Source organism: Camelus dromedarius, chromosome 12 (genome assembly GCF_036321535.1).
Source record: "Camelus dromedarius isolate mCamDro1 chromosome 12, mCamDro1.pat, whole genome shotgun sequence".
Classification (NCBI taxonomy): Eukaryota; Metazoa; Chordata; class Mammalia; order Artiodactyla; family Camelidae; genus Camelus; species Camelus dromedarius.
This window is the reverse complement of record NC_087447.1, coordinates 48,805,152-48,877,240: the sequence shown is the minus strand read 5'-3', so window position 1 is coordinate 48,877,240 and position 72,089 is coordinate 48,805,152. Positions and strand designations below refer to the sequence as shown.

Here is a 72,089-nt window from a genome sequence, read left to right as displayed (position 1 = left end):
AACACACCCACATGTGTTCACTAGGAACCCTTCCAGGTTCTGCTCTTTGTATCTCTTTATCTGGGTGTTCATCTTCATCCTCTATATCCTTTAAAATAAACTGGTAAATGTAAGTAAATATTTCTTTAAATTCCATGAGCCACTCTAGCAAATTAATCAAACCTGAGGAGGAGGTTGCGGAACCACCAATTCACAGCTAATTAGCCAGCAGCACAGGTGGGGGTGATCTTAGGGGACTAAGCCCTTAAACTGTGGGATATGACTCTGTCTCCAGGTAGAGAGAGTCAAAATTGCGTTAACTGCCTGGGGATGTTGGAAAACCCACTTCAGACCTGCCTTCAGCCATCTTCACACGTGGCCTCTTCTGTCACCCTCAGCCTCACCCTCTTTGCGCCCGTTCAGCCTGTAGTTTGAGGCACGGGAACTCCAGCTCTGTCGTCCCTCTTTCCTTCTCCCCTCAGTGCGGGCTTCTGGGATGCCTCTCTCCAGGAAGTGTTTCCTCAAGTTCCATTTGAGGCCTTCTCTGACCGGTCAAGGCTTGGGGCTGACGGGCATGCTCTGGGCCTCTAGCATGATCACATTGGTGGCAAATGCCCACGCTGATGTCTCCTCAACCAGACTGGGAGCACCCAAGGACCGGGCGGAGTTGGTAAGTAGTGTCAGTGCCCTGGGCACAGGGCACGGCGCCAAGTCTCAGTTCTCAGCAAGGTTTCCGGGAATGAGAATGAACGTCAGAGGGAAGAATGAATGGTCCGGGAGGTGGTGTAAGGAAAAGCAGAAGCTCCCACACAGGGTCTCAGTGGAAGAGTCGTTTTTTCAAAAGGTGACATTTTTTCCATTAGTGGCAGGAGTGGACCCGGGTGGCAGCTCCTGACCCTCTTCCCTCCCCGGTGCCCACACCCACTGCCCAGGGCAGCCCAGGGCCGCGGGTGAGCTGGGGCGGGGGGTGCGGAGTCCTAGCCTCAGGTGGAGGCCTCAGGCCGGTGGGGCCAGTTGGGCTGGCCAGGAAGCTCAGGAGGTGAGAGAGCCATGGTCCTGATGGAAAGAAACTGGAAAATAACAGGAATGGGAAGAGGTGGGCAGCGGGGAGGCTGTAGTCTGATTTCTGCTCTTTGCAACATTGCTGGGCCTCAGAGAAGCCCCCCGATCTGACCTTTCAGTTGGTTCCTGCCTCTGCAAGCCTCAGGTTCTTCAACTGAAAATGGGGGCAAGCGGGCTGGACTCAGTCGCTAAGGTCCTCTCTCGCCCTGGCCAGGGTGTTGTGTGAGAGGACAGTCTCCAGGCTGGCACACAAACTGCCTGGGCTCACATCTAGCCAGGCATTGGGGAGACGTGTCTCTGGGCCTGGAAAGAACTGGAAACAGCTTCCCCAAGCCTCCTGCGCTGGACGGTGTTCCGCAGTTCTGGCAGGCCCAACGTGGCCCTCAGCTCTAATGAGGCCGGCCACCTGGAGAGCCATAGAAACCCTACTTGGCTTATTTTGTGGTGAAGCCATGGTCACTTCTCTGCCTAACCCTGAGATGATGCTCCTGAACATGGCCTGGGGGCTGGGCAGCACCCTTCACAGGCCACCTGGGACTCCAAGGAGTACATCTGGCTGGGCAGGGCCTGAAGGAAGCTCCAAGCCGCAGGGACCCATGGACAGGTCTCTGGCCATGTGGACAACCTCTGTTGGCCTTGCACTCCCTGGGTCCCACTCGGCCAGGACAGGGCCTGCTGTCCTGGGCCCGTGCCTGCAGCCATTCCCTGGGTCGTGATTTCAGATTCAATTGGTGAAGACAGGCCTCTTGGGATGAGCCAGTTGGCCCCTCTCTGTTATTTGCTTCTCAAAGTTGGAAAAACTACGCTGTGCACCTGGCAGTACTTGCTGCTGCTGGTTTTTCTTGCTTTCTTTTTTTTTTCAAGAAACAGAAAGTAACCCCTGTGCTTACTGCAACCAAATCCATTTTATTGGCCTTCTGCGTCTCCCACTGCAATAATAATAATCCCTTACATTTGGTGAGTCTTTTACAGTTTACAAAGCACTTTCTTATGCTTTCTCCCTTTTGAGTCCAGGCAACAGTTTTGGGAGGGAGAGAGAGCTGGCATTATTGTCCCTGATTACAGGTGAGGAGACTGAGATTCAGACAGATCAGCTGCCCAAGGTCATGCAGCAAGATGAAACTAAAGTAAAGAGCCTGGGTCCTCAGACCCAAGTCCTCCGTTCTTTCCCCTGTACCACACCCGCCTCTTGTCACTTGAATACCCAGGGCCTCAAACACCCTCTTCCAAAAATAAGTAAGGGCAGAAGGCTCAGGTGCACCCCCACCCCCGCCCCTACTCTTACTTCTGAACTCCTTCCCTTGGTAAAGTTAACCATCACCTCACCTTATCACCTCTAAGCCAATGGCTCTTAAATCTGTGCTTTCCTCTGAGACTTGAGATCTTCAGTTTCCCCAGCCTCTCCAGGTGTCTTTAATGTTCCCACCTGGCCCTCAATCACTCAGCTTAGAAAGCTCCGCCTTACCTTAGTTTCCTTCTCTTTCACCTAAATCCAGTGGGCCAGGTCCTGGGTATTTAACTTAATGCATTTATCCATCCAGCAAACACTGATGGTATGCTATACCTCCCCAGTCTACTCTGCATCCCATTATTACATAATATGCAGTCTTGTGTGTCTGGCTTCTTCTGTTTATTATAATGTTTTTAAGATTCATCTATGTTGTAGCATGTATCAGTACTTCATCCCTTTTACAGCTGAATAATACTTCATTGTCTGGAGAGACCACATTTTATTTGTTCATCAGTTGATGGACATTTGGGTTGTTTCTACTTTTTGACAATTATGAAAAACACTGCTATGAATATTTGTGTACAAGTTTTTGTGTGGAAATATGCTTTGTTTCTTTTGGGTATACACCTGGGAGTAGAACTTCTGGGTCATATGGTAACTACATATTTAACTTTATGAGGAACTGCCAAACAGTTTTCCAAAATGGCTGCACCATTTTACATTCCCACCAGCAAGGTATGAGGGTTCCACTTTATCCAAGTCCTCAGCAACATTTGTTTTTATCTTTTTTATTATAGCCATTCCAGTGGGTTTTAAAGTGGTTTCTCATTGTAGATCTGATTTGCATTTCTGTAATGACACTAAGCATTTTTTCACATGTTTATTGGCCACTTATGTATATTCTTTAGAGAAATTCCATTCAGATTCTTTGCCCATTTTTCACTTGGGTTATTTGTCGTTTAATTGTTGAATTGTAAGAGTTCTTTATATATTCTGGATGCAGTTCCCTTATCAGATAATTAATTTGCAAATATTTTTTCCCATTCTGTGGGTGGTCTTTTTATTTTTTGAGAGCATCCTTTGAACTCCAATTTAACTATCTTCTTTTTTTCCACTCATGCTTTTGGTGTTGTAAGAAGGCTTTGGTTAATCCAAGATCACAAATTACCCCTGTTGTCTTCTAAGAGTTTTATAGTTTTAGCTCTCATATTTAGGTCTATGATCCATTTTAAGTTAAATGTTTTTATTAAAAACTTTAAAATTGTGGTAAAATATCCATAACATAAAATTTACTATCTTTTAACTATTTTGGAGTATACAGTTCAGCAGTGTTAAGTACATTCAGATTGTGCAACCAATCTTCAGAACTTTTCTTCTCGTGAAATTGAAACTCATACCCATTAAAGAACTTCCCCTTCCCTCCTACCTCCAGCCCCTGTTCAGTTAGTTTTCATGTGTAATGTAAGAAGGGGCCCAACTTCCTTTCTTTGCATGGGGCTATCCAGTTGTTCCAGCATCATTTGTTGAAAAGACTGTTCTTTTCCCATGAAGCATCTTGGTACTCTTGTCAAAAATCAATTGACCATAAGTATAATGGTTTAATTCTGGACTATCAGTTCTGTTCCACTGATTTATATGTCTCTCCTTATGCCAGTATCAGGGGATCTTGATTACTGTATCTTTGTAGTGAGTTTTGAAATCAAGAAATATGAGACCTCCAATTTTCTTCTTCCTCTTTGAGAATCTTTTGACAATTTATGGTCCCTTATGTATCCATATGAATTTCAGGATTAGCTTGTCAATTTCTGCGGGAAAAAAAAAGCCATCTGGGATTTTGATGGAGATTGCGTTGAAACTGTAAATCAATGTAGAGCACATTCTCATCCTATAATATTAGGTTTTTTGATTTATGAACATCAGATGTCTTTCCACTTATGTAGGTCTTTAATTCCTTTCAACAATGTTTTGTGGGTTTCAGAATACAAGTTTTTCACTTCTTTCGTTAAATTTATTTCTGAGTATTTCGGTTCTTTTTTATACTATTCTAAATGGAACTGTTTTCTAATTTCAGATTGTTCATTGCTAGTTTGTAGAAATACAATTGACTTTTGTATATAGATCTTGTATCCTGAAATCTTGTTGAACTTGTTTAGTAAGTCTAATAGTTTGTTAGTGGATTCCTTAGGTTTTTCTACATGGAAGATCACGTTACCTGAATGCAGAGATAGTTTTACTTCTTCCTTTCCAGTGTGGGTCCCTTTTATTGCTTTTTCTTGCCTAACTGCTCTGGCTAGAACTTCCAGCACAATGTAAATAGAAGCAGTAAGAATGGACGTTCTTGTCTTGTTCTTGATCATGTATGGAATGCTTTCAGATTTTTACCATTAAATATGATGTTAGCCGTGGGTTTTCATCGATGATCTTTATGAAGGAGGTTGAGGAAGTTCCCTTCTAGTCTTAATTTTTTAAGTGTTTTTTAAAATCATGAAACAGTGCTGGATTTTGTCAGATGCTTTATCTGATTCTATTGAGATGATCATGTAGTTTTTATCCTTTATTCTGTTGAAAAGGTGTGTTACATTAACTGATTTTCAGTTATTAAACCAATCTTACATTCCTAGGATAAATAGTACTTGGTCATGGTGTATACTCCTTTTTATATGTTGCTGGATTCAGTTTGGTAGTATTTTGTTGAGGATTTCTACATCTATACTCGTAAGAGAGATTAGTCTGTAGTTGTTGTTTTCCTGTGATATCTTTGCCTGGTTTCTGGTATCAGGGTAACAATGATCTCATAGAATGAGTTGAGAAGTGTTTTCTCCTCTTCCAATGTTTGGAAGAATTGGTTTGAAATCTTCTTTAACTGTTTGGTAGAGTTTACTCCTTTTTATCGCTGAGTTGTATTCCATTATATGAATATAGCATAACTTTTTTTTTCCATTCACCTGTTGATAGATATTTGGGTTGTTTCCAGTTTTAGAATAAAGCCACTGTGAACATTAGCGTACAAATCTTTATATGGACATGTGTTTTCATTTTCTTGGGTAAATATTTACAAGTGGAATTGCTGAGTCATTTGGTAGGTGCACGTGAACTTTATGAGAAAATTCCAGACTAATTTTCAAAGTGATTGCATCACTACACTCTACACTCCCACAGCAATGTATTTTGCCTCTTTCACATTCTCACCACATTAGGTGTTTGCCAGTCTTTTCAAGTTGAGCCATTCTAGTGGGCATGTTATGATAATCTCAATGTTGTTTTCATTTACATTTTGTTAATGAATAATGAAATTAAAACACATGTTTGTGTGTTTATTGGCCAGTTGTTTACCTTCCTTTATTCAGAGTTTGTTCATATCTTTTGCCCATTTTTTAAAAGTTGAATTTTAATTGGATCTTCTTACTGTTGAGCTGTAGGGGTTGTATGTATATTCTGAATAGAAGTCCTTTGTCAACATATAGATACAGATAAACGTATACTGAATATTTACTCTCTGGCTTTCCTGCTCATTTTCTTAATGGTATCTTTCGATAAGCAGAAGCTTTAAATTAAACTTTAAATTTTGATGAATTTTATTTTATCGACTTGTCTCTGTGGTTATGTCTTTCTGGGTCCTGTCTAAGAAATCTTTGTCTATCCAAAGATCATTAAAATAATCTTCTATGTTTTCTTCTAGAAAACATTTTCCTAGCCAGTTGTTTTAGCACTGTTGAACAGACTTTTCTTTCCGCGTTGAATTGCTTTTGCTCTTTGGTTGAAAATCAATTAACCACTGACTTCTGGACTAAGTGTTCTGTTCCATTGATCTGTTTTTTTCCATCTTTATACTAATACCACACTGTCTTGATTACTGTGGCATTACTGTAAGCTTAGAGATCAGGGAATGTAAATTCTTCATCTATGTCCTATTTCAAGATTGCTGTATTCTAGATCTTTTATGTTTCCACACAATTTTTTCCCAGTTTTATTGAGAAATAATTAGTAGACATCACTGTATAAGTTTAAAGTGTAAACTTAAACTCATGATGGTTTGGTTTACATATATTGTGAATGGATTACCACATTTTGTTAACATCTATCATCTCATATAGATACAATAAAAAGAAAATTAAAAAGTAATTTTTAAAAGAAAAATGTTATGAGATGAAGACTTAATACCTCCACCTCTTGTTCCTCATCTTCCTCCCCAAATTTTATCATACTTTTCATTACATCAATAATTATTTTTTCATCATTATAACAATGTAAATATTGTTTACTACATAATGTGTTAGAAAACTGTGATTACATGTCTTTTTGTTGTTGTTGTTGTTAATTGAAGTGTAATTGACCTACAAAACTATGTGACTTCCAGGTATATACCGTATGATTTGATATTTCTGTACATTACAAAACGATCCCCATGATAAGTCTAGTTGCCATCTGTCACCACACAAAGTTATTACAATATTATTTTTTATTATGACTTTTAATTATTATCACAATATTATTGACTATATTCCCTATGCTGCACATTTAATCCCCGTGACTCATTTATATTGTAACTGGAAGTTTGTACCCCTTAATCTCCCTTGCTTATTTCACTCATCCCTCTACTGCCTCCCCTCTGGCAACTACCTGTTTGTTCTCTGTATCTGTGAGTCTGCTTCTGTTTTGTTATGTATGCTGATTTGTTTTGTTTTTTAGATTCCACACATAAGTGAAATCATATAGTGTTTGTCTTTCTCTGTCTGACTTATTTCACTTAGTATAGTACCCTCTAGGTCCATCCATGTTGTCACAAATGGCAAGATTTCATTCTTTTCCATGGCTGAGTAATATTCCATTGTAAGTGTATGTATGTGTGTATGTGTATATACACACCACATCTTTATCCATTCATCTGTCAGTGGATACTAAGATTGCTTCCATATCTTGGCTATTATAAATAATGCTGCAATGAACATTGATGTGCATATATCTTTTTGAATTAGTGTTTTTATTTTCTTCAGAAAAATATCCAGAAATGGAATTGCTGGATTGTATAGTAGTTCTAGTTCTAATTTCTTGAGGAATCTCCATACCGTTTTCCATAGTGGCAGCACCAATTTACAATCCCATTAACAATACGTGGGGGTTCCCTTTTCTCTATACCTTCACCATCAATTGTTATTTGTTGTCTTTTTGATGATAACCTTTCTGACAGGTGTGAGGTGTTATCTCATTTCCCTGATATTGGTGATGTTGAGTATCTTTTCATCTATCTATTGGCCATCTGTATGTCTTCTTTGGAAAAATATCTATTCAGATTCTCTGCCCATTTTTAATTAGATTGTTTTTGTGATGTTGAATTCTATGAGTTCTTTGTATACTAACCATTATCAGATACGTCATTTGCAAATATCTTCTCCCATTCAGTAGCTGCCTTTTCATTTTGTTGATAGTTTCCTTTGCTACGCAAAAAGCATTTTAGTTTGATGTAGTCCTGTTTGTTTATAATGGGTAATGTAAATTCTTTATCTCTGTCCTATTTCAAGACTGCTTTATTCTAGATCTTTTATATCTCCATATAAAATTTGGATAAAAAAGATATCTTTTATATCTCCATATAAAAATTTACGGAAACTTGTCAATTTCCGTAAAAAGGGCTGCTAGAAATTTGATTCACACTGCTTTGAAACTATTGATCAATTTGGGGAGAATTGACAAGTTAGCAATATTGTGTTCTTCCAATTCATGAACATGATATTTATTAATTTTTAATTTGTTTAATTTCTCTCTTCATTGTTTATGGTTTTTAATGCAGAGGTATTGCACATATTTTGTTATATTTATTCCTAAATATTGTATGTTTTCAATGTTATTATAAATAGTATTTAACTTTCTAAAATTTTCTAATTGCTTATTGTTAGTATATATAAATACAACTGATTCTTGTATATTGACCTGGTATCCTGTTACTTTAGTAAATTCACTGATTAGCTCCAGTAGTTTTTTTGGTTTCTCTTGTTTGTTTGTTTAGATTTCTTTAGTTTTTCTATGTACATGATCATGTTCTTTGAGCATAGAGACAATTTTACTTGTTTTCAAAGGCATACGTTCTTTTTGTATGCTTCTTATTTACTTTCTTTGTCTTATTACATTGGCCAGAACCTCCAGTGATATAATAATGAATGAATTGATAATGGCAGATATCACTGCCTTGTTCTTAAACTTAATGGGAAAATGTTCAATATTTCATAGATTCTGCTTTATAGATTGAGCATGTTTTGTTCCATTTCTTGTTTTTGTAAAGTTATGTTTTTTCCCTTTTTATCAAGAATCAAGGATAAGTGTTGAGTTTTATAGAAATACACATGGTTTATCTTCCATGCACACTTGAAAAGAACAAGTATCTGTGGTTATTGAGTGCAATGTTCTATAAATGTCAATCAGGTCAAATTAGTTCATAAGTTTTTTCAAATCTTTTATATTATTGTATTGACTGCTTTTTTCCCCCTGAATATGGGTTATACTTTCCCATTTGTTTGTGTATCTCATTTTTTGTATTTGTTAGATAATACAATCTAGCTATTCTGAAATTTGTTATTTTTTTCTCTTAGGGGTTGTTGTTTTTCCTTGTTTAGGAACTTGACTAAATCTGTGGAGGCTGTGGTGTGCAGCCACTGGTGTCTTTCTTGTTTTTCTGTTTTGTTTCTTTAACTTTTTGTCTTCATTTTTAAGCCTTGCTTCCTAGGATTGCCTCTGTGTCAGCATTGCTAAGAAAGTCAGCCCATGATTGGTTAGAGGCTGTACTAAAACACCTTGAGCTTGTAATATTTTCGTTTTCTTCAGTGGCTCTATGATGAATCTAATGTGGGGGTTAAAGAGTACATTCAAAATCCAGGTAGTTTATAAGTCTGTTCCAGTGTTTACTGTCTGTGGGGCACTCTCACGCCCCCTCTACCTGTTTAAATGGTCTCAAGTTCTACCAGGAGTGTGGACAGCTAGGGCACTCTTCAGTCTCTCCTGCACATGTGCTTTGCTGGAGCTATCAGGGAGCTTATCCAGGCCCCCTGTAACTGTCTAGTTCCCCGTATAGCCCTGTTAAATTCCTGGTCCCTTGCTTGCCCCAACCAACACCTCAACCTGAGGCTACCTGAGTTGTTGGCCTTCCCTGGTTTTTTGTTTTGTTTTGTTTTTGTCGCCAAGATTGCTACTATTTCTTTCAAGCTCCACTCCAAATTAAGCGAGCCCCTTCCCAAAACAAAGCTGAGGTTCTTCATGGCTTCTCTGTAGAACAGTTACCATGATGACTGAGCTGGGTTGGTTCTGTGGGGGAAAACGGTTAGGAGCAGCTGCAGGCTAAGATGTAACAGTTCTTACCAAATTTCAGTAATTTTTCATGAATCAATGTTTCTCAATTTTTTGTAAGCCTTTGATTACTTTTGTTTTGACAATTTTGTCCAGTTTTAATGTTTTGGGTTTTTTTTATTTTTGTTTTTTTAGGAGGATTGCTGAGCTTCTTACTCTGCCATTCTGGAAGGCCTGCCCTCAGCATTCTATATTCTTCTAAATTGTGGATTTATTTACTTTTTTTTTAGTTCTGTTAGTTTTTACTTCATATGCAAATAAAGATGTCTTAAACATCCAGGTGTCGTGTGGACATTAGATTTTTGTGTGTGGATATAAGTTTTCAACTCACTTGGATAAATATCAAAAAAGCACAATTGTTGGCTTGTATGGTAAGATTATTTAGTTTTGTAGGAAATTGCCAGACTGTGTTCCAAAGTGGCTCTTCCATTTTGCATTCTCACCAGCAATGAATGAGAATTCCTGTTGCTCCACTTCACGGTCAGCATTTGGTGTTATTTGGATTTTGGCCTTTCTTATAGGTGTGTAGTGGTAGCTCATTGTTGTTTAATTTGTAATTCCCTAATGACATGATGTGGAGCATCTTTTCATATGTTAACTTGTCATGTGTGTATCTTCTTTGGTGAAATGTCTGTTTAAATCTTTTGCCCATTTTTTAATAATAGGTTGTTCATTTTCTTATTGTCGAGTTTTAAGAGTTCCTTGTATATTTTGGATAACAGCCTTATATCGGATCTATCTATTGTAAATGTTTTCTCCCAGTCTGTGATTTGTTTTCTCATTCTCTTAATAGTGTTTCAGAGCAGAAATATTTAATTTTAATTAAGTCTAGCTGATCAATTCTTTCTTTCATGGATCGTGTTTTGATGTTGTATCTAAGAAGTCATGCGTGTAACCCACAGTCATCTAGGTTTTTTCCTATATTATCTCCTAGGAGTTTTATACCTCTGTGTTTTACGTTTAGGTCTATGATCCATTTTGAGTTAGTTTTTGTGAAGGGTATAAATTCTGTGTCTAGATTATTTTTTTTCCTTTTGGTATATGCATGTCCAGTTTTTTCAGCACCATTTGTTAAAAAGATGACCTGCTCTGTTGTACTGCTTTTACTCCTTTGTCAAAAACCAGCTGTAAAAGCTATAAAAGTTCCACTGCATATGTACTTTGTCACATGCACATGGAGGCAAAGCATATATTCATACCATTAAAAGAATATTTTATCCATATTTTACCCATGAAGGTCAGTAACACATCAGCTGCAATTCTGTTCTCCATGATAGCTTTAAACTTAGTATTGATGTTTTCAGTAAAATGAAAAAAAAAAAAAAAAAGGATCAGTTGACTGTATCTATATGGATCTACTTCTAGGATCTCCATTCTGTTCCATTGATCTGTATGTCTATTCTTTTATCGACATCACACTGTCCTGATTACTATAGCTTTATAGTAAGTCTTCAAGTCAGGTAATGACTTTGAACTTTGTTCTTCTCTTTCAATATTGTTTGCTGTCCCAAATCTTTTAAGCCTCCACATAAACTTTAAAATCAGCTTTTCAATGTCCACAAAATAACGTGTTGGGATTTTGATTGGGATTGCATTGAATCTTATAGATCAGTGACAATTTTAAAAAAATTGTATTTTTCAGTTATCATTTCTCTGCCTTTTTTTAAAATAATTTTCAGTTTTCTGTCGAGTTTCTTTATTTTCCTTCCTTATGTTTTTCTCTAATGCCTTGAACATATATATAATTATTTTAATCTCCTCTTGTCTGCTAATTCCAAATTTAATGTCATTTATGGATCTGTTTCTATTACATTATTTTTATTCTGGTTCTGAGTCATATTTTTCTGCTTCTTTGCATGTCTACTCATATTTTATTTTATGCTGGACACCATGGATGCTACATTGTTGGGTGTCTGGATTTTGTTGTCTTCCGTAATGAGGTGTTGAGTTTTGCTCTGGCAGGCAGATAATTTACTTGTGGACAAACTTGATCCTTTTGAGGCTGGTGTTGAAGCTTTGTTAGGCTGTATCTAGAGTAGCCTTTACTCCCGGGCTAGATTAGCTGTAATGTTAGGACCTGGCCTTTCAAAGAGTTCTACTGCACGCGTGGAGTATTCAGTGAGACCTCTGTATTCTGATGAGTTATAACCGCTGCATGCAGTGGTAGTGGTTCAGCTCTCCAGCAGTTGTTCCCTGCCTGGCCTCCTGGAATGCCTTCCTCTGCATGTGTAGGTGCACACCAATGCATATCCCTGGAGCTCCTTTTCTGTGCAGCTCCAGTCTGTCTGAAACCCTGCCCTGCAAATTTCAGCTGCCTCAGTAACCCTGAACTTCAATTTCTATCTCCTCTTTTTAGCAAATGTTCTGTTTGGCAATCCCTTCCCTGCATCAGGGTCTAGAAACTACCTCCAAATTGGGTGATAATGAGGCACATCGCATTTGTTTTCTTCCTATTAGGGATAACATTCCTACTCTGCCTGTTGTCTAATGTCTGAAAACAATTATTTCATATATCGTATACAATTTCATAGTTTTTGTTGCGGGGGGATGTTGCTAATTCAGTATCAGTTACTTGGCATGACCAGAAGCAGAAATGTATCATTTTTTAACTGTGTGATCTTGGGCAAGTCGAACTCTCTTTGCCTGATTTTGACATGAGAAAATTGAGGCTAATAATAGCTAAATCAAAATGTTAAGATGAAAAGAAGTAATGTATATGAATTCCTGATCTTAGTGCCTGGAGCATTGGCAGAAGCTGCACAAATGATTGTTGTTTATCACCGTTGTTGCGTTAACAGTGTGTTAAAATCTCTTTTGGGCAGGTGCAGTAGAAAAGGCTAACAGCAGGTCAGCAGGTAGCCAGGTGAAGAATCTTATCTGAAGCCACAAGCTCTCACCGTCCCACACGGAAAGAAGTCAGCAGTAACGGTACAGCCTGTAGGCTTTGGGTTGTCCTAGCCAGCTAGTGACATGCCTGGCTGAAGGATGGTGTTCTTGGAGCCAAGGACCAGGTGAAGGCCTTGTCCATAACAAGATATGAAAGCCAGAATATCCAGCACAGTGGGGGCAGTGGGATATAGTGGAAAGAATATGCAGGCTTTGGAGTCAGCCAGGCCTGGCTTTCAATCCCAGATGTGTTATTTGACCTTAGGTAAGCCACAAAATCTCATCTATAAAGGAGGGGATAATAGATATTTTGCAAGATTGTTCTGAAAATAAGAGATACTATATGGTATTGAGCTGACACAAAATAACTGTATCATCTGATCCTATCACTTCCTTGCTTAATAACTTTCCTTGGTTTCTTACTTCCTTTAAGGAAAAATCCATTCTCCTTAATATGGCTTGCTTATAAGACCCTCCATGACCTGACCTCCTGCCTCTTCAGCCTTAAATCTTTCTACTCTCAGCTTCCTTGACTTGGCATCAGCCACACTGAACAATTTTCTTAATCTATCCAGGCCTTTACACTGCCTTTATCTCTGTGTGGGACATTATTTCTGTCCTCAGCTTGGCTTTCCAGTTCAGACATGGGCATCACCTCATTCATTCATTCTTTTGTTTCTTAGCTGTTTATGGAGGATCCGTCCTGTAGCAGGTCCTGTGATACAGCAGTGGACAAGGTATTCACAGCCCCTGTCCTCACTGGAATTTACCCTGTATCTTTACTGTATCCACCAAGTCTGGACGTGGGGCCCTGCTAATCTATTTTTATGGTACCCTGTACTTCTTTCTCATAGCCAATCTCTCATAAACATTGTGATTGCTTATTACTTATAGTTAACCCTCACTAGCTTGTAAACTCTGTAGGGGGGCACAAACTATGTTGTCCTAATCTTCACTTTATTTCCACTGCCTAGCACATTAAATATTTGTTGAGTTAACAGCAAATTATTGAAAGGTTGGCTCAGCTCTGAAACAAGGCCCAGAGCACGCACTCTGTGCAAGGCGCTGTAGGAGACAGAGATATAGGCCCATCACTGCAGCCAGGTGAGGGTGACAACACCAAGATCTCTGACTCTTGGGCTTGTGACCCCTCTAGGTGAAGTAACAAGCCCATGGTGATATTCTCCCAAGTCTGCTGGCTGTGATAACTCAACACTGCTCTTCTCACTGACAGAGCTTCTGCTGGAATTTTCTTCCTCCTCAGCCCACAGAGCTCTGTCAGCGTCATAGAACCTGCTTACGTCTCCAGGAACCACACCAAGTTGTGAGCAGCAGCAGCTGCTGACACAAATGCCTCCCTGTCAGCCAATGGCCAGACCCCTTGGGAGGTACCTTTTGGCTTCTCCTAGTCTTTGGGGGGTTTTCTGCCTCCTCCGGACACTATATAGCTTCATCTTCTTTCCTCAATTAAAATCACCAAAGCCTAGTTGTATTTCCTGCCTCTAAAAAAATAATAATAATAAGGTATGACTGGTAATTCAGCTTTATTCAACTTTGTGTAAGTTAAATCAGATTGGTCTCTGGTATTTGAAGAAGGAGAAAGCCATTCTCATGTACTGATGATGAACATCACAATCGGTACAACCTTTGAGGAGGCAATTGGCAATATCTGTCTCAAAAATGTACATATCCTTCGACATGGTAATTCTATTCCTAAGAATTGATCCTAAGGATAATACAAAATACATCAGAGATTTGGTTGCAGTTACCCCAAATGCAAGTATAATGCTCAGGAGAAATCTGTGTCTATCAGACTTGCATAAAAGTTACTTACAAAACATTCAAATTTCAGATAAAAATTATTATTACAAGGTATTTAGGTTCAAATTTTAGCCATCTGGAGGATTTTAGAGGGAAAAACAGCTCTCAACTCTGTAATGTTGTAGAGTATTGAGAGCAGTGGACTGAAATTCCAAAAATCAGACTCCATCACTGACTTGTGCTATATGGTCTTGGTAAGTCCCCTGACCTCCCCGGGCCTGTTTCCTCATCTACAAAATGGGGTAATATCGACCCTATCTTGGACAGGCATGTAAGAATGGGTCCTGCTTTCCTGTTTGTCTGTATTAGGGAGCTCTCCCTAGTGACAGGGATTGTCTTCCATGGCTTCCCTTTGCCTTAAGAATAACAAAATCCCTATCACAGCCACAACGTTCCCAACCATCTGGCTCAGCTTACTTCTCTGGTCTCATCTTGGGTACAGCTTCCATGTTGATTACTGTGCTCCAGCCACACTTCCGCCCAGGGCCTTCACCTATGCTCTTCCCTCTGCCTGAGATCCTGTACCCACTACTAATCTGCAAAGTTGAGCTTAAATGTCCCTCTTACCAGGATATCTTCCAGGATGATCCCCAGCATGGTTAGGTCCCCTGTCACATCCTCTCACAGTGCCCTCTACAGATCCTTTGTAGGCTGATCCCAATGGTCCCTCAATACCCGTGTATGCCATAATTTATTTGGTTGCCTCTCCCTTTCAGAACTCCATGAGGGCAGGTTCTGTTTCTGACTTGTTCATGACTGTGTATTTTCAGGGCTTGGCAGAGTGCCCAGTCCAGACACAAGGTAATTTTTTAAATGAATGAATTCTTATAATCTTAGAGCATCAGGGATAGAGATCTAATGGCTTCATTTTACAGCTGACAAAATGAAGGCCCAGAGAAGATAAAGGACTTTTCCCAGATCACATGGCCAATAAGTGGAAGAGGCAGTTTTAGAATTCATTCATTCAGTAAATCTTTTCTAAGGGCCTACTATGTTCCAGGCACTGTCCTAGGTGCTGGAGATAGAATGATGGCCAAAACAGTCCCTGACCACCTGGGACTCACTATAACACCATGAAGGAGATGGCCCATAAGCAGACAGACCAATAGCACTTATCACCATCTCAGATGGTATATGTCTATGAAGAAAGAGGGGCTCTGAAGGCAAAATGACATAACGAGTGAGGACTCAAACCCATGTTTTCTGCTTCCAAGTGCAGGGCTCTTTCCACTACACCGTGCTGCCTGCCCTAAGTAAACAAACAAAACCATAATTTATGAGGCTCCCTCAGCTGCCTGTGTGTGTGCTCGGTGGGGTGAAACCCTCATGCTGTCCATGAAAAAGGGCCAACATCATCAGAAGCAGCAGCTGACTGGCTTGCCTGCTAAAGCAGGTGTCACAGTGTTAGCCAGCCTGGCCTCCACTGCCTTGAAACTTCACATCTGGCGCCCAAAGAGAGAGGGAGTGTGTTTAAATAAGACAGCTCTTGACCAAGTGGATTGAGGAGGGTTGGAGTTGGCTCTTCTTTGGGAATGATGCAAACCACAAGGGGACAGTACTCAGGAGGCAGACAGAAAAAAACAGATGGGCTCGAACTACAGGCATGACCATTGAGCACCCCACACATCATCAGGGGAGGCGGGGGAGGCCTCTTCGCTGCCGGAGATCTGTTTATTTTTTCATTTATAAAGGCGCCCTCTGATGTCTGTACTTGGAGAAGTAGAATGTGCACTCAGACCACTGGCTTCACTCTAAACGGTTTCAAGTAGAAATGTGGTTGAAACGAGTACAGGATATGTGCGGAGTGACACGGCAGCCCACTGAGGGGAGGGGTGCTGGTGGATCAAGGAGGGTCAAGGGTTGGACAGGTGAGCGGAATCCCAAGAGTATCAGTTTTGATAGTCCAATATCAAAGTATGTTTGTCTGTAACATAAAGTAGATACTTTAACAAAGGTCAGTTGAAAAAACATAATAAAGGATGACAACTCATTTTTCACACATAGGTAACATTAAAGCCTAAAGTACTGCTTTGAAAATAATCATAGTTAATCATTTACTGACCAACCACTATGAGCTGGGCACTTTGTTGTCTCTAATCCTCACATTAATCTTGACATAGATATTATCTTCACCTTGCAGATGAGCAAACTGAGGCTCAGGAAAGCTAAGTGACTTTCTAGAAGTCACAATGACAGTAAATAGGCACTAAGCCCCAGTCTCTCTGACTCTAAAATCCAAGTACTTTCTAGAAAACCAAGAAGTGACAACCACTTGCTTGATAGCAAACAGGGACCATCTCTAGCTGCTCTGCTGCTTCTAATGTGTGATAGGCTGGGAAGCCACGGAACTCATGTTGTGAGCTATGAATGGTTCTAAGTAAGGGGTGTAGGGTGCTTCATGCAGAGGCTTCAGGATAGCTGGTCCCCTATTTTAGGGGTAAGCTCAGGAGTTTGCAGTAGAAAAGCTTACTGATAGAATAGAAGCACATCACTGCGTAGTCCCAAGTATAATGGCTGTTCAGTGAGTGCCTGATGTGAACCGCATTATGATACACGCAAGGCTGCTTACAGCGCACCACACCACGGGAAAAGAACTCACGTCAGGAATGGATGACGACAGGGCACTCAGTCTGCCCCTCAAATTCCAGCTCTACCGTTTGCTAGCTGGGTGGCCTCTCTTAATTTCCTAATTCCTTGTTAATTTCCTAACAAAATTGGGCTGATAGCTACATTTAACAAAATTGTTAGGAATAAATGATAAAGTATATGGACGAAACTGGCATGGAACAGGTGTACGATAAATATGACTAAAGTTATTTAATTATTCGTAAGATGACTTTAGTTGACCAGTCTGGGACTGTGGGTCATTTTGGCCCAAAGAATTCCAGGGAGATGCAGTCAGTTCCAGGTCTAAATCAGAGTGTGTGTCCGTGCGTCAGAGAGTGGCCTACATGTATCCTTAGTGGAACTGTGGAACCAATCCCATCTCCATGCTTTAACAAGGACCATGGCTCAGGCAGGAGCCAGGATTTCCAAGCATGAGATGACCCAGCAAAAGGCTAATCAGTCCACATTTGAAGTCACTCCCAATTCTCTCCTGTCCTGAGTTTCTAAGGGGATCAAGAAAGTCATCTGCCTAAAACTGAACTAAATCCAATTTCATATTATTTTCCTCTGCTTTCTCCATCTCGAGATGCAGGTGCAATTTGGCTCTTATTTATGATCTGGTGATTCTCTCTTCAGGCTACAAAGGATGATTTCTCTAATGTACAAATCTGACATGTTGAAATTCTTCAGTGGCTTCCTACTGCCTGTAGAGTAAAGTCTAAACTACTTAGCAAAGACCTCTGTGATCTGGTCTCTGCCTACTTACTTGTCTCATAACCCATGATTCTACCTCACACTAAACCACTTGTAACTGTAAACACTCTGCGCTCTCATGTGCCTATGCGTCTTATGTTGTAAGTCCTGTTCCTTCTGCCTGGAGTGCCCTTCACTTTCCCATTTGGCAAATTTCTATTCTCAGTTTAAGCACTTCATCCTCTGTGGATCCTTAATCCCTACGGCAGTCACAGACAACCCTTCCCTTGGCCCACAGACTCTGGGCAGGGGAGGAAGGACTTGATACAGTGGAAAGAATATAGGTTTCAAGTCAGAAATCCTATAGTTTAAACTCTGGCTCTCCTCCCAGGCCAGCTGGAAAACCACCCAGAGGGAAAGACGTAGTCTTCTAGCCTTTAGTCCGCTAGTGTGGTTCTCCTTATGTAAAGACAGATGCAAGGGCTTATAGCCAAAAGAGGCAGTGACCTGAACCATTGATAAGATCATCCCTAGCTGGGATCAACGATTCTAAAGGTGGAATTCATTTCACTCCTTTTGTTCCAACCTCCGCATTGGCTCACACATCCATACGACAGGAAGTTAGCTTCCTATTCAGGTTTGCTAATCACATCATTCGAGTTTTCTAGTTCCTCCAATTTTTAAAATTAAATTTATTATTAAAAATGAACACATCTTACCTTTGCCACTTACTGGCCAAACATTTAAACTCTGAGCCTCCCTATCTTCATTTGTAAATGAAAAGTGTTACAAAGATTAGAGAAAATATGTCTAGCACAAATTTTGGCCCATGATAAGGACTAATTTTATCATTATAGCACATTTGAATTATTTGTCTGTGTCTCTCCCTCCCAGAGATAGTAAAGTTCTCAAAGGGCGAGAAATTCATCTTTGTATGTTATCCCCGGCATCTAACACGACAGTGCTGGGCACATAGTAAACTTTTAACAAAAGTCTGTGCGGTGCGCAAATATGCACATGGGTTGCCTTTCCAATGACTGTCAGTTCTAGGAAGGCAGAGAACGTGTCATGTGCTTTTCTTGTGTCTTTCACAGCAGCCACCATGGTTGTTGGGCAAATCAGGAAGCATTAATTCCAGGCACACCCTTGAGTAGACCAACACATTCTTCTTAGGGGTTGTCGCACAGTGGAAAAGTCACATGATGTGAAGTCTGAAGACCCTGGTTCTAGCCCTGGTCCACTCTTTTACTGTGAGATTTTAGGCAAACTCGCTAAATGACCTGGGCTTGTTTTCTGCAAAGCAGGGGAGAGAAAATCCTTGAAGGTTATCACAAGGATGAAATAAGATCAAGTAAAACACCACATAAAGGTGGAATATAACTATGAGGGACAAGGGAAATACTCATATCTATTTGGTTTACAGGAAAATGGTTCTGCTTCCTATACATCCCAACCCAGGATAGAATAAAGAAGCACCATACCATGAAGATGCTGTGTTTATGTGATCTTCACATACCTTTTAGGAAAACCTGGTTTTGAGAATACTCGCTTGGCCTAATCCAGTGCAATCAGTGGCTAACAAGTGTCCTGGGGCCACTCTTCTACATGTGAACTCACAGCATGGCTTAAATAGTCAAAAAAAAAAACCCCAAAAAACAAAAACAAAAAAACCCTGCCAAATTTCTTCTTGATCTTCTTACAAAGGTTGACTCAAAGGCAAGGCCAAGAATTGGACAATCTTCTCCTAGGAAAAAGAGTATTCTTTACTTAAACTAAAAGCAACTAAATGGATTACTTAAGGAACTATGCTGTATTCAGAAGTTTCCCTATGATCTAAAATTAATCATAAAACTTTATTCTAGCCACCCTTTAAATTCTCCTTAACATTTATTAGTCTACTTATTTAACTTTGTAATTTAGAAAGTATGGGATACTGAACATAATTGAATCTTTGTTTAGATTCAAGACCACCTGGCAGGGATCTGTAGAGAGGACTCACGCAGCAGATGGGTGGTTGAGTTAGATAAACATTAAGATCGCCTTCAGATGTGACAATCTGGGATCTGAACACCTAGTTGTACTTTCACTTATAAAAATGAACTTGAATCATCATTGGGCAGTATGGAAGCGTAAACTAACATAGCCAAGAGCAGTATAGCATGGTGGTTGACTACAGGCACTGAAGCCAAATTATCAAGATTGATATCCTGGCTCTGTCACTTGCTCACTCTGTGAACTTGAACGAGTTATGTTACTTCCCTGCTTCAGTTTCCTTATGTGTAAAATGGGAATAAAATTACCTATCTCTTAGGGTTGCTATAAGGATTAAGAGTTAATATATCTGGGGGGAGGGGCAAGATAGGGATGGGGATTAAGAGGTACAAACCACTATGTATAAAGTAAATAAGCTACAAGGATATATCGTACAACACAGGGAATATAGCCAATATTTTTAAGTATAAATAAATGGAAATAACCTTTAAAAATTGTGAATTACTATGCTGTATACCTGAAACTTATATAATATTGCATATCAACTATACCTCAGTTTTTAAAAAGTTAACACATTTAACATACTTGGAGCAGTGCCTGGCACATAGTATGTGTGTAAAAAATGTAAGTTATCTTGCTTTATGTTAGCCTTACTATATGTCAAAATACTAGGGACTGACAGCCCATGCAGTATTTCTTAAAGCTTTAAAACAACCCTGTAAGGTAGACAGTAACTCATTATAAAGACGCAGAAACAAGTTCTTAGAGGATGAGTATCTTACTTGAGGTCAGTGCCTTAAATAGGGTTTGAATTCAGAGCCCTCTGCCTCCCAACTTGTGTTGTTTCCATCACAGCACCCTGCTTCTCCAGTATGCCAAAATTGTTGAGTGTGTACAAAACTGAGTTGAAGTTATGCTGATCTAATATATGTAGATCCTATAAGCTGCCTCTTGGAATAATCCGGGGTACCTGCTTGCTGTCTTGTCAGTATTCTCATTTTTAAGGTAGGACAGAAATAACCCCATTAAGGATTCACTTTATCACGGTTTACTTCCACCATGACTGTGTAAATGGTGAGTGACGTTTGAACAGCTAAATAAAAATACACTAAAATGGTGAACCTTCCTCAGCCGGTTTCTGGTCTTAAATCCTTTGTTATTCTTTACACAGGACTATAAATTTTTACCCATTATGTTTATCCTGGTTCTCTTCTGAATTAAGTCCCTTGTCTACCACATCTAAGTATCATCTCAATTGCTATTTAATGCTATTGGCTGTGCATGTCCTGCCACTCCAAAATGATAACCTCTGAGCTCTGGCCATCCCTAAAGTATCTTATCCAGGATGAAACATAACTAGCATTCAACAACTGCTTGACACTTTGCATTTGAATAATCCAAAGTGGATACTAAACAACGTGATTTTTCCACTCTTCAAGAGCAGTCCAGTAAAAGACATAAGAACTTGAGAAAACAAGCTGAAAAGACTGAAAGAAAGAAGTTAAAGAAGGACTAGCCATGAAGAACTTTGAGTTTAAATTAAAAAAAAAAAAAGACAGGGAGAAGCCAAAGTGGAGCCTCAAGAAACAAGGAGTCTGGCAAAAGCAAATGAGAAAAAAGAGGAGGAGAGAAGTGGGAGCCAGACAATATTTAGGGTTTGAAAACGGAAGGGGAATTGTAGAGTTAAGGTGGGTTTGGATCAGAAGCCTTACCAAGTTTCTCAGGCTGGAGAGCCTGGGTGGCAATCTGTGGGTGGCCCACATTTAACACAAAAAAACTGGACACAGATACAAGTGGTGAGAAGTGTCATGCAGCAGGGAGTGGCAAGAGTCAATCCTTAATGCAGTCATTTGGGTACAATGTGCCCTTCAGACAGGGCATGGTGACAGCATGGGCTAATTTACAGAGCCGCCAGGGTAATAACTCAGAAAGCAATACTGCCTTCTCACAACAGAACGAGGCAGCCCCAGAATGTTTCATGGTGGTAAAAAGCTGCATTACAGCATACTGAGATCCCGGAACCAATGAAAGGAGACAAGTTTACCAAAACGAGTCTTGACACAGAGTACATTTCTGGCAAATACATTATTATGCACTCACTCCACTCAGGTCCTGGAGCAACTATTTCGTTTCCTTATATGGCCCTTCTCTTCAGCTCTCTCCTGTATAATAACTAATGTCTTCTTAGAGAAACAAAGATAGAAAAGGAATAGAACTGTTCCACTCATCCCCGCCCCCTCCCCTGGGTTTTTTTTTTTCCAGGGAAATGAGTAGAGGCTTGTATCATTGAGTGTCGGAGAACTACCAGCTTTTGCAATCACTTTTTAAAAAGTGAAATCATTTCTGCAAGAGAAAGCTGTATTGATGGGAAAACAAGGGAAATGCTGCCATTGTCTACCTTGACTGCCCAAATTAAGCAGTCTTATTTTAACCAGGACATTTTTTAAAAATTCCATTACAACTTTAATTTGAATACTAGTAGGACTAAGATACAATGTACAAGAATGGGTAGAAACACTCCCTATATGGCACACAAAATCAAAGAAAATGCCAGCTGTCATGCTTAAATGAAAATCAACTTCTAATGTTACCCTTCTTAAAACTCAATTGGCCCTCAGTCTTCAAACAAAATCCAAACTCCTTAGCAGGACCCCACTTCATTTCTCAATATATTTTCCTCCCTATTCCCATATTCTAATAGTCCATTTCCCCCCGCAACAGCCATGTTCCTTCGCCTGGAAAATCCTTTCCATTCCTCTTGGCTTGGTAAAATCCTACTCATCCTTCCAAAAACTGCTTGGCCTCCTCTCCTCTGGGAAGACGTCCTCAACACCCACTTCCTGTGGGCTCTCAGAGGGCCCTGGGCTTATCTAGCACCACACTCTCCACTTGATGCTATAATTGCATTTTACTGGCTTGTCTTGTCCACTAGACTCTGAGGACAAGTGCCAAATTCTAGGATTCTATTATATCTTCTAGTGCTCAGATCAGAGGCCTGACATATAGTAGATATGCAATATATGTTTTAATGAATAGTAAATAGAGCCATCTATAAATCTCACTTTCTCACAACAGGAAAATGTACTCTCTAAAACCTTTCATAAGATAGGACAACTATCTTCCCTCTTTGACTACATTTACAGCCAGAATGATGATTTTGAAAGAGTGTAACATCTGGGTCATATCATTGATAACATTTCAGGAAGCGGGTGACTGACTACATCATTTACGACAGCGAGAAGGAAGCCACCATTTGCAGAGTGCCTATGTGTGCCCAGTTTATTCTGTATATACACTCCTTCAGCCTTGACAACCCATGGTAACTCATTTGAGCTCTATTTTGATAAAGAACCTGAGGCTTAGAAATTTGCCCAAGGTCACACACAGCCAGCAAGTGATGAAGCCAAACTAACACAATGTGTGAGATCAGGACTAGATTTTCTTCTAAAGGAACTAAAAGATGAGGTTGGCTGAAACTAAGATTTCCCACAGGGCTGAAAAAATGATGAAGACAGCAAATAACTTGTTTACTATGGGTATGCAGTTTTAACAGTATAAACTGAAACCCAGCCTTGTTCCTGCTCAGAGATTAAATAATTGCTGTCCCATCAAATAACACACTTGTCAGACATTCAGTTTGAAGTGCTGTTTTAAAACTTCTCAAATTTATTTAACTCATGTGGGTAATATGGTAGTTTTTTTTTGTTTTGTCTTGTTTTTAACAAAAAGACAAAACCAGCCAGCACTCACTACTTACTGAGCCCTGCAGACAGCTCAGAGTGGAGGCAGCATACTGGGCTGGGCACAGTGATCACAGGATTTGCGTTATCCTTTCAAAGATAGAACTCCACCAGCACCAGTTTTCCAATTTAAAATTTGCTTTTATTAGAGATCCCAACATAATAATTTTTTTAAAAAGACTGGATTGTTGCTTTTTAAAATTTTCCATTTCTATTTAGAAAAATGACTAGAGGCAATGACAAAAATAACCATTTAAAAGGGATTCCTCTCCAGAAGTTTTTTGTAAAGTTTTAAGTCCAGGCTTTCCACCCTTCTCTCCATCCTTTTACATTTTAAAAGGAAAGGAGTTTGGAATATGGCAACCTTTACTCAGCTTGCTGCACAAAGCCCCTGCCTTGTCAAGTCCTAGATGTAATGCCGGGATTCATCTCCCAAACCTCTGGTTTTAATCAAGTCCATGGGGTGACGGCTGCTAAAGAAGCTCCTATTAATCCAAGGTCAGTCACAATCCTAACCTTAAACAGTAGACGGCTGACTGCCTCGCTTACGACATACACCAGGCTAAGGCGGAAGGAGCAAATCAGACATCCCTCGTCTGTTAATCATGAGTCATGCCAGCAGCTGAGCCTCTGTTCCTTTCCTCAGAGCTCTCTGTGCAAGATCACCACCACACCACCTCTGTCCTCTGAGCTTATTATCCAGCCATACAGGAAGTCACTTCAGAGTTATCACTGGAATAGATGATTTTCCATAAGTAACACATGAAAATTTTAGATCTACCAATGACTCAGTCTCTCCTTACCTTCCTGGGGAACCTGTACTTCTAGGAACGTGGGGGAGTTAAAAATACAGAGGAGCAACATCTGTAGATAATGTGCTTTATCTCTTCCTTGTTACCTTCCTGGAAAATTGTTTCTGAACATTTGGGTTCCTTGAAAAGGAGAAATTTTACTCAGCTGTTGTATACTGTAGGTAAGAAGGGATTTCTCTTTTTAGCCTTTGTTTCATTGTATGGGTTTCCCTCTCCAGGTATTGAGAGTGGGAAAGGGAGAGAGGGGAGTAGACAAAAGTCACAAAGAGCAGTCAGTATAAAGCACCTCCCATGTCAGCAACATGACAAGTCCTCAAATATCATCAATGCTGACTCTAAGTAATTTCTGGTGGAGTGGAATACATCATTACGTTTCTATTTGTGCTCTGCCGGAGGCTTTTCCCTAACCACTAACTGCAAGTAAAGGTCTAGAGAGTAAGCTTTTGTGAAAGTGCTAGAACACAAGTAATGTGCTGGTCTGTAGCCAGGTGTCGATGTACTTTATAATGGAGGAAAAGAGGATTACAGGGAGATTTTTGTTTCAGCCTTTAGTCCAACCAAGATTTAAAAGACTTACAGAAAACGCTTCACACAGAAGTGTGGTAGTGGGGAAGGGATGCTGGGGAAATGGTAAATGTATCCTGTAAAATTCGGGGATAAAAGAATATCCACACAAGTCCACAGAATACAACAGAACGAGGAGGATCACTTCCTGAGCCATAAACAGATGGATCAGGGTGTAGGGTGAGTAGGGTGCAGTGGATTAGCCACGAAATGGCTTCAGTGATAATTCTGAAACCTGTTCCAATTTATCTTTGGAGTGAATTCTGGACAGGTCAAAGATTGTGCTTAAAAAAATGTCATGAGAAGATAACAACTTTCAAAATATTCCTTTGCCTCTTGCTTCCAGGTGATTTCCTTTTGGCTGAAAACCAGAAGCCGTATAAACCTTACAGAATGGAAGAAGTCTTTTCATACAGGCGAGGTGAGGCGCTGGATGAACTTACACAGTAAGCGAGAGTCGGTATGTCTTGGTCTTGTCCCTTGACCACTCGATGTCTCTGATTTAACAGAGATGGCAGTTCACTTCCTCTGGAAGAAGCCAGTAATGGACACCTGTCTATTGCCTTTGCCCAGAGAAGCAGTCCCTTTCTTTGGACCCTTTCGTTCCTCTCTGGGTTCCTTTTTCACCGTTGTGGTAGGGGGTCTGTGGACGGAAGTCTTCATCTTCAGCTCCTCTTCACTATCTGTGCAGGATTCACTCTCAAAGACTTTTTCAGTCACTGGTAGAACAAGGGAAAAATGGGATATGAGTAGGCTGAGTCATTTAGAACACCACTCTATCAAGAGAATGAGATGTCTAAGAAAAGAGAGAGAGAATGAGACGTCTGGTTCACCACAATCCCCTCAGACCCATTGATCGAGGCAGGTGTGCTCACTTTCCACCACCGCTTCCTCCCGCTGGGCGATCAAATCCCACCTCAGATAGGAAGTAGTATTTTGAGCCCAAACAACCTCTAGCTGGGGCTCAGAATCAACATTCACCCTTACTCCCTCAATGCTATGTCCCTTGCCCTGAAATGGGCCCTGTCATTTGACTGTTCAAATGCTGCATTTGGGCACTGGTCTCTGCTGGCTAATGTCTTGAGCTCTAGTTCTTCCTCCATGCTTTGACTGACTTCTTCAGCCTCACCTCCCAGGCCCACAGCACCTGTCATTTCCATCACTGGTTTTCCTGGTCTTAATCTCTGCTCCACTACCAGTCCCCCTCCTGTCTAGCCAGATTCACTGCCAGGGACCCTCCTGGCTAGCCCTACCTGATGTTACCGGCTCTCTGCACATCTGAAGTACAGAGAACTGGAGATTAGTTACTTGGTTGTTCAGTTCTTGGTCCTAAGTGACCCAAGATTTGCTAGTGGTCTACATTGGAAGATAACTGTCCCAAGCATACTCAATTAGATGACAAACTTGATGGTTTTAAGGAAGGAAAATGATAAAATCAGAAAGTTACCGCTGTGCTTACTTCCTATCAGCCAAAGGCTTATTTGTCTTTTCTCTTGTCAATAAAATTCACTGAACCCTCCCCACTGGAAACTTAAAAAAAAAAAAAGAAATACCAGTGAGGAGTCACCATAAGCCCCAAAGGGCACAGGCACAGATAATGGCTTCCTAGATAATGATGTCCCAGAACTGATGAGGGTCTCTCCAATACAACTGCAGCGCACACACCAACCGCAAGAAACTACAATGCCACCTTCCTGTGACTTTAGAGAGCTGCAGCAGCTGTATAATCAGTTATCTAAATTCTTTCTCATCCTTCCTGGTTGCAGCAAATGATGGGAAAAGTAAAGGAAAATATCTTTTCTTAGCTGAACAGAGTAGCCTAATATGCATAATAAATACTCAAATGAGTCAAGTGAAAAGTATTTTTTCCCATTAATGAACAATGATAGTTTTAGGCTCTTAATTATTGATCATTTCTTTCTAATAAAATATATCCATCATCACAGCAGTATTTTTTTGGATCTGCCTCCTAGAGTAAAGGAAATAAACGCAAAAATAAACAAATGGAACCTAATTAAACTCAAACGCTTCTGTCCCACAAAGGGAACCATAAACAAAACAAAAAGATAACCTACAGAATGGGAGAAAGTACTTGCAAATGATGCAACCAACATGGAATTAATTTCCAAAATACACAAACAGCTCATTCAGTTCAATATCAAAAAACCAAACAACCCCATCAAAAAATGTGCAGGAGCTCTAAATAGAAATTTCTTCAAAGAAGATATATAGATAGCCAACAGGCACATGAAAAGATGCTCAACATCGCTATTTATTAGAGAAATGCAAATCAAAACCACGAGGTATCACCTCACACCAGTCAGAATGGCCACCATCAAAAAGTCTGCAAATAAGAAATGCTAGAGAGGGTGTGGAGAAAAGGGAACCCTCTTTACACTGTTGGTGGGAATATAACTGGTGTAGCCACTATGAAGAATAGTATGGAGGTTCCTTAAAAAAACTAAAAATAAAGTTACATTATGACCCAGCAATCTCACTCCTGGGCATATATCCAGAAAAGATGAAACCTCTAATTCAAAAAGATAAATACACCCCAATGTTCAAAGCAGTATTTACAATAGCTACATGTAAACAACCTAAATGTCCATCAAGAGGAGTGGATAAAGAAGATGTATGTGTGTGTGTGTGTGTGTGTGTGTGTGTGTGTACGTTGTGTACACACACACATATAAACACACAAACACCTACATACATACAACAGAGTATTACTCAGCCGTAAAAATGAAATAATGCCATTTGCAGCAACATAGGTGGAGCTAAAGATTACCATACTAAGTGAAGAAAGTCAAAGACAAATATCATATGATACCACTTATATGTAAAATTTTTTAAAATGACACAAGCAAATTTATTTACAGAACAGAGATAGACTCAGACATAAAAAACAAATTTATGGTTACCAAAGGAAAAAGTAGCGGGAGGAATAAGGAGTTTGGGATTAACAGATGCACACCACTATATATAAAATAGATAAGCAACAAGGACCTACTATATAGCACAGGGAACTATATTCAATATCTTGTGATAACCTATAATGGAAGAGTCTGAAAAAGAATATATTATATAAAACTGAATCACTTTGCTGTACACCTGAAACAACACTGTAAATCGACTATACTTCAAACAAAAAATATATATCCGTCAAACTGTTCTAGAGGCATAGGCTTTGGGATCAAATACACCTGTGTTCTAATATCTTGTCTGTCACTTATATAATTTCAAACTTTAACATGTAATCTGAATTACTTGAAGGCTTGTTTAAACACAGACTGCTGGGTTTTATTTCCAGAGTTTTAGATTCAGTAGGTCTGGGGTGACACCAGGAATCTGCTTTTCTCACAGTGTTCCCAGGTGCTGCTGCTGCTGCTGCAGGTCAGGGGCCACACCTGAAGAATCGCTGTCTTTCCTCCCCTGTAAAATGGTGATACATTGCCTCACAGGACACACCCAGAAATCTGTGGCAAGCACTCTTCAGTGCTATTTTTACCCCTCACAATGAGCCAAGCTGGAGGTCAACTGGCTATTGCCAGTGGAGTATTTTCCAGGAGCATCCATGTTGCTGCAAATGGCATTATGTTGTCAGTTTTTATGGCTGAGTAGTATTCAATTGTATAAATATACCACATCTTCTTTATCCAGTCACCTGTTGATGGACATTTAGGCTGTTTCCATGTTTTGGCTATTGTAAATAGTGCTGCTATGAACATTGGGGTGCAGGTGTCATCCTGAAGTAGGGTTCCTTCTGGATACAAGCCCAGGAGTGGGATTCCTGGGTCATATGGTAAGTCTATTCCTAAGGGTCTTTTGAGGAATCTCCACACTGTTTTCCATAGTGGCTGCACCAAACTGCATTCCCACCAGCAGTGTAGGAGGGTTCCCCTTTGAGTATTCCTTCACTTTATCCATTTAATCCTACTATGGTCAGATAATTAATGGTCCCCTCCCTAAGAGTTCCCAGGATTTGCCATTACTTTCAAGAGCCTAGAATTCACTTTGGCTGACTCCTGCCAACTTAGAGGCTAAAAAAACAGTAGTAAGCTTTAAATATACATTAAGCATTCTTGAAGGCCTAAGGCTCCACAGACCAGAGGCATCAGAATATCCCATGAGCTCACTAGAAACACAGAATCTCAGGTCCTACCCCAGGCCTACTGAATCAGAATGTGAATTTTACCCAGATCTTCAAGTAACGCATATATTCAGCAAAGTTTGAGAAGTGTTGAGATATTTAAGGAATTTCCATGGCATACCTATTAGTTCAACAATTATGATCCCAGAAAACCATTCCCATCCTGATGCAATTTCAAAAGCATTATGTAACTGAATTATTGGAACAAAATTATGTGCTGTTATTTACTCAATATCTCAAATTAGGGAAGTCTGAAGAGCCATCTACAAATAAAGAAATGACTTACTATTAGTTGTTGGTATAAGACTTGCTCCCCCATAAGCTATATTCTGTGTTCAAATGGCAGTATGCCTATAATATTAAACTCCAGTATCAATTAGCTCATTATTACTAATCACTGGTTATCTCATTGCCAATTTAGTGTGATGCATTGCTTGAGGGAGTTAAAAACCAGTTCTGGCAGCACTAACAGAATTTCTTAACCAGAACACTTGGTATATACCCTAAAAGCTAAAAGGAGCATTTCTATATTCAAAGCTGTAGCTACTTCAAACTACAGAACAAAGGAGATTTCAACTTAAAAATACAGGACCTCTATTTTAGCTGAACAACATGCCACCTTTCTGGGCTGCCATAAAAAAAAAGCCTAGTTTGCATGGGTAAGAAGAATTCTTTTCCATTCAACTGTTTTGCTCTTAGAAATCTACACTGTCCAGAAGTCCACCCCAAACTTATCCCAGGGGCCCAACTCCCCAGTCCCTGCAGTAAACTCACAGAAAGGGAAAGGTCAGCTTTTTAAACCCACACACCAGTTCTGATTCAGCACAGGACAGGACAAGCCCCCTGTGCTGGTACATTTGGAACAGTCTGAGCAAAGAGAGGAAAGCAGAACTCCTTTGTTGGTAGCAGGAGCCAAGATTCATTAGGTCGAGCTTGGACTAAAAACCTTTAAAAAAAAAAAAAAGTGCTATGTGAGCACAGTTTTCATTGTTGCATCCAAGGCTCTTAATAGTCCTGTCTGGAGAGTTCATATCCCACACCTGGCCAAAACTTAAGTATTATGTTTTGAACAAAGCAATAGGTAATTAGCTACAAATTCCCAATTAATTCTCATATAGGTATTTTTGACACTTTTCTTTTGAGGTAGGAGGAAAAAACTGGCATTGATGCTTTTGTCCTCTTAAACTTAAGAGAAAAAAATAAGAAATTCAACAGTAAATATATATATTTCCACCAACAGTCAAACCAAGAGGCTTGAAATTCACTATTAGAAGACAAAGTGAAAACAAACAAAACAAAAAAAGACTAAGATTCAGAATTCATAGGCTCATTAGAAACTTGGCACTGAAAAGACAGAATTTCCCTGTGTAAGTAATTTATTCCCTAATCATGCTACAATTAAGATGGCAGAGGCCTTTTCACAGGAGTGGGAGGTGGAGAATAGTGGGACAGGGCTCAAGACCGATGTCTTCACAGGTTTTAACAATCACATTGCTGCCGAGGAAAAGTTGATGTTCAGAGTCAATCAACATTTTCAAGACAAAAATTTGAACCAGAAAAGGACAATCAAGAAAGAGAAAAAATACTTCTCTAGGAGAGCCAAGGTGTGGCCAGTGTCACAGGAAAGAAGAAATGACAGTTATGGGTGACCTGACTAACAGGAGGTTTAAGAGCCTCAATCTCCAAACACAAAAGACAGTTCAAGGATCTGAGCATCTCATTGGGCCTCAAACCCTAAAAGACCCACAGAAGTCGGTCAACTGTGGAAAAGGTAGAACAAGCTAAAACATGGCTGAAGAATCAACTGATGATTCAAAGCCTGAATTCTAATTCCCTGTAGGCCTGCATAAAAAGCACAATGCTGTTCCCTAACATGGCTTACAAACACACACAAAGGAAGTGATCTCCCAGTCATACATCTCTAGAAAACAAGTGGGACGAAATACCAAGAAGACTCTTGACACTCTTCAGAGTCCAATCATCTGTAGGAACTTCTTTTCCATTGTTCAGATGTATAAAACAAACATTCAAAAAAAAAAAAAAACCCAGAAATGTTTCTCAATGTCTATGAAAACATTTAAAACTGGCATGTGGTTTCCCTCTTGAAAGTGTTTTATTTTAGATGTATGACCTCACCTGAAGCTTCACAACAACCCCACATATAGGCAACATGGATATTTTCCCTCCATGCCACAGGTCAAGAAACCCCCATCAAAGGTGATGGGACTTTTATCCAAGATCTCAAGGCTTCTTTTTACAGCGTATGGCCCAAACAGGAACCCAGGTGTTCTGACTTTGGTTGCAGTGTTCTCTAAATTCTACTCAAAGTGTGGGCCACAAGCAAGCAGCATATAGCATCACTTGGTGATGAGTCATGTGCACATTGAAGTTTGGGCATCTTGCTCTGTAAGGGATTAAGGTGCTCTATGGTAATAACTCTCTCTCTGGATTTGGAGCCCCAGATTTTTCTTACCCATGCAGCCCTCCTCATCCACAAAGACTTTAGATTTTAGCACACGCTTTCGTTTTTTTTTGTTTTCTCCACTTGAGCTCTAAAAGATCAAAGGAAACAACATTAAATTGACCAATGAAGCAATAGAGAAAAATAATAAAATCTTTTTAATCTATAATAATTACTTCCAATACTCCATGATAAAAAGTTGAACAAGGAATTTTATACATTTCCTCTTAGGGAACCAGCCCAACCACATGGACAAGTTATGCTCATTGTATGTGCAGGCCTGTTACTCCATTGTTTGTGAGAAGAAAAACAGTATGTTGAACAAAGAACTGTTCATTCAGTCAACAAACTTGTTGAGTAGTGTAGGCATCACAGTTAAAAAGGACCAATAAGACAAGAGCCTTAGTGGAGGAGAGACAAGGAAAAAGACCATGGCAATACCCTGCGGTAAGGGCTTTAATACAAGGCCACAGCAGATATTATGGAAACACAAAGGGAAGGGCCCCTAAACCAGACCACAGGTCTCCACAGCACCCACCCTTGCTCTAGATACCTGCTCATTCAGCCTCAACACTGCAACTTTACCACCATCAAATTTTGTCTCAAACAGGTATTATACCAATTTCCTTTTTTCTCTACTGGTCTTTCACCCCATTTTCTCTTCAGCTAGTGAGGAAATTAGTACAAAATTTAGATAGTCTGTAAGACAATAAATTAAGGAAAACTAATAGTCATAAAGGAAAAAAACACCCACCCATCTTTTAACCCTTCATTACACTAACAGTTGCTGACAAGATGCAGGTGAAAATCACTGAAAACCGTATTTCTCCATTTGCAGCCCTTTCTAGAAGAGCAACAAATGTGCATAGTTGTTTGTTCTACTCTTTCACACACTCTGCTCTGCTGCAAGACTTCATTTTGCACAAAGCCAACAGAAGTTGGGTAGCACAGCTGCCCTGAAGCTGGAGGTCATGAAAAACAAAAGAGCTCCCAGGACTGACCTCTGTTACATTCCTGAGATGACACCCTATGGCTGAACTCCCACTTCAGGTAAGAAGAGAGGACATGCCCGCTCTGCACCACCTTTAGGAGAGCTGAATGCGACAGGAGGCAACTACTGGCACGTGTGAAGGGTACAGCGGCAAACTAGTTTAGCAGAGCAGCTTTATCCTTGGGCAATGAAAGACACATGGAAAGGCAGCCATCCCAGTAAAGCTGTACCTTGACAGAAGGAGGCTCTGGCTCGGTCTTCGGCAGTGGTTCAGGAGATGGAGAAGCAGGAGGAGGTGGGGAAGCAGGAGGAGGTGGGGATGGTGACTCGGCTTCATACGCCCCAGGAGAGTCTGGTATGACTGAAATAAGGAAACAAGCTTAGATAAGAGAACTACGGCAGAATCTGGTACGATGCCTTCTCCACGGACTCTTTACACTTCCATGTCTGGCAAAGCACATTTTGCAAGCAGTAATTCATGATAACCAAGGACTCTGCAGTTATATATCTTTAAAACACACATTTTATTAATTTTCATACAAAGAGAAACAGAATCAAGAATTATTAAAGCTAGAATGTACCTTAAAGATCATCTGAGCTAAGCTTCTAATTTTACAGATAAGTCAGGGTATAAAGTTATTTTACAAATATCCACTGGTCATCTACCATGTGTCATCTATTCCACTTACATTATTTCACTTTATCCTCACAGCAAACAAGAGACAAATTACTATTATTCACACGTTAGAGATGCGTAAACAGAGGTTCAGAGATGTTAATTAACTTGCTGGGGTCACAGAGTTTGCAATTGAGGCAGGAGGTTTTAAACCCCAGTTACTCTGATTCCACAGCCTTACTATTCCAACTATATCATGCCGCCTTACCATTCAGGGCCAGACATTTTCTCTTAATATCAAGTAAGTGGAGATAATCCTCAGATTATACCAAATGCGAGTACCTTTCATCTGAAGACATCCATTACAAATATATTTAAAATACACCAATGCATCAACCATTCCTTATGCTTATGTCATTAAAAATCTACTGAGGGAGAATGTTTGGCTTGATAATAAAGACTAAGGCAGACAGACATGGATACTAGCATACGAATGCGGGCAAGTCTTTTTTAAATCCCTTTGAACGTCAGTTGTATAAAACAGAAATAATAGTAATAGTGATTCTGTGACGTGATCTAAGGATTATTAGCAGTCACCTAAGATGTTTGTTAGACTGAAATTTTCCAGTTGATACTAAGAACATAACTTCGGGGGTTGGGGAATCATCTTTGAAATGATGATCACAATTATCGTTCTAACTAAGACCTGCTTATTAATATGTTGTCTGGGAAGTACTTCAAGTGATTGCCTCTCCCATGAGACTTGTTTTGCTACACTGAGATAGGCAAAAAGGAATATTTTAAGGAAAGAAATATCACTATAGAAGTGGTACCACCTGAGAAGAGAGCCACCAGGAAAATTCCATCATTTCTGAATAGTTCCAGAAACAGTGATCTTAGTAGAAGGCCCATGAGAGAAAGTGAAAATCCTCAGCTGACCTATTGCTTAATCACCACAAGAAATTACTGGTCAAGGGACTGGGTAGCTGCCTAGCCTCACCTGCTCCCTGAATCTCCTGGCTGTATTCAAATTCTTAGCACAAGTCTTGGATCTGAAATTCTCCCAACTGATTTAGGTCAGTGTTAAAAATTATGACAGTGAGGGGTTCAAGGCCAAATGAACTAAAAGGTGAAGCAGAACAGAAGCCAAGAAACAATAAATTATACACTTCAATTATGAAATGGGCCCCACAACTTTATAAGCTCTAGAAAACAACAGACAGAAACATAAAAGGAAAGTGGTCCAGCTATTTATTAACCATCTCTGGGAGGCTAGAACATGATGGGAGCTCAAGCAAGCAAAAGTCAAGTCAAACCACAGAACCATAAGCACCTATTTTTCTGAAGGTATAGCTATTAAGAAAGCTGTGTCACAATGTGTTACAGTGGTAGAAGGAAAGTTTATGCAGTGAGGACGCCAAAGAAAAGGAATTTTGAGTACTCACAGTAATAAATTTATGAGTTCTTATTCTATTTCCAGTTCTGTAACGACTTGTTTTAACTAAGGAAAACACATAATCCCAAGCAGCACCCTCTAAGACCCTTCTCACTGTGCTATATGGAACTGATTATCTATTTCCCCCCTTCAGACTCTAAGCTACATACAGGCAGAGGTACCACGATTTCTCTGGCATTGGATAGAGTAACAATTTTTTTTTTTAATAAAGGAAAAGAATTATTTTCTGAACTAAATTTGGGATGAGGGGAGTTCTAGGTCAAGGAAGATTTGGTATATACCTCCTTCTCCCTTCCACATACCCGCAAAGAGAAACAACGATAAAAAAGAAATGAAATGTTGTAATCCCCCATAATAAGGAAGAGAACATCAGAGGAGCCAAGAGCTCTTAATGAATAAGAAATTTCAAATTCCTGGAAGATGGAAGGCAGATAGGAGAAAGTTGACAAGAGAAGCATCAGTCAATTAAGTGAGTCAATTAAGGAGAGGTTTATATTATAAAACTTGTATTTTATCTGATTTTTGAAATTGTGTATATGTATTACTTTGTTTAAATTTTTTTTTAATAAGGAAGAAAAGATAGGGAAAACATCTAGAACTTTCTGGGCTTTACAAATATTAGTCATTCATTTTTATAATAACCCCACAAAATCACTATTACTATTTCTGTTATACACAACTGAGATTCAAAGAGATTTTTAAAAAACTTGCCCACATTCATATGCTAGAATCCGTATCTATTTGCCTTCATCTTTATTATCAAGCCAAGCATTCTCCCTCAATAGACTTTTCGTGATATAAGCATAAGGAATGATTGATGCATTGGTGTATTTTAAATATGTTTGTAACGAATTTACAGCTCTTCATATTAAGGTACTCAAGCAGTGAAACATCACTTACCCAAGAAAGCAACCTCTGTTGAGGCAGAATTAGAACTGGGGCAAAACTAACCCAAGGGATCTAGCAATGTAACCACTGTTCATCAGTTTTCTGGAAGAGATGGGTAATTAGAATTCTTGGAAATCACTCACAGTTTCCTAGGAAATTTTTGTAACTACTTGTCTTAACCTTTAAAAAAAAGGGAGGGGGTGAGACCTTGTTGTTTATCTATCTTATATACAGTAGTTTGTGTATCTGTGTGTATATAACTGAATCACTATGCATACAACAGAAACTAACACAACAATGTAAATCAACTATACTTCAATAAAAAAAAGAATGAATACTATAGAATAACCACTCTCAAAAAAAGGGGGTTGGGTGGATGGATCATTGGCTTAACATTCTCTATAAGCAATCTGCAAGGACTACAAATGTTAGCAAAGACTGAAACATACTGGTTAAAACTACTGCTTCCTAGCAATGTAGATATCACTCTTAATGTTATTTCTTTCTGGGTCTGGCCTTTTCTTGCTTTGCAAAGAGAGTATGCAGAACTGCTAACGGTGCTTATGACTCTGCCAGAGAGAAGGAGAAAGGAACAGTCCCTTGAGTAGAGAGTTAAGGATATGAAGTTGAAGGGAATTTTCTGAGAAGGTATTTTCAAGTGCATTTACTATCATTAAATGCTTACTGAATTTCAATTGAAAAAGTGGCATGAATTAGGAAAAATAACGTTAAGCACTATCCTGACACTTTTGACACAGCATCTTATTGGATGTTCATAAAAGGGCTACCCAGTTTGTGATAACATCCCCATCTTAGAGATGAGGAAACAAGGAACTAAAGTTAAGTAATCTACTGAAAGCCACACAGTAAGTGATGGAGGCAAGATTTAAACCCAGGTCTGTCTGACTGCAAAGTCTCTGCCATTTCCTCCACTCCTATTGCTCATGTACTAACTTCTAGCTGGAGACAGCATACTGAACTAATAGCACATAATCAGTGTAACAGAAATAAAACAATAATAATTTAGAGACTATGTAAAGGTTTAAAATAAAATTCCACTGGCTTTGAGACAAAGAAGAAATTTAGGAATAAAATGGCAAAGGTTTATAAATTTAGTCAGATGCCAAGTTACCTTTGCCAGAGAAAAAATCTGAGAGCCTCTGCTCTATATCATCTGTTATTATAGGTTGTCCACCTCTTTCACATTTTCTCAATCCTTTCCAAACTAAATAACCCCACTCATATTTCTAATAACTTATGAGTATTATTTTTGTGAGCTAAGGATCAAACTACAGAAAATATTTCAGAAGTATGTAACGAGTGTTCAATCAACTACAGTTAATTCCTTGACTTAGAGCTGACTCCTTCACTAATACTAGAGTATCCAGTTTACTTTTTAAATGTCCATTAGGCAGATGGCTTCAAAGACTTTTCTAGAATCTTCCCCAAGTTCTTCTCCTGGTTGGAATTAGGAAAGGCTGTTTCAGTTAGCATACATTCTTAAGTTATTTCCTAAGTTATTTTCCCATGTGTCTGCATGGAGTTGCCTCTATTTCCTTAACTCTTAACCTGTCAGAATGTTTCTTGATGGTTCTTGTTTCATCCACACATTTGGGGATCTTCTGTTCTGCAGTCTTGGTTAAAGCATTTTGATAAATGACATGGGATGAGTATACAGCAACTGTCCCACTGGGATGCTCACAATACCTTATCCCTATCCATTCCAGTCACTGAAAACCCTAAATCCATGGAAGAGTCAAAGATGTATGTCTGAGGTGGGAGGGTATAGCTCAAAGTGGTAGAGCATATGCTTAGCATGCACGAGGTCCTAGGTTCAATACCCAATACCTCTTAAAAAAAAAAAGTAAATAAATAAACCTAATTACCTCCCTCCCTCACTTAAAAAAAATTTCTTTCTGCCACAGACATATTCAACTTCCTTGTATTATTTCTTAGGTCTGTTCATTTCCTTTGCATTACTGTCATCTATATATATAATTTGTTTCTTCACTTGGGCTAATACCCGCCCCCCCCCCCCACTTTTGGGGAAAACTCTGTTACCATTTTCAGTGCTTCTTATAGCAGTTTCCGGTAAGAGTAGAGTCTAAGAAGTTTAGCTTTGTTCTTCAACAGCATAGCAGGTTCCTTTTTTTGCATTCAATTTTCTCCTTTAATCTCTTTTAACGTCAGTTTGTTTGCTTTTGTCTACCTTTATGTGATGCTGAATCCCTTTGGACAAGAGTTCCCCCGGGCATTACCTAAAATGTTTTATACTCATTATGCCATGAATTCATGGAGAATCAATCACAGCAGCTCAAGCTTTTCACCACTGGTTCTCAAAGCAGGCTTTTCAGGGTCAAAGTCATCTGGCATGTCAGTTCAACCCAGATATCTTTCTCTTTAGCCTCCTTCTTTTTCTGTACTTTCATTTACACAATTTGGGAATAGATCTTGGCTCTCAGAATACTTGGTATTCTTTTAACAGGCACATTAATTTTTCAGGCGCAAATCCTGCCCTTATTCTGTTCACTTATCTTACAACAGTGTCCACAACCTAAAACTGGGGGTCCACGGTGTCATTCCCTTTCAACAATGACACTGCAGATTCTTCATCCTAGTATGTTTTACTTATGTGGTACAAACCACCACCAATACCCTTGATGCTGCAATATCATCCATTTTATAAGATTCACATGAGGTAGCCAAAGGAATAATTCTATTTTATTTTTTAAAAAAGAAAATGTCTTTGATAATAAATATAATAATAATCCTTATTTTCTTTCCCTTTGTACTTCTTATTTTGGCAAATTACCAGATTATGGTTCTTATCAAAAGGTTAAAATAGATTTTAAACAGAAATAGGTACTATATGTCTCTCAATGCTAGGATTACTTCTGTGACCCATAATAAGTAACTTTTTAGCTCCTGGGCTAAAATCATCATAATAATAATTGACCCTTCTGTGGACTGAATGAATGTTTGTGTCTTCCCCCAAAATTCATATGTTGAAGCCCTAATCCCCAAAATGATAGTATTTAGAGGTGGGACCTCTGGGAGATAATTACGTCATGAGGACAGAGCCCTCATGAATGAGACTGGAGGCATGAGAGGGGTGATTTCTCTATGTGAGGATTCAGCAAGAAGGTGTCCTACAAATGAGGAAGAGAGCTCTCACCTGATTTTGGACTTCTCAGCCTTTAGAACCGTTGTTTAAACTTCCCAGTCTACAGTATTTTTGGAGCCCAAACTGAGACAACCCCACTAACCAAAAATTAACAGCACTGCCCACCTTCATCTTCGCTGCTATCAGACTCAGGAAGTTTGATTCTTCTCCTCTTCTTTTTCATGTTTTCAGTTTCTTTTGTCTCATCATCAGAAAACTCCACTTGCTTCCTCCTGTTGCCATTCAGGAATAATTTTAGCACAAAATAAAAATGTAAGTATTCATATCTCACTATGGGTCTTGCTTCGTAACTCATGATCTTAATTCCAGAGGGTAGAAAATAAGAGGTCACAATAGACCCATAAGGATTCTTTTTAAGGATAGTTTGCTAACTGACCACAACTAGGTCACTTCATGGGAGTAACCAGAATAAAAATTTTCTCTAGCTCTCTAAAGACCACTATAAGCTACTTACCAGGCTATTGAGAATTTTTCCAAATTCCTTCTTTCTTCCCTTACTGACCTTTCAATCATTCAACAAGCATTAAATAAGCAGCTACTACCTGTATACAAGGCTTTTTGCTAAACATTCATATGCAAAGATCAAGAAAATACCATGCTCTCAAGAAGATCTGGCAGGAAAAACAGATATAAATACCACTAACTATAAAATACACCGTTATAAATTTTACTGGACAAATAAACATTAAGGAACACGAGTCTTACTTTAAAACTTCAAAAGCTAAATAGAATTTTATCATATAGAAAAGGGAGACATATTTTAAAAAGAAAGAACAATATGGGCAAAGATATAGACAGAAGACTTTAAGGTGATTCTAATGACATAAAAAACCCTAGATCCATCTTGACATTATTTAGCTCCTCTATCTGGATACTCCACCATGCTATTCATTCAATCAGCAAATAACTTATTAAGGGCCTACTATTTATAGACACAAATATGTAGAAGACAGTTTTTGCTTTCAACTACCTTATTTCTTATGTAACTAAATACCAACTTATTTTTCCACCTTAAGTTAGAAAAAGAACAAATTAAACCCAAAATAAGAAAGAAATAATAAAGAGCAGAAATCAGTGAAACAGAAAATTACCAAAGGTAAAAGTTGTTACTTTTAGCAAATATTAATAAAATTAGTGAGACTTTTCACAAGATTGATTAAAAAAGAAAAGTATATATTACCAATATAAGGAATGAAAGAATGAAGAAATTTGTAGTGATACCTATAGATTCTGCAGATATAAACTCAACAACTTAGATGAATTAAATTCCTTTAAAAACACATTCAAAAATGACCCAAAAGGAATAAGAAAACTTGAATAGCTCTATTTAAAGAAATCAAAATCATAAAAATTTTCCCACAAAGAAAACTCCAAACTGGATTCACTGGTGACTTTTATCAAACTTTAAGAAAGAAACAATACATACCTTACACAATCTCTTTCAGAAAACTGAGAAGAAACTCCTCCCAACTAATTTTATGAAATGAGCATAACTTTGATACAGAAATTTGACAAAGACATTATCAGCAAAGAAAATAACTGATCTATAGTCCTTATAAATGTAGATGCAAAAAAATTCTTAACATAGTATTAGCAAATCGAATCTAGCAATACATAAGAAGAAGAAATACATCATGACTAACTGAGGTTTAGCTCAGGAATGCAAGGTTGGTTTAACACTTGAAAACTAGTCAGTGTAATTCACCACATTAACAGAAACACTATATGATGACCTCAATAAACACAGAAAAAGCATCTGTCAAAAATCAACACCCAGTCATAAAATATCTTAGCAAACTAGGAATAGAAAAGAACTATCTGAAACTGGTGAAGGGCATCTATTAAAGACACACAGTTAACATCCTATTTAGTGGTGAAATACTGAATGCATTCCTGGCAATAACCATCAACAACGAGTGTTGTAATGTAAAATGTCTCATGGTTGGAGACATTTTAATCCATACATATCATGTTCCTAGGAGGTGAGGCCCACTGGACAGAACTCTGACCCTCTGAAACTTCAGCATTTTGCTGACGTTTTCTAATAGAGTAGCCCCAACCTTGCCACAAAAGTCAAGTATTTCTGGGCCTATCAGTGCTGACAGTGTCCTTTAGAATTTCTTTCAACAGACTAATTCCTACCAACTATGAGGTAGTGTCTCAAATTCCTGGATTCATTTTTAACAGCTTGTGTGCGTTTTATTTTCTTTTCTAATTACATTTTACCACTTGAAAAATAAACTCATTGATATAAAAAGAAAACAAAGAACTTTTTCTCTTAAATTTCACTGGAAACAGTAACCCCTCATTTGGCAATCTGAAGTGAAAAACAGACACACAGACAGACAATCAGGCATACTTAATGCCATGTCCACAAATATAAAATGAAGTAAAGAAGAAAAGACAATCAATTTAGATCAACAGGGCCCCCAAAACTGGCTTTGGGCTCTAAATCAACTGAATGGGCTGATTCCACAGTTTTGCTTCACTAGTTAAGCTATGGAGCTTCTCTGTTCATTCTAGTTATATAGCTGTATCCCTAAGGCATTAAGAAGAATTTGATACTCAACTGAAAACTGCCTGCTTGCAAATGAGCCCAAACAGACTTTCTCACCCCCAGCAGAGAAACTCTTCCCCAACAAGCAACAAAATTTTCCTACCTTTTTTTTTCCTTCTGCTGCATCTTAACAGGCTCTATTTTTTTGCTAGATTTCTCCAGGCCCACAGGGGCTGCCAGCTTTGGTTCAGTGACAGAGAGTGGAGGTTGCTCCAGTTTTTTTTCTTCTTTCACTACTTGTTCTGAATCCAAATTGACTTTAAGTTTATCTATAAATAAAGTATAGCAGATGATATATAACCCCATCATGTAATATTAATCTATCATTCCTTTGACAGTTTACTAAGTGCCACATGATATATTAGAAACAGGGTCTAAAGGAATAAAAAACAGTCCCTATCCTAAAGAGCTCATGGTCTAGTCAAGAGAATATTTATCCTTTCCAACTACCACTCTAGCTGTAACTGTTTTCATTTCTGCTTCCTCCTAATCCCTCATATCACAGCCCCCAGGCCAAATGACAGTAAAGGCAGAGCTTAGAAAAAATGAATACAACTTTATGAGGTACCAACATTCTCATTTGTTAGATGAGGAAATTAAGAGTCAGAGGGATTAAAAGATGCTTCCCAAGAGTATGCAGCTGACAAATTGTGACAACAGAAAAGCATCTCCTTTTTATACTTAAGAAAATATGAAATATCTTTTTAAATAAAGAAAGATAATAGATGATGACTTTTAAATTTTGTCACCAATGCTGTATTTTTTTTTAAAAGATACAAAGCACTATGGTTTTTGTTACTGAGATTTAATTCACATATCATAAAATTTACCCTTTTACAGTGTACAATTCAGTGGTTTTTAATTGCAACAACACCACTATCCAATTTTAGAATATTTTCATCACCCTCAAAAGAAACCCTGTACCCATTAGCGTCATTCCCCAATCCATCCCTTAATAACCACTAATATACTTTCTGTCTCTATAGATTTACCTATTCTGAACATTTTATATAAATGCAGTCATACAACCTGTGGCCTTTTGTGTCTGGCTTCTTTCATTCTGTGTAACGTTCAAGGTTCATCTATGTTGTAGCATATATCAGTAATTTATTCCTTTTTATAGCTGGATAATATTCCATCAGAAAGATATACCACATATTATTTATCCATTTATCAGATGATGGACCTTTTTGGTTATTAAGAGTACTGCTATGTATGTTTGTGTACAAGTTTTTGTGTGGATATACAGTTTTAATTCACTTGAATAGATACTTTGGAGTCAAAGTGCTGGGTGACTATGTTTAATTTTTTGAAGCACTGCCACAATGTTTTTCAAAGTGAGCACATCATTTTACATTCCCCACAACAACGTATGAGGATTCAATTTCTCCACATCCTTGCCAACACTTGTTATTACCCAGCATTAAGTTTTAAATGGTTCAGGTCCCACAATCAACTCTCTTCATCCAACCCTCAAGCTTCATTTTTGTTGCAATGATCTTGTTATGTGTCAAATATAATAAAAACATTCATAATTTTAATTTAAACACTCAGTCTTAAAAAAAAATTTGTTAAATAAATCAGCTTTGTAAGCCATTCTTTGAATTAGTTGAATATTTCATTCTTTATTTTATCCAGGTTTTCCTCCTCCATTACATTCTATCGTAACATCCTGTTATTCTCTGCCTTGCAATTATAATCGTTAACTATTTTTTCTGTATTTATTTGTCTGTCTATTTCAGTAGGATATAGGGCCAAAAGGGCATTTTCTCCATGGTATCACTAGTGCATAATGGTGTGAAGCACGAAGTAGGTGCTCAATAAATATTTGCTAAACACATTAATAAATAAATGTATACTTCTGTTTGGCTTTTACAATTTGCAAACAGTCACATCTTTAAGTATTTAGAAATAATAATTATTTTAAAATTCATTGTTTTTTAAGGTTATATATACATAAAAAGAGAAACAACAAATAAACATGTGGGCCTCATCAAAGTTGCCAAGAAACCACACAATCTGACTACATATAGTGGACAAATACCAGCCATGCAGCATGATCTATTTTCACAGAAGTAGGGAGTCCTCCTACACACCGTGCCTGCAATATAATCGTGCTTCCCAATAATCTGAAAGTAGCAAATTTTAAATATTTTTTCAGAACATAAAAATGTTCCCTGATAGGTTTTATGGCAAATAAAAAAACTATTACCCTAACCTGTCCTATACCAATTTGAACATCACAGAAAAGCAGATTTCTGACTTATTTTGCTTGCGTAGGCATGTGACAAAATGCTTCCCACAAAATCTTTGTAAAATTGATGCTCCAAGAAGTGTGTCATAATTACCCTGCAACTCCTGCATTCTTCCTCGTATTCTGGCCACATACTCTCAGGGAATGTGTACTTGATATGAGAAATATGGAAATATGTGATTATTAGTTCTTTGTGGAAGAATTCTTTTTTTTTTTTTCCTTTTTTAAAATTTGCTTTCTTTTTTATTGAAGTATAGTCAGTTTACAATGTTATGTCAGTTTCTGGTGTACAGCATGATGTTCTCTAGTCATACATATACAATCATACATTCATTTTCATATTCTTTTTCTATATGAAAGTATTCTTATCTAAATTTTTTTTAAATAAAGGAGATCTGCTTCCCCAAAAAGTAAATGCTTTTAAATGGCCATTACCACTTGGGCCCTTCTAATTCATACTGAGGTTTAGTTCATTACTATAAGTAATCTGCAAAAATAACTAAAGAAAGGCAAAAAATTTGTTTTTGTAGCCCCTTGGGAAATGGAGTTAACAATGGTCACACCAGGCAAACTGACCCCAGCATCCACTATATTAACCCCAACAATACACTGCTTAACCAGGTAGCCTCCCTCTTATTTTAATCACCCACTTTTAAGAACCCTACAAAACAAATGTTTAATTCTCTTTTCAAGGCATGAAGTAAAAATGAGAATACGCAAACTACCCTCCAAGAGATCTAAACTGAGCTCAGCTCACCTTGTAAAATCCACTGTCCCAGTTGGTTACGTTCAGCAATTTATAGGTCAGTAGACTGTAAATTTATGTTAAGATGCAGGAATGCTACTTGGTAGTGTGTTAAATGGGTAAAAACTGGACAAAGTGGCTTTCACCTCAGATATAACAAGTGATTATATTAAAATTCATGTATTAGTCAAAAGAAGGTAAGAACATACTTACTCATAGCAGCTTTTCCAAAAAAATTGCTTATCATATTCCCTTTCCCTGGTGCCTTGTTGCCTGCCGAAGATGCCTAAAAGCATGGAAAAGAAAATACACATGACTTTTTTTCTCTAGTGTTTAGGCTGTTCTTCAAGTCACGGTCTCTTCCACAAAAATCTCCTCAACAGCAGAGCACACTATCATGATCGTACAGTCTCTACAGTATCATGCCAAAATGTGTAGGTGTTAGATACAAGAACAAATCCAGACCAGACAATACCTGGAGTAAATCTCCAAAGCTTAGTTCCTCATAGTTCTTATAAAATTATTATCCATGAATGCACCTAAACTTTTCTTGAGTATGTTTAAAAACTACTTAGCTTGACAGAATTAAAACAGATCAGAAGCAGTACACAATCAGGAAAGACCTCCAAAACATTACATTTGTAACCACTGTAAGTGGAACGGAATGCTGGCTCCACCACTTAGAGCAATATGACATCCAGGCATATTACTTAACAAATCTAAGCTTCAGTTTCACCACATACAAAATGGAGACGATAATATCTCCCTCACAGAATTGATTAGAGGATTTAAACAAAGATCAAACTATTGGCACACAGAAGTCCTATAGATGCCAGCGTCTTCTGTCTACCTCTCCTCTCCTCTCCTCTCCCAAAGTGGAAGCTTTAAAAAGACAACGAAAGTAATGATACTAGTGACAATAATTATGCTTTCTAGATTATTTTTAATAGTTATCTTAATGAGACTTTTCTTAAGTCAATGCCCAGATCAATGTGTTTTAAGTCAATGTTCAGATGACTGAACAATAAAAAAAAACTAAGGAAAGTGAATGAAGGAAAACAACAAGAACTCATAAAATAGAATGAGAAGGTTAAATATACTAGGAAGGCAGGCATACGTGGCAAACCCCAGAATGTAAGATGTTGCCAAATGACATACTGCTAATATGCAATTCTTTGTAGTTTACAGTTTCAAGATGTTCTCACATGCATTATTTCAATTGGGTCTCACAACAATCCTGTCATGTGTACAGGGCAAGCATTACATTTTACAGGAGAATCTGAAGCTTGGTAAGAAGTATTACCAAAAGAAAAAGGACTACTTACGGTGAGAGTATCAAGAATTAAAGGATTTAAACTAAACTAGAAAAATCAGAACTAAATATCAGAACCTTGTGAATTAAACTACTACCACTGGAATTATGAAGTGCTTTTCTAGTTACCTACTCTGGACAGTAAAAGCATATCTTAAAGAAGACTTACATTTATGACCTCTTTAGCCTCTGTTTTGGTTTCCTTGTTGGTATCTTGGGTTTTAGAAGCAGCTTTAGCAGCAAACATGCCCATAATTCCTTTGGGCTGTTGGGAACTCTGTTTGGGGACAGGTGGGCCATGACCATTGGTGGTCAACTCATTATTGGCTTGTGTCTCAGGTGATACTGGAAGATCTGACTGCTCAAACTTTTCAGAAGATGAGGATTCAGCAGGAGCTCTAGGGACTGCAGCTGCACACTGGATGGCACTAAACCTGAGGACAGATAGGTCACATTAAATTAATGTCAACTTCAAGCCGTACTTTCAAACTCTTGCTTCTTCCACACAATACTTTCTGACCCTAATACTATAAAATTAGGAAATTTTAGAACCAGAATGGATTTGAGAAATTATTTTATGCAACAAGTGCTGGAGAAAAGTGAGTGAATTATCCTAGGTTATACAACTCGTTAGTAATAGAACTAAAATTGGAAGGTGTCTTCTACCATACCATATGGAAAATTTAAAGTTAAATTTTAAAGTTTAAAATTTAAAGTTAGTAATTTCACTATCCTTGGTAAACCAAATGGTTATCTCTTGTTTTTAAAGACCTTCACCTTATAGGGCTTGATATACTATAAATATTGACTGAATCAAAATTAAGAGTTTTAAATATTAACATTTCCTGGCAACTCTCCCAGCCAGAATGGATCATGCTTGAAAATATGGAAGCAGCTGGGAACAGAGCTACTGGCTCCTATAACCTGTGGTCCTTTACAGTCATTTGTTAATAATAATTTCTAATAATCTCAACTAACAGCCCCAGACAAGTATGCCCATAGCCAAGTGAAGAAATTTGTAACAAACTTCATAGCATATTAAAGGGAACATTCATCTCTTCTTTAATCATTGTAGATGTGCCTATTTCACAAAAATCCATAATGTAATGTTCTATACTGTGAATGGGTAACCGATTCAGCCTTCTCAAATGGCTGTACTTTGCTTTAGTTTTCCAACATTTCCTAACAAAGAACAGCATTTTATTTCCCCCAGTCTTTTGCTTATTGGGGTAGTTGAGAGCTCCTTGAAGGTTAAGTGTATTATTATTCATGTTTTGTATTTCAAGTACCCAGTACAAGACCTGGCACATAGAAATACAGGTTGAATGACAGATTATTTAAGTCACTGAAAGATTATTTTAAGTCAACTTGGGGTGGGAAAAGATGGAGGTTAAGAAACTATGTGGTGATAGCAATTACATTAGAGATTAATCATGTACAGCTTCAAGATTAACTGCTAGAATAACTGGCCTAAGAAAAAAATCCCTGATAAAATCACTTGATTTCAGAAGTAACTTTAGGCTGAGCAGCCCCAAGCTAGAGCCCACAGCTCCAAAAACATTCTACTGATTTATTATGGTCCACATAGAAAGCCCCAGATTAACACAAATAGTTTGTGCATCAGAGTTCAGAACAGACGGAAATCATTTCCTTTCACCCACCAGTCTTCCTCTCTGGCCTTGCAAGGCTTCCATGTACAAGGAAAAGAGCGATGTTTTATTTCATTGACAACATCTAAAGTTGGCCCTAAGACAACTCTTTCTCCTTTTGGTCTACATTCCACACCTTAGGGTCAGGACCAGGAACTGGCAATGGGGAAGAGACCAAGTTAGGCTGGGAACATGTCTGAGAGAAGAATCTGCTCAATCCTAAAATTTCAGCTTTTTTCCTGTCACAACACTTCTTAAAACACATGAAACAATGAGTCAGATCTCACCTGGCCTGTAATTCTCAGGACTAAACACAAACTTCTTTATTAGAGATAAATTCTTCACATTTCTATAGAGGATATTTTAAGTATTTAAGAAAAGGTTTATTAAAGGGCTTCCTACTATCACATTTCTACTTGCCATGTTTATTGGTGGTCCCTATGCAAATTTCATTTTGGAGTTTTGAGTCAATTTTATTTTTGTTTGCTTACGTGCTAGATACAACAGAGTTGATTTTTAGAGCTTGACATGCCACAACTAGATTTTAAAACAGACTATTTCTTAAATCTAATAATTAATTTACATAAATACATCAGGGTGTTAATATTTTCTTATAATCCTTCCCTAAAAGACAAAAGACATAAATTATTACTCTTTAGCTGTATAATTATACTTGTGTATTTAATAAATATTGGTATGCCTATTACCTTCAAGGTTTTGAGCTAAAGAAAGAAAAGAACTAATGTCTATCATTAATTCACTCAACAATTATTTACTAAATGCTTATCATTTGCCAGGCACCATTTTGGTATATAGCGGTTAACAAAATAGACACAATCCTATTTTAACGGAACTTACAGAAATTATTTTTGGCAATTCTATTTCTATTTCTCCTCAAGGGCCCAGCTCTATCAGTTATTCCACCTCCCTCAGTATCTTCAACTATTTCCTCTTTTGCGGCTCTTTCCTAGTAATACAAGTTCAAGGCATTCTCAACTTTAAAAATGTATTTATCATCCCTTATTTTCAATTCCTTTGTAGCAAGTTACCTCCCTTTTCTCTCCATTTTACTGTCAAATTTTCTGGAAAGTTCTCTGTATTTGCTGTCTCACTTCCTTACATCCCATCTACTCAGTTGACCAGAATGTGGTCACTCCACTGAAAATGCTCTTACCACGGCCATCACTTTTCAGTTCCTATTTTACTTAGCTTCTCAGCAAGGTTTGAACTGTCATTCAGTCCCTCCTTCTGGAAACTCTTTCCTTAGTTTTAAGAACTTCATATGCTCTCATGATTTTCCTCTTACCTCTGGCTGCTCCTTTTTCTGCCCATTGCTTAAAAAATGGCTGCCACTTAAATAGTGCTTACTGTGTGCTAAGCACTGTTCTAAATGCTTTACATATATTAATTCAATTGTCTACAACCCTGAGATCGATACTATCGTTAGTTTAATTTTACTGACAAGGAAACTGAAGCAGAGAGGTTAATTTCCCCAAGGTTATCCTGCTAGTACTTGTGGCTAGAGTTTTACTTTCTGCCCTTCTTTTATTCTATACATTCTCTCTGAATGATTGTATCTATTGCTGTAGCCCAATTAATCACCTATTTTCTCTGATTCCAAAATCTCTACCTTTACCCCAGATTTTTCTCCTTAGCTCTAGACTCACCTATCTATTGCAATGGACATCTCCACTTGGACTCCCCACAGGGTACTCAAATTCAACATGTCCAAACCCAATTCATCATTTTTCCCTCTCTCCCAAAGCCTGCTCCTCCTCATATACTCCCATTCTTAGCGATGGTACCAATACCCATCCAGCAATTCAAGCCAGAAACATGGCCATCATCCTTAACACCATCAACAGCTCCTTCCGCCAACCATGGCCCCACCATACACATTCTCCTGGTCTCTAACCACTACCATACCATCCAGTTTTTGATGGTATGACTCTAACCTTTGTACTTCTCCATCCCCAACACCATTACTGTACTTTAGATAACTGTCATCTCCACCCTGAATAACTGCAACATAACTCCTTCCTGATGGCCTTGCCGTCAGATTACTCCCTTCAGATCTGTTTTCACCACTGCAGCCAAAGTGATCTTTCTGTAATGCATTCTGATCATTTCAATCATCTATTTCAAAATCTTCAGTGGCTCCCCTGTGCCCCTGTAATAAAGTCTGAATTCCTTATCCCAGTAGTCAAATCATAGTCTGATTCCTTGTATCATTATTTCCTGCCCCTCACTTTAAGTTCCAGCCATAGAAAACTATGTGGTTCTGCACAAGCACCATGTTTTCTCTCAACCCTGTTCTTACTCTCCCACTTTCCTCTGACTACTTCTACTACGACTTCAGGCCTCAACTTAGATGTTCTGTTCAAGAAGCCACCTCTGTCTTGCCCCCTCACTCCACAACCAAAAAGGCAGGGTTGCGGGGAGGATGAGTGCCCCCTACAACATCCTCCCACCCTATTACTCCCATTGTAGCACTGTCACACTGTACTGTAATTGGCCCCCATAGGACCATCAGTTTCATAAGCAGGTACTGGGCCATATCGACTCTATAGTATGTGGCACATCACACATACTCATCAGATCTTTGTTGAATTAATTCAAATTATCATCCTTAGTACCTGTCAAAGTAGTAGGTATTCAATATATGTCTGGGGATCTGGTATGAACCCTCTATACAACCTCACAAAGTAGGCATTATTATATCCAATTTAAAGATGAAGAAACCAAAGCTCAAAAGAGTTTAAATAACTTGTCCAAAGCCACCAGGCCATTAAACAACAAAGCCACAACTCAAGCCCATGACCATCAGTTTCCAAAACCAACGTGCATTATTATAGTCCATCTTCTCCCTGTGCTGTGAAAGATACAAAAAAACAAGACCCGATCCTGGCTGTGGAAGATCAACTGATTCTGGATGGAAGGTAGAGGGATATCAAATTAGGAACAGTTTTTTGAAGGACAACATTTGAACTGGTTCTTGAAGGATGAGTAGGATTTAGACAAGCAAAGACTAGAGTAAAGGAGTAAAGAGGGGGCACCACAAACATTTCTGTTGGTAATGACAGGATAAATACATGAGAAAGAGATTTATGGGGAGTCCACTGGGGTTTTCAATATGGGTTGTGGCTGCTATTTTTCACCTTATGATGTACTAATAAAACCAGGCATGTGTCTTACTGCAAGATAAATGGGGTTTTACTAGACTTGGCGTTCACTCTTAAGAGGCAGCCACTGTATAAACATCTTACAAAACCAATTCGTAAAGAAGCCCACAAGGAACATTAAGGAGCTCACTTGCTGCAGTTCTGCAAGTTGCTTTTAAGGATGTCATAGTCGGTATTGAACAGAGGCCCACTGTCCTTTAGCATGGCTTTCTGGATGCTGTACACATGTATGCTGGCAGTCACAGCTAGCTTGGACTTCACTGCTACAAGTCAACAGGAAAAGCAGTCTGTTAATACACAAACTTCATAGCATGGTGGTGACTTTAACAAGAAACCCTGCTGCATTAAAACCATTTGTAATTTGTGGTGATCCCAAAAGCTCTAAAAGGCCAAACAGTCATATATATAGAATAATAGCAACTCTTCTGTCTGTGATAAGGACATTATGAAAGGTAGGTGGTGAGTCAGTTTTAAGTACAGTACCTGTGAGGATATCACTCATCCAGTGGACACTCAGTAAATACTAATGAATGATTGATCATACTATGATGTGTGTGTTTTTTCTTTTTTTTTTCAGTCAGGGAAGAATCTTATACTAGCATATAATTGAGGAATAACTAATTTCTGAGAAGTCTCACTTATGTAATTCAATTTTAGTTTACAAAAAAAAACTATATATAACAAAAATACTATAAACCAGATAAATCTGCAGATAAAAAACACAAAAGAACATCTTAAGAACAAATTTTAGGTTCCATGAAGGAAGGGACTAACGCCTAACTTGTTCCAAGTCTCCAGTGCCTAGTACAAAGATTGATACAGAATAGATACTCATTATGTATCTACTGGACAAATAAATCTACCATTGTCAGAATTCAGAAAGAAAATATTGGACATTTCTACTATCTTGAATACCTTAAAGTTAATTTGTAAGAAAAGGACTCCACTGGTGGGCATCTATATACAAAGTACAACAGTGCAGGTTTTGTCTTAAGACATAATCCAAGATCACATGGACCCTGACTGTTCAAAATTCCTTTGAATTGGGTAATAAAAAATAAAACAGTAGCATTAACAGTCTTGAAATGGGTAAACAAACTTAATTTAGAAGTCATACTAAGTCTTATTGACTTTAAAAAGCATTCTTCAATATTCTTCAAAAAATTGTTATGGAACACAATGCGATATTTAGAGAACACTGTCTTTTTACAGTTGATGGGATGTTCCTTATGTATTCATAAAAGGTTTTACATGTTTGTCATGAGTTTTGAAATCCTGTGGTAAAAGTGCTTTATAAATGTTAACAGCTATTGGCCTTGAAAATAGGAAGTTAGTATAGTATCATATTTTAACATGTTTCAGAAACTACTAATAAAAGGAATATATGGCTCTTCAGTAAAACAGCTAAATATATGAGACGTTAGTGGCAGATTTTTTTTTTATTGTACCTACACTGATGCCTTAAGAGGAAAAGCTAGCTAAATTGCTAAAATACTTGCCTTCTAATTTATCTTCTCTCACTACTGCAACCTTGTGGCACTGTAAGGAAATAACACTTTATTAGTATTTAAAGTAATACAACTTGCAGTTTTAAAGTTTCCTTGCCAATAATTCAATTGTACTTGGATATAAAATTAGAAACATTAGGTACCCCTAAAAATATACTTTACAGTTTAATAGTTATACTCATTTTTAACTTTGTTACTTTAAAACTTCTCAATCAGGTTAAGGAAAGTGAGAGAGTACAGTAATACAAAAAACCCCCACAAAAACCAAACCAAACCAAAACAAAAACAAAAAAAAAAACACAGCATCTCAAATTAGTGTGAGGAAAAGAGGACTTTTTAGTAAGTGATGTTATGAGATTACTGTATAATCACATGGAACCAGATAAAAATTGGATCAATCTCTCACACTATACAATAAAATAAATTCTAAATCCATAAGAGATCTAAACATATAGAATGAAACCAGATATGCAAAAGAAAAAAATATGGGTGAATTCTTCCATAGCTAATATAATCTGAGAATGAGGAAAAATTCAGAGGTAACTGAAATAATCCATAAAAACTAACAAATCATTTTTGGATGACAAAAAAACTTAAGTAAAAAGACAAAAGTAAGTGGGAAAAATATCTGCAACCTACATCACAAAGAGTTAATATGTAGCTTCTAAAACAGAGGAAACAAAGACTAACAATCCTTTGGAAAATAGGCAAGAGGTATGAAGAGACAGCTAATAGAGGAGAAATGTTGATGACCCTGAAACAGGACCACACATGCTGTGCAGAAACAGGCACTCTCATATGTTGCTGGTAGGAATGAAGAATGGAGAAGTATTTAGCAATACCCAGTGAAGTTCATATACATCTGACTTCTAGGAACATAACCCTAAAACACAGGCAAAAATATACAAAATAAATATACACTGCAGCACTAAATGTAATAAGCAAAGACTGTAAATAACTCAAATTAACTACCAATAAGAGACTACTGAATAAACTAAGGTATACCTATCAATGTAGGATCATGTGGCTGTAATAAGGAATGAGAAATATATCTGTAACTGCCATGGAGTGATGCTCCAGATCTACTGTAAGTTAAAAAAAAAAAAGTACAAAATAAAGTGTAAAGAATGAAAACTTCTATCTGGGACAAGAAGGATAATATAAACACATATTTGCTTATATTAAAAAAAATACAACAATAAGAACAATTGAAGGACAACACAAAACTAATAAAAAGTTACCTATAAGAGAAAGGAGAGAACCTAAAAACTGAAAGTAAGGGGAAAAACTGAATTTAACTAGATACTGAGTTGGTGGCTTAACTACAGAACGAAATTATTTCAAGTGATCCTAAAACACAGGCTGATTGTACATCCCTAGTAGATATAGCCTACAGACAAAAAGAACTGCAAAGAGATCTTAAGCTGTTTTCAGTAGTCATATTGTTAGTAAAACTATTGGTTTTGCTTTTCTAAATCTCATATATTTGGCTAAAGCAACCACATATTAATGTTAATGTTAGGAAACACCAAAGTTTATAACATAAGAAAAAAAGCAATTTAAAATCAAGTAAGTTTTTAAAAAGCATAACTGTAAATTTGAACTGGGAATATTAGTATATCTTCATAACACATCTTCTCTTAAAAAAACCCCAAACATTCTTAAAAATGTCATGTTCTACAAAATTGTACATGAAAATTACAAAGCTTATGAGAAAAACCAACATTAGGAACTAATCACTCAAACCTATGTAACTTTGTAACAGGAGCCCTAGAAACAATAATTGGCACCCTCAGGAGAAAATATGGCAGCCCAGACAGTTCAGCGTGACTAAATGCTACCTTAGGGAGTATTAGAGAAATGCATAAAAACAACACGTGGAAGTGCCACTGCTAAAACAACACAGACCAGAGTGGAGCTCTGAATCAGTGGGTCCCTGTTAAGGGAGTAAGTTCAGCATCCAGAAACCCAGACCCTGGCTGGGGGCAAGCCCTTTGAGCTTTTTGGCAGTTAAAGAAAAAGGAAAAATATAGGTGGGTTGATATGAGATAGTTCTTCTTTATAGAAAAATTCAGCCAATAAATCCAGAAGGAATGATAGAAGTAGAACATTAACATTTTGTAACTCCTAGTGAATTAATGATCTAGGCAACAATAAAATCAATCTCAGCTAAAGAAAAGCTAATACAGAACTTCATAAAGGATGAATCAGGCTGATAACCTCTAACAACACAAAAAGAGTCAACCAAACATTTCTGTGAAATTATCAAATAACTCTCTGGAAGACTGTCCAGGATGGGATGGATGAGAAGGAGGCTTGTACTGTCTATGTATTATTAAGCATTTTTTTTTACAATAATAATTATTGGAAAAATAAAAATTATTTACATGCTGAAAAATCCATATAAAGCCTGTGTGTCTTTTTTCTTTCTAGAAACACTTAAAACTTAAAAAAGAAAGTAGAACCTGACATTAGAAGAGCTGACATTATGCTCAATAATCTGCTTTTTTTTTAAGGTGGGCTCTCTTTAAGGAAAAAAGCATGGGTAAGCATCCACACTTCGTCAGTAATTTTACAGGGTTCCCCAGGACAGGGCTTCAAAATTCCAACAACCACAGCAACTCTACTATTAATATATTTTATATTTTAGGATTCCAGTTAAGATTTCATTTGATACTTTTGGTTACCAGAGGGGGAGAGGGATAGGGAGGGAAAGGAGTTTGGAATTAGCAGATATAAACTATACATAAAATAAATAAACAACAAGGTCCTACTGTGTAGCACAGGGAACTATATTCAATACCTTATAATAACCTATAATAAATAAGAATATGAAAAAGAATATATATATATGTGTGTGTAACTGAATCACTATGCTGTACACTAGGAACAGAACATTGTAGATCAACTATACCTCAATAAAAAATAAATAAATGAAAAAAAAACTTCATTTGATAAAGCATACTGCTGCTTTAAAAAAGGTAGGCAGAATTTAAATGCCCTTTTAAATTTAGAAACAGAAGGCCTTACATAAGCAAGCCAAAGCATAGAAGTTTTTAACTGATTATGTGTTACATATCATTTTGAAAAACAGTCTCCAAAAAATGCATTGAGGAATACAATTCAAATGTACTTTCAGGGGTTCATCTAAGAATCCCCTGAACCCTGAAGACCATCCAAGGATCGGAAATTAAGAACCTCTGTCATATGGGTTAGACTAAAACTCTATAACTCTATTTTAAAACATAAATTCTTAACCTTGGACCTTTGTTCCAAAGGTCTGTGAACGCTAAAAGTTTTATGAATGTGTGAACATATACATTATTCTTTCTCAAGGAATCAGTGATCAAAAAAAGAGTAATACCCACTGTTTTAAAGGTACACAATGATTCCCAGGTAAAGAACTGACTATATGACTAAAAGGAAGGCTTTGGCTAAATTCCAGAAATTCTTGAAATAGAAGGGGGTTATTTAACCCTGGAAACAAAGGAAAGAAGACATTCAGATGCAAACTTCAGCGGGAACTACGCCAGAGCCATACAGGGAGAGGATTCTGGTTAGGTTTATTTCTGAGAGCAAATGAATCAGGTCTACCTAATCTTGTTTCAGATACATAATGACATCTGAATCCATCTACACTTGCAAATATCCCGATTTTCATCAGGCTTACCAAGTAGCTTACCAACAAGGACAGAATATGCTGGTCATTGAATATAAGGATCTGATACCCCTAGCAAGTTTTGCTTCTCCTTGTAAATTACTAAATTGCCATTCCAGTTTTAAATCTCACATGCGTGAGACTGTTGATACAAGTCAAATCCAGTCAGTATTTTGACAAATCTGGCTTCTGAACTTATGAGTCTTAGGGAAAGTCAAAAAGGAGTAGGAAAATATGTATCATTGAATCTCTGAGAAGGACTCAGATCCTTGAGCAAAATTCTGTAGGGCAGGTGGTGGTGGTGTGGGAGTAAAGAACCTTCAGGTAAGAGGTGTGGGAAGTGAGAACAGAGGAGGTGCACCTCAGTTTGGGAAGGAAGCAAGAGACGAGGAATTATCAAAATTCCCAAGGATCAGTCTGGTGCAGGAGAAGGAATGGAGTTATCTCAGCAGAGCTTCTGGGTGAAAGCTCAAATTAAAATCAAGTTCACTTAATAAAATATAAAATTTGTACTTGTCCCCAACATACCTTCAAAAAGTAAGAAAGAGGAATAACAGAAGCAGTTTCCTAATGTCTTTTTGCCTAGGAAAATTGTACAATAATGACACAGTCTCTGCATCATAGCCAAGATATTACCCAAACTTCTCAAAGTTTTAGGTTTAGACTAAAAATCCAAAATAATCATCATCTTCAAGCAGCTTTGTAAAACTTCCATAATACCGAATCTTGTTGTTATTTTTTGCCCTGTGTTATGTAACACTTGATGGCTCAAACACTTTTAAACTCATTATAAGATTCTGAGAACTTACGGAATGTCCATTCTGAATGAGACTGCCAGACACTAAATAGGTGACATGCAGTTGGGCTCCTGAATTTTCCTTTCGCTTCCTTTCAACATAATCATACAGCATCCTGTTCCAAACAAAAGGCACAAGTAAGTCATTAGGAAAAGTTTACCTCATCAACTCTTAATTCATGACTTAAAAGTTAGATATATTAAATCTGACAGTCCATCAAATATTCTACAGAGTAATTTTGCTCTGTCCATGGACAGAGAGTTAAAAAAAGATGGATGGAACATAGGGGTTGTGGTCAACTTATATTGAGCTGGCACAGTGACCAAGCAACTGAAATAAAAGAAATATAATAATAGGTCAAGAGGGACTGAGCCTACATTAAAACAGAGGCAAAGCCACACAATGGATAGAATAATGAATCAAGAAAAAGTTCAGTCACTATCTAGCTATGTGATCCTGGATAAATTACTTCGTTTTTCCAGGCCTCCATATCCTGAGGTATTATTTGGGAGGGATCCACTAGATGGGCAATTTTTTTAACCTGGGATTCCTGTGGCCATCCATAACCTTCCACTGCCCAAAACTGTAAGCAAAATGTATTTCTTGAGGGGAAGGTGGAAATAGTTCAGGGTTTTCCAAAGATTCACAAAAAGATTACTCCAAAACATTAAGAACCACTATGGAGATGATCACAAGTGTCCAGCTCTGAAATTCCAACTTTATGATCATTCATATCCAGTGCTGTTCCAGAACTGCAGAATGTAAGAGCTTACTCACACTGCTTAGTATTCATTAACCTGAGATTACAAAACATTCAATGTAGTAATAATGCTGCTTTTAGTATCATCTCTAAGTTCATTTTTATCCTTACAATCCAGCTAGTATCAGAAGCTGACTCCCCTCAATAACTTAAAAATTTAATAGAAACATCAACCAAATTGACACATCATTTGTATCTTTTATTTCAAGAAACACTGAGCCTCTATGACATGTCATACTTCTGCCAAGATGGCTGGAAACAAAAATTCCAAGGGAAATTCAACCTACACTGTTGGCTACTCTTTTGACTTCCTTGATCCAATGCCTCACTGAGTGTCCTGCCACCCCTCTAACTGCCTCTGCTCCATTTCCGGCACAGACTTGACTACCTCCTCCTTCCTAAACTGTTGGGGTTGTGTCTTCAGCTACCTTCTCACACTCTATATTAGAATGATCAACGATCTGGGTTTGCCTGGATCTGAAGGGTTTCCTGAGACATGGACTTGCAGTGCTAAAACCGGCAGTCCTGGGCACACCAGGATGATTGGTCACCTTACTGCATATTCTCCTTGATCCATTTCATTCATCCTTATGGCTTCATTTATTCCCAACAACAACATCATCTGCTCAAACTACCCAAGCCAGAAATCTGGGAGTCATTATCCTTCACTTCTCCCTGTCCAGTGATTTGCCAGATCTTGTCAGTTCTCCCTCCCAAGTAATTCTTGACTCCATGCCCTCCAAATCTCTTGACTGGACCATTTCAATTCCAAGTGTTAATTTCCTCTTCCTACCCCCTTCCCATTCATTATCCACAAGGCTGCCAAGGTGAAATTTTAAAAATGCAAATGAAGTCATTCTGTCAACAAAACTTTACTGAGTGGCTACTTCAGGTTTTATGCCTTGAGGATAGGGCAGTGAACAAAACCACAGTTCCTACCCATTCAGAGTTTGCACTGTAGAAAAGAGAGACAAAGAATAAACAAACAAAATATGTCAGACTCTATAGGAGAAAAAAAAAAGATTAGGAGAATTAGGAGAACTGCCTGAAGAAGTTTTGCTATTACATGATTAGGGAAGGCATCATGAGCAGAGCCCTGCAGGAAGTAACAGAGCCACCAATGCAGATATCTCAGGAAAGAAGGTTCCAGGTAGAAAGAACAGCAAATGCAAAGGTTCTGAGGCAAGAACATAAGCAATGTCCAAGGAACAGAAATGGGTGTGTGTGCTGAATAAGGAAGCAGGGGAGAAGAGAGCCAAGTGCCAGACATGCAGGGCTCCATGGCCCTAAGCAGGACTTTAAGCAAGGAAGCCACTAGAAGGTTTAGAGCAGAAATAAGATGATCTCACCTTACAGGGGACTCCTGATTCCCGTGTGAATATACTGTCGAGGGGCAAGGAAGGAAGCAGGGAGACCAGTTAGGAGGCTACTGCAGTAATCCAGGCCAGAGATGCTGGTGGCTCAGACTAGGGGTGGCAGCAATGAAGGTAGTAATTAGTGGATGAATTATGGGTATATCTTAAAGGGAGAAACAACAGGATTTGCTGATGGATTGACCGAAGGGTATGAGAGAAAGAGAAGTCAAGGATGATTATATTAATCAACTCAAAAAAAAAAAAAAAAAAAAGGCTGTTACTCACTGAGATGGAGAAAAGCAGGAGACATGGGGGAGAAATGAGGAATTAAGTTTGAAGGCATGTTAAACCTGAGGTGTCTACTAGTGATCAAGTGTTGTTAAAAAGGTAGTTGACTATTCTCATCTGAAGTATTATTCCTTGTTTGAAAGTTTACAGTAGTGCTCCATCTTCTAAGGAGCAACTCCAACTCCCTAGCAGCGACATGTAAGACCTTTCTTGCTCTGGCCCCTGTATCTCTCACCATTCTCCCAAACTCATACTACTTTCAATGCAAGAAACACTCTGCAGTTCCCCTGGCTCCTTTGTAAGCCCCTCCTTCTGCCTAGAATGCTCTTCTCAGACCTCAGCCACCTAATTTCTCATCACAACAGCAGCTCAGTTATCACCTATGTGAATCCTCCCCTACCACCACCAGGCCAGCAGGGCACCCCTCCCCTCTTAAGTTCTAACAGAACCTATTCCGTATCTGTTATTATAGCACTCACCACACTATATTCTAACTATTTAGTTTAAATTTCTACCATTCCCACTAGACTATAAGCATCCTGAGGAAAAAATATGCCCTATTCAGCATTTCTGTTGATTCCTCTATCTTGTTCTCTTTAGTGTTTCTGTCCACGCAGCAATTATGTTAGGAAAGATGAGGCACACAGATTTACAAACATTTTGGTTTATTTATGCTAGTTAGGACATGCCAGTAGAAATGAACAGCAGGGACCCCGCCCAAGATGCTTTCAAGCTTGCTGGCTAAATGCTTTATCTTTTATCAATAACTCACATTCTTGCCTATATCATCAGTCATTGTCCTCTGTGCACCCCATATCAACCCAGTTCTCTTATATTAACAAGAAGGTCAAAACTGCACAAACCCTTTAAAAAAAAAATTTCTGCATAATTTCTGAATCTCCAGAGCAGGTTCATCTAATTTTATTATGCCAAACATCTTACCAACAAAACACGCAAATTACTCTTAAATATGAATGACAATATGTATGACTTCTTACAAGATGCACTTCCTACACACATAATTAACTATACCTTCTCATCTTCTTATTTTAATTCATTTATTTTCCCTCCTGATCAGTTCACTCATAATTTTCCCTTGGATGAATACAGTGTATAGTCTATATTGCCTTCGCTAATCTATTTTAATTCCTTCACAGCATTTTTATAACCTAAAATTACCTTGTTTAAGTTAATGATGGGAGGGACCTTATCTGTCAGGTTTGCTGTTTTATGACAGAGCCTAAATAATATTAAAAATATAGTAAAAACTGAAAAAATACCTCTTTAATGAATCCAAGCAAACAATAACAACCATGTCCAGTCACTGCCTTCAGTGCCAACAATGATACTTTAAATGATCCCATTATAGGTAAAAGGAAAAAAAAAGGTGACAGGACACTTTTAAGTATCAGTTTTCTCATCTGTTAAAGAGGCTGACAGCACCCATCACATTGGACTGTTATAAAGATTATGTAAGATAAACGTCTGTGAAAATAGTACCATAGTGCTCAGTACTCACTCAATAAATATTTACAGGCATGAAGATGCAGTGATTGTGGCATACCGTATTTTCCAAAGAAGGCTGCAACATCTCCCATAGGGTGGAGTCCATCCCCTCCCCTTGAATGTGGGAAAGCTAGTGAGTCATTTTAACCAAAAGAAATGAAGCAGACCTGACACTGCTTGACTTCCGATGCAAGTCAGAAAAGGCAATAAGCTTCTGCCTTGCACTGGAGCACTAGCTTTTGGGGTCCTGAACGGCTGTGTAAGAAGTCTGACTACCTGAAGATACCATTCTCTTAGGAAACACCAGGCCATATAAACAGACCACACGCAATGACTGGTCAATAGCCCCTGCTGAAGACCCAGCTGATGGCCAGCATCAGCTGCCAGACTCATGGGTAAAGATGCCTACAGATGATTGGGCTCCAGCTGTTGAAGCTTCCAGCTGAGGCACCAGACAACATGGAACAGAGATAAACCATTCTCACTGTGCCTCGCCCAAATCCCAAGCGAAAAGAATCTATAAACATAATAAAATGGTTGTTTCAAGCGATTAAATTTGGGGGCAACATGTTACATAGCAATAGTAAGTGGAAAAGAGATGAACCTGATAAATGTGTTCCCTGCCTTCATGCAGCTTACATTCTCGTGGGAGGGAGGCATACAATAAGCAAGAAAATGTTAGCTAGTATTAAGAAATATGAAATGTTGGAACAACTGGATAACCACATGCAAAAGAATGAAGTTGGGCCCTTTCCTTACATCTTATAGAGAATGATTCTTGGGAGAAATAGTGACTGTTTATAGGTATACCTCGGAGATACTGCAGGTTCAATTCCACACCGCTGCAAAAAAGTGAGTATTAAAATAAAGCGAGTCACATGAATTTTCTGGTTTCCCAGTGCATATAAAAGTTATGTTTACACTATACTGTAGTCTATTAAGTGTGCAATAGCATCATGTCTAAATGAACAATGCATATAACTTAATTAAAAAATACTTTACTGCTAAAAAATGCTAACCATCATCTGAGCCTTTATCAAGTCATAATCTTTTTGCTAGCAGAGGGTTTGAAACACAGTGAGAATTACCAAAATGTGACAGAGACAAGAAATATTCAAATGCTATTGGAAAAATGGCACCAAGATACTTGTTCAATGCAGAGTTGCCACAAACCTTCAATTTGTAAAAAGTGCAATATCTGCAAGGTGCAATAAAGTGAAGCACACAAAACAAGATATGCCTATACACATTTTAGGCCTTCATTTAAAAATTAGCTTGAGCCAACACCTAATTTGAAAACTACAGCGTATTCCTATTATGAGCATTTTTAGTATATTGAGCACAAGATTATGTAGAAACTTTAAATATAATAATAATTATTGATGTAAAAGCTAACTACAAAACTCTCAGAAGAAAACACAAAAGTAAATCTTCATGACTTACTTGGGCTAGGTAAAGCCTTCTTAGATATGGTATAAAAAGTACAAGCAACAAAAGAAAAAAAAAACTGGACTCCATCAATAGTAAGAACTTTGTGCTTCAAGGGGTACCATCAAGAAAGTGCAAAGACAACCCACAGAATGGGAGAAAAATTTTGCAAATCATTATCTGATCGGGTTTTGTATTTAGAATGTAAAAAGAACTCTTAGAACTCAGTAATAAAAAGATAAAAAACCCAATGAAAAAAATGGGCAAAGGGTCTGAATAGGTATTTCTCCAAAGAAGATATACAAATGGCTAATAAGCATGTGAAAAGATCAAACTCATTAGTCACTACAGAAATGCAAATCAAAACCATAATGATAATCAATTTACACCCACTAGGATGGCAAAAGACATATAATAAAAAGAGTTGACAAGAATGTAGAGATATTGGAACCCTGATACTTTGCCAATGGAATTGTAAAATAGTGTAGCCCCTTTGAGAAACAGTTCATCAGTTCCTCAAAATGTTACATATGACCCAGAAATTCCAATCTTAGGTGTATAATCAAGAGAATGGACAATATATGTCCATACAAAAACATGTACACAAATGTTCATAGTAGCATTATTCATCATACCCTCTAAATGTGGAAACAACTCAAATGTCCATCAGTTGATGAATAAATGAAATATGGTATACCCATGTTATGGGTTGAACTGTGTTCCCCCAAAAAAGATATACTGAAGTCTTAACCACCAATACCTCACAGTGACCTTATTTGGAAACAGGGTCTTTGTAGATGTAACCAGTTAAGATGAGGTCGTACTGGAATAGAGTGGGCTCCTTAATCTACTATGACTGGAATCCTTGTAAGATGACCATGTGAAGATACAGACACCCAGGGAGGATGCCATGGGACTATGAAGGCAGATACTGGGGTTATACAGCTACAAGTCAAGGAATGCCAAAGACTGCCAGCAAACCACCAGAAGTTAGGAAGAAGCAAGGAAGGATTTTTCTCTATATGTTTCAGAGGGAGCATGACCCTACCAACACATTAATTTCAGACTTCCAGCCTCTAGAACTAAGACAATAAATTTCTGTTGTTTTAAACCATCCAGTTTGTAGTATTTATTCTGTTACGGCAGCCCTAAGAAAATAACATCCTGCATGATAGCATATTAATCAAACATAAAAAGGAATAAAGTACTGATACATGCTACAACATGGACAAACTTCTAAAATATTATGCCAAGTGAAAGAAACTAGATACACAAGATTACATATTATAAGGTTCCATTTATATGGACAGATCTATCTTTAGACAGAGTATTAGTTGGTTGCATTAATGCTGGGGGGACAAGAATGGTGAGGGACTGCTAACGGATACAAGGTTTCTTTTGGGGATGATGAAAATATTTTGAAATTAACTGTAGTGATGGCTGCACAACTCTGTGAATATACTAAAAATCACTGAACTGTACATTTTAAATGAGTGAATCATATGGTATGTGAATTAGATCTCAATACAGCTGTTCTTAAAAAAAGAATTATGAAAGGAATTAACAGGGTGACATAACAGAGAGTTAGGGAGGAGCAGGGATACCTGAAAGTGAGCATTAGGTAAGGGCTGTTACAAGAAGTAATGTGTCAAATTTAAGCTGAAACCTGAAGGATGAGGACAGCTAGGAGAAGAGCAGTCCAGGCAGAGGGAACGAACGGTACAAACTTCCTTGGGTGAAAATGGACTTGGCATATCTGAGGAACAGAAAAGCAAATGTGGCTAGAGTATAAGCCAGGTAAAGTATGTATGGTATGTCAGTCAGTATGGGATGAAGTTGGGAGACAGGCAAGGGCTAGATAGCATATTAAGTCTATAAAAATTACAGGAAATAAGGGTCGCTACAGTAAAATTGCAGTCAACTTTATTTCATCTTCAGGCCTCAATATGCACCTTTAAACCTCAATAGGCTTATATAGTAATACTTACCTCATTTCATATTTAAGCATCCATAACTACAATAAATAATTACTCTTATGGGTATCCATTCCCAAAGTTACCTGAACCTCTTAGGTTTGGGCCAGGTCTGGTCTTAGCAACAGCAATCTCAAATAGTCAAAATGACTCCAAACCCATCCCTGGGTCAAGAGTTTCAGGTCTTGGAGGCATAAACATCACACTCAAAACCAGGTTTCTAAATCTGTCAAACAGTAATCCAAATTAAGCCAAATCAACCCATTCTAGAGATCAGTGATTTTCTAACACTAATGAATGTCCTATAACTCAAGAAATAGGGAAAAATAGACCCCCTCTTAGGAATAAAGCAAACAAAAGGAATATTTAACTCAATATATGTGCTCTCAGCCTGTTCACCAATTCCTCCTCATGGGACATAGACAACATCTGCACATTTGCAGGTGAAGAAATTTTGAAGTTAATTCAAAAGCTTGCCTTTTCCTAAATAAAACAGAGATTTTTAAAAAATGGAAAAAAATCAATAAAACCAAGAGCTGGTTCTTTGAAACGGTAAACAAAACTGACAAACCTCTGGCCAGGCTCACCAAGAAGAAAACAGAGAGGACCCCAAAAATCCAAAATAAGGAATGAAAGAGGAGAAATAACAATCAAGGGGGAAGGTATAGTTCAGTGGTAGAGCGAAAGCTTAGCATGCACAAGGTCCTGGGTTCAATCCCCATACTTCTGTTTAAAAATAAAAATAAAAATAAATAAACTTAATTCCCTCCCACCCCCCAAAAAATCAATACCACAGAAATACAAAAAAATCGTAAGAATACTATGAACAATTATATGCCAACAAATTGGACAACCTATAAGAAATGGACAAGTTCCTAGAAACATACAGGCCATCAAAACTCAATCAAAAAGAAATAGATAATTTGAATAGACTGTTCACTAGAAGTCAAAAAGAATCTGTTAAAAACAAACAAACAAACAAACAAACAAATAAAACTCCCTACCAGATGGCTTCACTAGGGAATTCTACCAAACATACAAAGAACTTATACAGAGCCTTCAAACTCTTCCAAAACGTTGAAGAGGAGGGAACATTCCCAAAGTCATTCTATGAAGCCACCATCGGTATGATACTAAAGCCAGACAAACACACTACCAAAAAAGAAAATTACTGGCAAGTATCTCTGATGACTATGCAAAAATTCTCAACAAACTATTAGCAAACTGAATCTAACAACACATAAAAAAGATCATACACCACGATCAAGTTGGATTCATCCCAGGGGCACAACAATGGTTCAACATACACAAATCAATCAATGTGATATACCACATCAACAAAAACACAAAAATCATATGATCATCTCAATAGATGCAGAAAAAGCATCTGATAAAATTCAGTACCCATTCATAATAAAAACTCTTACCAAAGTAGGTATAGAGGGAATATATCTCAACATAATAAACGCTATTTATGATAAACCCACAGCCAACATAATACTCAATGGTGAAAAGCTAAAAGCCTTCCCACTAAAATCTGGAACAAGAAAAGGATGCCCACTCTCACTACTTCTATTAAACACAGTATTGGAAGTCCTAGCCACAGCAGTCAGACAAGAAAAAGAAATAAAAGGTATCCAAATTGGAAGGGAAAAGGTAAACTTGTCATTATATGCAGATGACATGATACTATATATATAAAGTCCTGAAGACCCCACACAAAAACTACTAGTACTGATAAATGAATTCATCAAGGTACCAGCATACAAGATTAACATACAGAAATCTGTTGCATTTCTTTGCACTAACAATGAAATATCAGAAAAGGAAAGTAAAGAAACAACCCCTTTAAAATCACAACAAAAAGGAAAAAAAAAAAAACTTAGGAATAAGCCTGACCAAGGAGATGAAAGACTTACACGCTGAGAACTATAACACATTGATAAAGTAAACTGAAGATCACTTAAATAAATGGAAAAATATCCCATGCTCTTGGATTAGAAGAATTAATATTCTTAAAATGGCCATACTACTCAAAGCAATCTACAGATGTAATGCAATCCCTGTCAAACTACCCATGACATTTTTCACAGAACTAGAATAATCCTAAAATTTATACGGAACCAAAAAAGACCTAGAATTGCCAAAGCAATCCTGAGGAAAATGAACAAAGCTGGAGGCATAAACCCTCCCAGACTTCAGACAATACTACAAAGCTCAGTAATCAAAATAGCATGGTATTGGCACCAAAACAGACATAGGGATCAATGGAACAGAATAGAGAGCCCAGAAATAAACCCACACACCTACGGTCAATTAATCTTTGACAAAGGAGACAAGAATGTACAATGGAGAAAAAACAGTCTCTTTGGCAAGTGGTGTTGGGAAAGCTGGACAATTGTACATAATCAATGAAGTTAGAACACTCCCTCACACCATACACAAAAATAAACTCAAAATGGATCAAAGAATTAAATGTAAGACATGACACCATAAAATTCCTGTAAGAGAACACAGGTAAAACATTCTGACATAAGTTGTAGCAATGTTTTCTCAGGTCAGTCTCCCAAGGCAATAGAAACAAAAGCAAAATTAAACAAATGGGATCTCATCAAACTTACAAGCTTTTGCACAGCAAAGGAAACCATAAACAAAATGAAAAGACAACCTACGGACTGGTAGAAAATATTTGCAAATGTTGTAACCAACAAGGGGATTAACCTTCAACACATACAAATAGCTCATACAGCTTAATAACAAAAAACCAAACAATACAATTTAAAAAAAAAATGGGCAGAAGACCTAAACAGACATTTCTCCAATGAAGACATACAGAAGGCAAAAAGGCACATGAAAAGATGTTAATCTTTAATTATTAGAGAAATGCAAATCAAAACTACAATGAGGTATCACCTCACACTGGTCAGAGCGGCCATCCATTAAAAAGTTCTCAAATAACAAATGCTGGAAAGGGTATAGAGAAAAGGGAATCCTCCTACACTGTTGGTGAGAATGTAAATTGGTGCAGCCATTATGGAAAACAGCATAGACATTCCTTAAAAAATGAAATTAGAGTTGCCATATTACCCAGCAATCCCACTTTTGGACATATATCTGGAGAAAACTCTAATTCAAAAAGATACATGCACCTTAATGCATGCAGCACTATTTACAGTAGCCAAGATGTAGAAGCAACTTAAATGTCCACTGACAGATGAATGGATAAAGACAATGTGGTATATATATACACAATGGAACACTACTCAGCCTTAAAAAAGAATGAAATAATGCCATTTGCAGCAACACGGATGGGCCTACAGATTATCATACTAAGTGAAGTAAGTCAGAAAGAGAAAGATAAATACTATATGATGTCACTTATAAGTGGAATCTTAAAAAATGACACAAATGAACTTATTTACAAAACAGAAACAGACTCACAGACGGAGAAAGCAAACTTACGGTTAACAAATAGAAAAGGAGTGGAAGAGGGATAAATTAGGAGTTTGGCATTTGCAGGTATAAACTGCTATATATAAAATAGGTAAACAACAATGTCCTACTGTATATGTACAGCACAGGGAACTATATTCAATGTCTTTATAAGAAATAATGGAAAAGAATATGAAAAAGAAAACATACATATGTATAAATGAATCACATGCTGTACACCAGAAACTAACACAACATTGTAAATCAACTATACTTCAATAAAAATTTTTTTAAAGATAAAAATAAGTAAAAAAAATTTTTAAATTGTTTTTAACTTGCCTTTTCCATTTTGGCCTCAAGTTGGACTACAAGTTTCAGCAAGGAAAGGTGATATGACAAAATTCAAGAAGGGCAATACTCTGTGCCATCCTAAACACTCCCTTTTTAGTTTCACTTAGATAGCTCTCTCCTGTCTTATACAGCCTGTGTCAAACACCTGTTGACCTCTTTATGTACGTACTTCAATAAACACCACCCAGAGATAGGCCTAAGGAGCACAAGCAAAAACGCAATGCAGATGTAAGATAACACACGTATAAATCTGAGGTGCAAACTGAACTGGCTACCCCATTTAATAAATTTGAAGTAACAAAATGATGTTAACCAGAGGGCAAGGCTACAAGTAAATCCAGTAAACATATCACCACACATTTGTATATGAGTACACCTATCTCCTAAATAATAGACAAAAGCAGTAAAAGGTAGTAAAAATAGTATTCTTTCCCATTTCCCCAGAGGGGAAAAAAAGTTCTTACCTAGAGACTATCTGTAAAGCTAATAACAAAGCAAAAGAAAACAAGACAAAACAAAAAATTTCAATGTGATTAAAATTAGCAATAAACAATACTTACTGTTTGGCCTGATTAACGTGAACTCCTAATGTATAGCTCAGCCATTTGTATGTCACCTGCAAGAAGAAAAAAAATTTTTAATATTTTACTAGATGACTCCAGAGTGCAGATCAGTCCCAAGGGCTCCTAAAGAGTCTCACTCTTAGACGATTACTCCTGGTAAATTACAATAAATGCCACCCCAATTTTGCCAAGAACTATCCATCTGGGCAGGTAGGACTGAGATATTTATCTTACAAATATTAAGAAGTTTGTTTCACAGATCAATTAAGGCAACAGATTCTAAAAAGAAAGGATGAATATAAATAGAAAAAGCTCTCATTTTCCTTGCACTTCTTGTTTTACTAAAGTCCCTTTTTTCACATTCTGTCCTTTTGGGGGGCCACCGCCAAACACTATCCTCAAACTCACCAGAAGCTAGGTTATGTAGGAGGGCATGATTCAAACTTCTAAGGAAAGTTGCAGCCATACAAACATTAAAGGGCACAGGTGGTGCAGGAGCCAGGGAACAAGTGAAGTGGATGAATACTGTATAAGAGGTTGGATTGGGGACTACCGGCCTAAAGCGTAATCTTCCATCCTTCCTTGATCACTTGCCACTTCTTGTAATCTGTCACCCTCCTCTCAAAGTCTTCCAATTCTAAATGCTGAGTTTCCAATAATGACAAGACTTACATAAGTTAGGCAAAGGCAGTGTGATGCAGAGGAAAGTACTAGCAAAAGACAGATCTAGGCTGGAAAACTGATTATCCCTTACTAACCACAAATAAATGGTCCCTCTGCTTCAACTCCCTTTTCTAGGGATACTTTCACCGACCTCTACGTGGGTCACTGTAAAGATTAAATTTAAGAACGTGTATCCAAAGCTTATAGTAAGCACTCATTCATCACGATTGGCAAAGCGCATTAAGATCCATCATCTCACTTGATATTTATTCCAACCCTGTGGGGCAGGTCAAGCCTGTATCAATACCAAAGTTCCAGAAGAAACCGAGTGTCGGAAGGATAAACAATTTGTCACTTAACCCGGTTAGGACAATTTCCTCAGCTGTAAACTTGGGACCTCAAACGCCTTAGAAACATTATTAACCAACGCTCCTCCCTCCCCGCCTGACTTCCGTGGCCTGCGGTCCCTCCACAGAGCACAGAGCCCAGCACGCCCACCCAGGAACAAGGATTTGCGGGCGTCCCACAGGTCCTCGCTCGCCCTGGGGTACCTGTCTCCCCTCGGCCAGTCCCCACGCGGCAGAGGGGTCACGGCCCCCGCCACCCTCACCCGGCCAGGACCCTAGTCGCCCGCCCATATTCCCCGGTTCTAGTTCCTCACGATCTTGTTCTGGTCCGTGACGAACTCGTCTATATTTTCCAGATAAAACTGGTCTGCCATAGTGCTGCGGTGCTAGGATCCGCTGCCTCTGAGCGCCCCTTGACACCACAACCGCAGCTCCCGCCGGCGGGAAACGTCTTTCCTTCCTCCCAGGTCCCGGGTCGTTTCCCACGGCAACGGGGGCGATGCGCTACGGCGGCCGCCCGAGGGCCAAACTAGTATCGGAACTAGTCTCGCGCCGGCTGAAGTAGGCGGAGCTCGTCGGAGCCGAGGAAGAAAGGAGCTAGGAGTGCGGGCGTGGTCTGGTGCGGCTGTCTGTAGAGCTCCGGTTTCAGATCCCGCCTCTGCACTCAGTGACTGACCCAGGGCGAAATACCTCGCGCTTAGGAGCCGCATTCTACCGTAAATTGATAAAATAATCTTTGCCCTTTCATACGTTTCATATGCAGCAAATATTTATTAAGTACCTAGTCTATTCCAGGCGCTTCTTAGGCTCTGAGACACAGCAGAGAACAGTTAAGAAAATAAACAAGTAATTTTAGTAGCGTCCTGCCAGCTGGGATAAAGTACTGCCTGTTATAATCTCTCAGAATTGAGAAATTAGGGAAGGTTTTCCAGAGGGGATGAGAAAGTTGTTTTGGTTAGAGGCAGGAGCATTTGCTGGGAAGGGAGTAGAGTGCATTATGGCTGGAATGTTGGGAGAAGCAGCCAATAAGGAGAGAAGGGACTTGGAAGAAACCAAATCATGATGTGCCTACAAGGCCGTGTGAAGGGGTACATGAACTTTATTCTCCAGAAAAGTTTTCAGGTTGGGGGATTTCAACTAAAATTTCTCCTAACATCAACTAAAAAGCCCTTGGCCTCAGAATAAGCCAGTGTAGTCTAGTAGGACAGCATAGTGGATGATGGAGCAGGCTCTAGGTTTAGACCCTGGCTTTGAGCCCTGGCTTTTATATTTGTCATGTGAACTTAGGTAAGTTATTTAACAACTGCACGCCTCCCCCCACCATCTGTAAGATGGAAATAGTAAGGGCACACACTACAAATGTTTTTTGCAACATTCATTTGTTCATGACATAGCAAAAGCCTACTAAGGGCGAGACGCTGTTGTGGGTGCTAGGGGATACAGCTGTGATCAATAATACACAGAGTCTGTTCACCTGTAGCTTACATTTTTGTAGAGATATTTAAGTGAGGGATGGTAGTGGCTTAAAATAGCATAGTGGTACTGGAAATTGAGAACTGAGTGACTTGGATTTTCTCTGAGTCAGCAAAACCTGCTAATAAATTAGATGAGTGGACTATGAGAAAGACAGTAATAAAGGAAAATGCCTAGACTGGAATCTAAATCTTTAGATAGTGATGCCTTTGACTACTGAGATATGGAAGACTGAGAAAAAGCAGATGAGAAATTTAAAGAATTCTATTTGGCCAGAGTTATAAATGAGGTAATATAGATAAAACATTCACATCATGCCTACATAAAATAAAATCAACAATTAGTATTTGTACTTGGAATTGGCAAGTAATAAAATGACTAACTACAGTTAGGGGGGAAAAACACAGCGATTACATTACTATATACCAGGCACACTGTACCAGGCTTTGAGAGTGAGATTTCATTTGGTTCTGCAAATGGATTATGTTTGTCCATATTTTATAGACTAGATTGCCAAGGTTCAAGAGAGGAGAAATGGATTTTCCAGGTCACAGGGTTAAGTGGTAGACTGGGATTGGAATTCAGTTTTCTTGTCATTGCTCCACAGGAGTGGGAAATAAGTCAAGATAATTGATAGTACCTCCCTGCCTGAAGGGAGCATTTAATAATACTTATAGACTACCTAGCCCAGTGTGGTCCTAAATCTGCCAATATTAAAAGAGGTGTGTGATTTTTAGAAGCCAGTTTAGTGGTTATCTTTGGTAGAATAGAAACTGAAAGGGAGTAGGAAGAGGCTTCTGAGTAAATATATAAAGTTCTGGTTCTGGATCTGGGTGCTAGTCACATGGGTGTATCAAGTCTGGGAAAATGATCTGAACTGTATACTTCTGATATATATGATTTTCTATATGTATGTTACATCAATAAAAAGTTTAAGTTCTTGTTCATCGATTGTACCAAATATGCCACACTGATGAGGGATGTTGAGGGTAGGGGAGTATGTATGTGTGGGTGGGGAGGGCTATGTGTAAACTCTGTATTTTCTGCTCAATTCTCTTGTGAACCTGAAACTGCTCTAAAAGAATAGTCTATTAAAAAGAAAAAAATTCCATATATATATATATATATATAGTTGGAATATATACATACATATATATATATATTACAAAATTGGTATCTTTTTTTCACCTTGTATTATACCATCAGGATTTTACCAGCAATAAACAGTCTCCCCCCAAAAAAGCCAAAAAAAAGTTTAAGTTCTTATCTGAGGGATTTTAACTACTGTGCCAAGTATTCTCAAACCAGGAAAATAGAAAATAGGTACAGGTATTGAAAAAGGTAGGTTTAGTCTTTTTTTTTAATGTGATTTTTAAAAAAAAGTAAGTATAATTGATCTACAATATTTCAGGTGTACAGCAAAGTGATTCAAAGAAGATATATATTCTTTTCAGATTCTTTTCCATTATAGTTTTCCCATAATATTATTACATAAAATTTTCCATAACATTATTACAAGATATTGAATGTAGTTTCCTGTGCTAAAGGGTTTAGTCTTAACCTTGGAAAAAAGAAAAGAGATTCTGGGAAGAAGGGATAATGGGCAAAAATGGACCCCCAAGCAAGACAGTAATGGAATTATCAAGTTAAGTGATCAAAGGCATCTCTAAGTCTGGGTTGGAATAATGGAAACTTCCTTTTAAAGTATCTTTTATCACTATTTTTATTTATTTTGGGGGATAGTTTATTTATTTATTTTGATGGAGGTACTGAGGATTGAACCCAGGACCTCGGGCATGCTAAGCATGCGCTCTACCACT

At 38.1% G+C, this 72,089-nt stretch overlaps 1 protein-coding gene across 1 annotated transcript; it reads right to left on the bottom strand.

Moving 5' to 3' along the window:
• Positions 1-24,691: 24,691 nt before the first annotated feature.
• Positions 24,692-69,301, bottom strand: POLD3 (DNA polymerase delta 3, accessory subunit). Its single transcript, XM_010989549.3, has 12 exons — positions 69,111-69,301; positions 67,784-67,839; positions 56,143-56,245; positions 51,667-51,706; positions 50,298-50,430; positions 45,506-45,770; positions 44,238-44,310; positions 41,129-41,294; positions 38,574-38,680; positions 32,555-32,685; positions 31,346-31,424; positions 24,692-25,441 (listed from the first exon to the last, which is right to left on the bottom strand). Exons 1-12 carry the CDS (start codon positions 69,168-69,170, stop codon positions 25,242-25,244), a joined length of 1,413 nt encoding a protein of 470 aa, XP_010987851.2. The 5' UTR covers positions 69,171-69,301; the 3' UTR covers positions 24,692-25,241.
• Between the last annotated feature and the right edge of the window lie 2,788 nt (positions 69,302-72,089).

Excerpts from the sequence above, each read along its gene's own strand:
- POLD3 (XM_010989549.3), bottom strand. The coding sequence starts at position 69,170 with ATGGCAGACCAGTTTTATCTGGAAAATATAGACGAGTTCGTCACGGAC. Across the intron at positions 45,771-50,297 it reads AACTTGCAGAACTGCAGCAA|GTTTAGTGCCATCCAGTGTG; the intron begins GTGAGCTCCTTA and ends ATCTGTCCTCAG. Across the intron at positions 44,311-45,505 it reads AGGCTAAAGAGGTCATAAAT|GCATCTTCGGCAGGCAACAA; the intron begins GTAAGTCTTCTT and ends CCATGCTTTTAG.